Here is a 52545-nt window from a genome sequence, read left to right on the forward strand (position 1 = left end):
ATGAGTAGTACGCAAAGCTTGTGAAGAAGGGAAAAAAAAAAAAAAAAGTCTTTGAGCAGGATTTATTACTCAATCTAATGAGATAACTGATCACACAATCATAGAGCTGCTGCATTGTACAATTATTGAGAAATGATATTCCACCTCTCCTCGTTGAGAGGAAGAGTACTTTTATTTTTCATGCCTTCTAGCAGATGCCCTGGCCACATTCTCTTCCCAACCCGTGTGAGCTAAATTCCTTAAATTTTGTTGAAGTTAACATCCTCACTTACATAACTAACCAGAAAGCTCCTAAGCAATAACAAATCAGATACTAGTATTGATTTTGATGGACTTTGTTAGTTCATACAGTTCTAAAGTAAACATCGTTTTTCACCTCCCCAATTCTATATATATGTAAACATCGTTTTTCACAAATTGGTGATCCATCCATGCAATTAGGTTGTGACATGTGGAATATGTACTAGTACATACGGACAATTAAGCTGATTGACATTGCACTCCAAAAAAAAAAAAGGGAAACCATTCAATCACCGATTTTCTATTAACCATACCCAAAGAAGGGCAGACAGCAGGGAAGTCTACTCCTATTATTGGTGGTTCTTTCTATTAACGAAAGATCAAGATCACCAATTTTCAGAACTTGTGTTCCAAGTAATTTTGAACATTTATTGTACTAGAAACTAATAAATTAATTTGCTCATGTGAAACTCAAATTCGTGCATTGATGATAGTCAGTCAAGTATTGCTCGACTTGCGCCTAGGGAAGAACTAGAACTTTCAATTTTTCATACACACAACTGACTGAAATTTTTTAATCTTTAATTGAGTCAATTAGCATGAGGAAGCAATTACTTAAGCAATGACTTAGGTTGGGAAAGAGTAAGGGTCGAAGAATATTACAACTGGCTATGAAAATTCATGTTTCAAGAATGCTTGACATTGAAGCTACTTTCCATAAAAAAGTCTTTTGAGGAACGATTCCAGAGGGGCATGAATGAATGACCATTCACCAAATCCCAGTTGAGAAACAACCCTATGGAAGACCAACAACAACAGGCCCCCCTCCCCAACTGCTTTTAATGTCTTTTGTAATTTATCAAACATTTTTCAATGCTTTTCTATCATTTCAAGTACGTGTCCCTCCAGCAAGACATGTGCTTGCCCATGCATGCGTTTGGATGCTCTTTCTTTGAATCAAAGCCTTTGAAGGAAATTTCAAGCATTGCTGTTCCCAGACACCATAATTCCATCTTTCACATTCACACATGATTCACACTCCTTGAAGCTGATCTAATATTTCTTGTCCCTTTTTCTTGTTTTCTATTTCATTTTTTGGACACGTACGTACCATCCTAACATAATGCGTTAATTTTTGGAAGAATCCCGGCTAGGCATGAATACTATCTAAAGGGACATTGAGGGCTTGTTGGTATACCGACTTAAATAATTATTGAAGTAGTGATGATTACTTTGCTTGATCCATCACTTTCTGATGGAGATTTGGAGGGCTAATGAAAATGACTAACTGAACAAGAACATAAAAAGATGTCATCTTGTTCTCGAATCACTTTTCACCCCTGCAACTTGGCTCCAGTTACTGCAGCAAAACCATGATTGTGCTTCACTTGGTTCCAGTTACGCCACTTTATTAGTACTATAAACATTTTTACCTTCCCAATTCAACCCCACTAACTCTTGCCAGCCAAAATGCCAAAAATAAAGAAAAAGCACGTTTGTGGCTAGCATGTTTGCTTCTACCACGATGTAAGAAAGCATGGGATTATGGTAAATTGTGGTGCTTACAACATTTAACCAGATTGAAGCTTCGAATGTCTTCGTAAAAGGTCGGAGAAAGTTTTTCAATCCACTTAATTATTGCCCTACACATGCAGGGCTACACAGATATGACGTCCTTTCCAGGTACTTTGTCTCCTTTGTCTAATCAAGACTTGGTTCTTGATCTTTATGCTTCAGTTTGTGCGGTTCACTTTTCACCCTTCTCCCAATCCCACCCGACATCTACAAAACAGAAGGGTGGAAAGGTGCTAGAAGTTAAAGATATCAAGCCATCTTCCCTCCCATCTCTGTGGATGTGGCAACTATTTTTCAGTAACTATTTTAAAACACTTCATCATCGGATTAAAAAGGTTTGATCTTGTTTGCGAACTTCTGAATTGGTAATTTAATTCTTATGGCATCTAATTGGATTTTAAACAGCTTTTTATTGGTTTTGCCACAAGATTAAACAGTTAATCTTCCTGAACCGTGTGAAAATTATTTGTGTTAATCTTTTCTCTAAATTCACGCGTTAAAATATAACCTGCGTAGAACTCACATGTAATTGGAAACCTCTGAATACTTAGCATTTAGAAGCAAATTTGATGGTTAAGTCGCCACAAAATAGAGATTTAGGATTCAACTGTCATTAACTCCACGTTTAATTTGTTTAGCTTTATGTTAGTGTTTATCTCGTCATTTGAGGTTAATTAATTGTAATGCTAGCTGCTGAACTATTACGGCGATTATAATTTGTATTGAGCGTACCGATATAGTTTGTTGTAATCTTATATACCCAAAAAAAAGAGGCTAATTTGGTGGTTAATAAATGACTACCAACTTTTAAGTTTAGAGCCCAAAATACACTCTTACCAAAAGCTCAAAAAATTAAGGGAACCTCTACAACCGTCATAAAAAAATATTCTATTAGGCACCATATCCAGTCGACGAAATATAAAGGAAAAGGAAAAGAGAGCAGAGAAAATTGGTTTTCTTCCACCTTCTTTGGATTAGATTATGAAGGCAAAAAGCAAGGAAACATCAATACGTTGTTTGGGGAGGGGACGGAAAAGGAAGGAAAGAACAAGGCTTTACTCCCATTGTTCCTTGTTCAATGCAGCCGGCTAAACATATTTGGGAAACTTCGTTAGTGCTAATTAAAGAAAGAAATCGGTTAGACTAATTCTTTAGCTCACGTGCATGCAGGGCAGAGCCCGCCTCACTCTAGAAAACCTAATCTTGCTGCTAGAGTACTACGACCAAATTATCAAGATTCCGTAAATTAAGCCCGTATAAGTTTCATTCTTCAATCTAGCCTAGGTTTAACAAAGGCACGAATTATCTGCCCTTAATATACATGCCCTTAAGCAAAAATTAATGTGGGGTCATAGAATTTTAAGCAACTTTATACATTTATTGTAAATTTATTGTAAATCCTAATCCAATGTAAAAGCATAAGTGAAGCAGGGATTATGAGTAATAGAATCGAGTACAATTTTAGTACTCCTTTAGCTGAAATCCTTCAACATTGAGAAAGCACACAACCAATTAAAGAAAACATCTGTAGTTAGAAAGAAACCCACGAAGAAAAAAATCATAAAGGGGAATTACACCCAGAAAGAGGAAGGAAGAATGATGAACAAAAGCAGACCCAGAACAAAAGAGAAAAGGACCTGGGCCAAGCTTTTTGTGCATCATAATTGGTGGGGTAAAGTGGGCAGACGGTGTAGTGGTACTCTGACTTCGTTTTTGCAGGTTCGTCCAATGTGAATCCCTTTCAATGATGTCAGTCTAGCTTTCTCTACTGGATCTTTTTACTGCCTACATGTTAATTACTTTACTAGAGCCTGTGCAGCAGTGACGACGAACTCCAAGTCTTTCAAGTATTAGTAATGGAGAGAGCGGGGCAAAGGGCAACCACTGGTAGTGATGAGTGATGAGTGATGATAATCCTGGTGTTGCCCAGGTGGTCCTGCTTTCCAAATCAATCACTCCATCGATGATCGATCCCTTGTTATTGACAGTGGCTCAAAATATCCAAATGTGGAGCTAATAGCTTCACGTGTTTGCAGCACAATCAGGGCTTGCAATCAATATTGGATTCAGATGGATCAGCACAATTTTTTCTCAGATTTCTCTGACTAAATGTTATCCGAAGTACGGTGATGACATAGTAAGCCATAAATTTTGACCAGGACCAAAAATTCAGCAGCTCAGTCTTTGAGGCTTGTCTGAGCCAGAACACCAGCAATGCAGTAACAAGTCTATTTCTAGCTTGGCTGTTAGGCACTAATAAAGCTAATGCCAGCCATTTTTTTCATTTTCTCTAAAGAGAATGCTAATGGTGGTTTATCTCCAATTTTTTCTTTTTTGTTTTTGCCAATGGTTTCTGGAAATTAAAGAATCACGTTCCATAAAAGAATTTGTTAAGAAAGCTAGCCATTTTGCCAGACCCTCAGAAAGTTAAAACAAGGTTTGGCTCCCATTTCTTCAAAATACCAAACCAGCTGTATTTTTATGGTCAGTTTACGAATTTATATGGACTTTCAGGTGCCTGTAGCATTTCCATTGGGCAGGCCATGACAAAGTTCCGCAGAAGAATCATTCAGAGATTGTCTGGAACTTGACCTACTACACAGGGAAGAATGAAAAATCATAAAATCACCCAAGTTACGAACAATAACAGGCAATGCCTTTATAGGACCGAACGTGTGATTCAAAATCTCAAAGTTAGGTTTCAGAGGCAAAAAATGGTAAATAGGACAATATCCTAAGAAAACTAGGAAGAAATCCGACCTCCTCCTGCGAGATTCTGCGTAGGACATCACACATGCATTCGTGATCTGATTGAACATAGTTGCTGCTTTTGCAAACGTTTATTCAAAACTAAAACAGTGCAAATAATTGACAGATAGTAGCAATGCAATTTTTATCTACAGCAAAAGTGCATAGATCTGGACCAACCACAAGGATGTCAGCACAACAGATTGAAGAAAGACCACACCGCTTCAAGTGTTATTGTCCTCATGGTTGACCCATAAAACAGTGGTTCTAGCTCATCAAGAAACTTATCACCGACTGAAGTTAGGGACAGGGCCACCAAGGCATCCGCCTAATAACGCGACAGCAAAGCAAGTGTACAGTAAAACACATTAGAAATCTCAAGGCATGCATCTTTCTTTTTTTGGTACTCAACAGTAGAACTAGACCAAAAAAACATAGTAACATCTTAAAGGCATAGATCCTGCAAATCAACACTAAGTTTCAGTTTCCTTTGATCCAACAAGTGATATATGCATATCAAGACCCTTTTAGTCCCCTTCTCCAAGCAGAGGGTGAATGCCGACTTCTCATCTCGAAAGATTAAAGGAAAAGGAAAAGAACATCTTTTAGGTCAAGCAGTGCGGTCTTCCTTTCGAGTATCAAATTTCAAAGCAAACCTATCAAAAGAAGGTCATGATAATTGAATCAATCACGGTTTCTGTGACTGTGTTACAAGTAAATTAGAAAGAATCTAACCGAGGACAATCAAACAGAGTTGTGAATAATTAAATGTAAAAGGAATGGTTTTTTTTTTAAATAGAAGATTTTGGATCAGGACTTTCTTTTACAATGTCTGCCATCAAATCACTCAATCCAACCCTAAAGATAAACAAAAATTGTAGAAGGACTTGTTAACGGGTAAAGATTATGGATCAATCAAAGGGCTGTTCGATTCAAAGTCTGCACGTGACACAGCAGATCTTGGGCGTTGCTCATCTTTTTGCTCACTGTCAAGCAAGGTGGCTGGACCAAAAGTTGTCCACAGGTTGCGGCCTCGAACCCAAGACAATATGACTAAACCGTCAATCAGAATAATTTAATGGGTAACAGGTATGGCCCAAGTTTGGATGCTCTAAGTGTTGTGTTGGTAACTTGATCAGAAACTGCAGATCAAGAAACTGTATCAAAAAATGTCACTGCAGATCAAGAAAGTGTATCAAAAAATGTCATACCTATTAGGTAATTCCAACTGAAACCAAAATCATTCCAGATTCGAAAATAAGTTATCTTCTATGTGTTTGTTTGGATACGAATTTATTTGAAGTATTATTATTTGGAATAATTATTATGACACTTTTTAGATATGATATATATAAGATAAAAAGATAATTATAAAGATAAAAAAATCGGTTGAAAATTGTATCTGTAATACAAATAAATATTTTTTATGCAAATATTACCTATCCAAGAAGACACACGGAAAAAGAACTTTCTTGGATTAAACTGTAGAAGCGCAGATAACTTCTTGAATGATACTTACTAAGTTTCCCCATATAAAAAGGGTAAGGAAGGAAATTCAATGAAGAAAAATCACTTATAAAAAAGTGACTAGCTCAAGGATCCATTTTCGTTGTAAAAGAAATGAGAGAGATTGAATCTTTGCTGCTGTTTGAATGCACACGACAACCTGAACAATCTATCGAAGCAAGCACGAAGACTAGAATCAGAGACCGTGCTTTTCTGGAATCAACCAGCAAATCCACCAACCAAAGCAATCTGATCATTACTCGTAAAGATTTGGTATAAGATCTTATGGCATAATCTGTCGCTCGTCTGTCTCATTTCAACCATATTTGACTAAAAAACCGCACTTGATGAAAGCATAATACATACAAGTCAGAATCATACACGGTTTAATTTAACCTAAAACCAAATCTAAACGCCAAATGAAATACAAACAACAGAGTTCTGCTGTCAAGAAATAAATCTGCAATGCCACCTTATACTCTACATGTCAAAGTAACATAAAATGTATCAATCTTGAAGTCATATTACTCGTACATCTCTTGCAAGGACATTTCCTTGATAATGAAAAGCTAATAGTTCCACTCTTCAGACTTATCACCTGATGAATATGATTTCAATTTACTTGCATATTATATAAATTCTATAAGCAAATGTTTTGCTCCCTCGTACTTTTGGGTAGTGACACATCTTACATCTACCGTTTTCAGGAGGACATTGACAGCAAAACAAACAGACAAACAGTTCCTCCATCGATGAAAGTAACCCAAGATGACCAATTCTCACAAGCCAAGCTAGGATCTTTATGGTACAGAACAAAATACACGAAAGCTCGAAAAATGGCCAATTTTCCACAAAACCCATAAAGCACACAACCCAAAGCCCGTGGTGCTTCAAGTTTTGAAACAGTGTAAAACAAGGACATGGAATCACCCACAGAGCCACACTTATCATTACACCATCATGTGATATACGTATGATTAATTAAATCAACATTTGTAGAATCAGCAACTTTTCAGAGTATCAACCTCAGATGGTCAGATATAAACAGATATAAACAGAAGGCAAATGAATTAGATGAGAGTCTCCAACTAATCTACAGATACAGGTACAAGTACAAGAAGATGTAAAAAAGCTCTTCCAGACCATCTTGCTGAGATTTTGGGAAGCAAAACACACTTATTAAACTGGGAAGCAAAGCACTATTAAACCGACTTAAATGCTAAACCTACAACACATACTAGGCATCCTTTGGGAAGCAAAGCACTCTTAAACTGAGTTAAATGCTAAGCTTACAACACATTTCAGAGCTTTAAAAAACAGATGCTCTCTTGACACAATCGCTAATAGCTTCCTAAATGTAAAACAATCTTCGGTCATCCAAAACTGTACACCAAAGCTTTAACTTCAGCTGAAACTATACCAAATTGACTAAAATACTACACATTCCAAACAAAATTCCAATAGCAAATGTCAGTAGAAATCTTTATATATCCTTCATAACTACACGAGGGTTTCATTCCTTGAACTGTCATGGAACAAAACATTCAGACACTCCCTCAGCATCCACATTCAATTAACTATTGCACTTATGCAAAACAACTTTTAAGAGACGCAACATTTCTTCCAAGTTCAAAACCTAGACAAAGGTAAATTTAACGGTGCAAAACTGTCATAAATACAATAGCCAGATTTAAGCAAATTTTACCAAACGGGATACAATATCAACATCAGTTGTTACTGCAATAATTACTATCCAAAAGCGGGAAAATATGAAACCAATAACTATAGAAGATTTTTCTCGTAACTATTCAATATTTATCTCAATCACATGTCCAACAAAATACCCACCAGATCACTACAAAAAAAGGTCTTGCATCCATTGTTGTCTAAGAAATGAGCTGAGATTCTCACAATTGAAAACCCGAAAAACAAAAAATCCTTCAAGAACTCCCAGAAACATCCCTGCGAAAACATCAAGGACAAAATGCCTTCCAAGTAGAACCCGAGAAACCGAAGTAATTACAGCCCAGGAGGCGACGATCAAAACAATGTTTTCCACCACGAATTGATTAAGTCTTGAATTAATCAAAAGATTGCGGACGCAATTGGAGTAAAAGTAAAATAAAGTGGCAATGAAGGAAACTCGAGAGCTATGGCCAGAAGGGAAAGACCAGTGGTCGACGGCGAAAGACACAAACATGTTTTTGTTGTAGACCGGTCGGGGGCGGCGGATGAGATGTTTGAGGAGGCCAATGAGGAGGAGGTCCAGAAGTGCTCCTAAAAACAGGTCGAGGAGAAAAGGGTTGGTGGTGGCGGCGGTGGTGGTCGAGAGAGGGTAGAGGAGGAGGGAGAGGATTAGAGGGAAGAAGAGGCGACCGTCCCCTGAGAATTCGAGGGATTTGAGGAGACTGTAAGGGAGGATGGGCTGCGTTATGGTGTAGAGGCGGAGGGAAAGGGCAGTGTCGAATTTGATGAGGTGGCGGAGGACGGAGGAGGGCGGTGGTGGAATTGTTGGGGCCGTTGAGCCCATGTTTTGAGGGTTTGAACGGGTGGATTTTGGGGAGATTTTAGGAAATTGGGATTTTAACTAACGGCTTGGATTGGATGTTATAGTTAGTTGGTCGTTGGTGGCGTTGTCATCTTATTCACCAAAAAAAAAAAAAAAAAATCTTATTCACATATTAGTATTACTAGTAACATTGACCCCCCAAAAAAAAAAAAAAAAAAAAAAAATCACACACACACCAAAAATAAAAAATGAGCAGCCCCATTAATTGTTAATTTTTTTTAAGCGCTGTTCCATAAACCAGACATCCAATAAATGTCTTTCAGGGAGGGAATCATCTGCTAAAATTTTGGGTTGGACTTGCCCTGTTGGTGTTGCAGGAGTCGTGAAGCGCCGGGCCGTCATGGAACTGATGAATACCACATTTCTTGTCAGTTCAATAGTCCATAACCTTTCTTACTGGGCCGTAATACAGAAGTGGCGCACATGTGGAACTCCGCTACAACTATGGGCGCGCAGAATCGATGCCGCCTGATTAACGAAAGAGATGAAGCTCTCACAGAACTAAATTCCATGGAAGGGGAGGAGGGTTTATTTCACTTTGCACCCCAAGCATTCCCATGTTCATTTCAAAAGTCTGAATTTTTTTATTTTAGCACTTTGCACCTTAAAGTTTTAGCGGAAGAAATCCCTAAGAAAGATATCTTTAAGGGCCAAAAGAGGAAAAAAAGGAAGGAGCAGCAAAAACTTCCTCGAAACAAATGATCATTGTATGTGGAATACATGAGAAGAATGTAATAGATCCACCTCCTGGTAGAAGTGGATGATTACTAAAAGCATTCAATAGTTTTGTTGGATAAACGTATGGTGATGATGTGTTTGTTCAACACTATATAGCTCAGTGGAGCTGATTGTGTGGAACAACGCATGACATGGGCTCAATGATGTTTTGATCTTCAGGAGGGAAAACGTGCTCGAAACATTTGTTATTCAACATTTCATCTAGTCTCCCATAGTATCAATTTATTTCGCTTGAACTGATGAGTAAAACCATCTCCGTTCAAGGCCACAGAAAAACGACATTTACTTGGCAGTACTTTTTAATGCCAATTATTAAAAATTGTACTACCTCCATTCTTACTAGGTTAAAGACAGTACTGGGTTTGTTTGGGCAAAGATAATTTGGTTTGCAAAATTTATTCTCATAAATCCTAATCACCTTTTTATCTTCCCAATCACCTTTTTATCTCACATACATCACATCACAAAAAGTGTTACAGTAAATATCTCAAATAAATCATCCAAATAAACTCTTATCCAAACAAACTCAGTACTAAGATAAGATGTTACTAATAGTAATGCAGTGAAACCACCTCGAAGTCTGGTTCCTCAGGCTGTCACATTGCCGCTGAAATTGTCCCTAAAACCAGCATTAAATTCAAAGTTTAATGAATTGAAGTGGTGATGAAACTCACATTAGCTGGTCATGTTAAAAATGATCAGCATTTAATAGCCGAGGGTTGAATACCAGTCACGACTCCGTGTCTCGAAGGTTGTCTAACATATGAATATTTTTGCGTTCCAACTGTCTCTTTAAACTTAAGCAGTGAAGAAATATTCTAGGCATCAACATGTGTATATTATTATTTTTTTTAAAAAAAAAGAGATTGAATAAATTAAATTGTATATAAAGAAGAACCAATTTCTGCATACGAAGCTATAAAGCTTTCCTTTTCAAGCCAGCTAGACAAAAGATTTGCCAATTGCTCATGACATCTGAAAAACTAATTATTCAAGTTTCTTCTTTTTCTTTTTCTTTTTTTGCATCCCAATAATCGTTTAGAGAATTGACATCTTTTAATCGATGGTAAAAATTACTACAGCTAGCAATGATTGGAGTGTTCGAACAGAACAAAGAAAATAAAATGAAAAGGGATATATATATATATATATAGAGAGAGAGAGAGAGAGAGAGAGAGAGAGAGAGAGAGAGAGAGAGCTTGAGGATCCGAGAGATTTGAGTGAAATAACTCAATAACATCCAAACTGGGGACATAAAATGATGAAGGTTTAACATTTTATACAATGCTGCCAGCGGACTTGACTCGCACCTGCCTGTTTTCAGGATAAAAACAAGCGAAAGAACACAAAACTATTTAGTGAATACATAGTACACGGTAGAGTTTACCCTGTCTAGGGTTGGGAAAATAACAAATGAAAGTAAATGCTTTCATTTGCTGTCGTTGAAGTTGCTCCATCAATTCTTCTCTTTGATTTTTTTTTTTTTTTTTTAAAAAAATTTGTTTGGAAAGATCAGGGAATTCTTCTATTACAAGCGGCTTAACCTCATTAAGTCACATGACATGATAACTACTCTCCTGCCAATCCTCCACTTTTTGCCATGATAACATATGTTGGCAATACTGCAAGAGGAAGAAACGAAACTCATAATAATATTTATTGGACCATAATCGCATCTAGTGACTTGTGCACTGTTTAAGTATCGACATACTCTCTAACATAATACTACTTTTTTTTCTCTTTTTTATTGGCCAGGAAGGACTAATAACCAAATGCAAGATTCAACAAAGATATATATATATATCCATCATTAAGCTTTATTTGGGTTTCTACCAAGGCATCAACAAAGATTCGTTCAAAAAAAAAAAAAACAAGGACAAAACAAAACAAAAAAAGGGGGAAAAGGTAAGTAGCAGCGTGCATGTTACACCACCAACCAACTCGATTTCTTTAGTACATAACATATACTTACAGAGGTATACTTCTTAGTTTATACCTTCTCCTGCAAACTACAGTACAGTGCTTCGTCCTTATTTCTCAAGCACACGACACATTAGCACTCTATTAGGTTATCACTTAATCCGATACCAGCGACAAATCTTGTTGGCTGTTTTGACGCATAAAATTATTAAGTCAATGCATTTCCGGCCGGCCGGCATCTACCTCAGCAGTCAGCACCATCCAAAATGATGAACCAAACTAGCATGTAATTGCTTTCCAGGTTAAGTTGCATTCTTGGCCACCAACACCTCTCACTATGTGTGTAAGTTCCGAAATACTTATAGTCCTCAACTCCAAACCCCAACCGAGAGGGAAAATTAAGAAATGTTTTGAAAGTGGACTGGCTTTCTTTTCTTTTCTTTTCTTTTTCTAAGGGGTTGAGGGCAAAATAATTTTGAACACATGAACGTACGAATTTTGTCACAATTTTATGAAATATTGCTGTGCACCTAGAGTATATTATAGTGGTTCTAAGAAAATTAATGTACAAGTTTTTCACAAAAAAATCTCGACCATTTGAATCATTTTTGAAGATAGGACTACATGATCATCACCAAAATCACCTCCCCAAAGTAGTTGAACAACATTAATCTCTCCTAGTTGCATTGCATTTCTAATTAAATAGCATACGATTTGGGAAAGGGTTATTTTAAGTGCCAATGCGGCATCCTTAAAGGTAATCTCGATCCAATTAGATTTCATCAAATAATTCAATTAGATAAGGTAACGTGTTTTATTCGAAAAAGTTAAAAGATCGACTAATGGCCTGCGATTAATTTTCAAATATTGCTGCGCTTGTACAGCCTGCACCTTAATTACAACTCGAATGGAGGTTGCAGGCTCAAACTTCAGCTGACAACTTTTTTTTTTTTAAGGTGACAGTGTGCCAAATCATTTTTCTTGGATAAACTACTTCTTCGGTTACTGGTGTATTAGAAATTAAATATAGTATACTCAGTCACTTTTCACTTTCAAAGGGATATTCCGCAAAGCCAAAAAGAACTGTTTTCAACTTTTTTTTTTTTTTTGGGGGAATACGTAGCAGTACATGCAAGTGATAGTTGTTGCAGAACTCCTTTACCCTACACTAGGACATGCCCATAATTTGAGTTCCCCCAGCCGAGTTCTGGGGCTTCTAAAAACATGTTTGGAGACGCATTGGTTGTTGGTATAGGATTCAGACATTTGAGCAATACCAAAAGAGGTGAAATGAAAGGCTAGAAAAGGTGAAAAGTATGAATGTGGGAGGTCGAAAAATGGAGCACGCCAAGATACATTTTAACACCATTCCCGGGACTCCGATATATTCTGCAGGCGTGAGGCCAAAGGCTGGCAAAATTCCTCGGCCCACCTTCACCAACTAAACAGTAAACACTTATTCTCATTTTTACAGCACAAATTTTGTGATGAGCCAAGTCATAGAAGAAGATGAAGAAGCAAGTGATGTAATTATCCAAAGCAAATGCTACTAGAGCTCTTTCTCTGATAAGTGTTCGAAAGGGTTCAAAATTCTAAATATTTAATGTCTGAGATGTGGTCCTAAATGGTTGCCATTCTAATTTTTTAAAAAACAATTTATCCAGGAATAATTTTTTTCATTCTAATTGATCATTTTGTCATGCTTCAAAAATAATTGTTCATATGGATTATTTCCACATAACAAATTTAGGACGTATTTGGATTGTAGTTTTTGGGAGTTTTTATAGAAAATTTTACTATAATAATATGATATATTTGAGATAAAAGATATTTAAAAAATATGTCAAAAGAATACTTTAAAAATTTTTGTAGAAATTAAAGAAGCTATCCAAATGGCCTTTTTTAAAAAAAAAAAAAAATTGTTAAGCTTAATGTGGATTGAGACCCAACTGCCAGATGATAGTATCCCTAAGGCCCCCAACGAATTTGAATTTCTCAAATGCCTTAATGAAAAGAGTCTCCACAGCCTATATTAATCACGAATTTTTATGCTATCTAGCCCTAAGGAGTAAGGAATGATGCTTAATTCAGTGCTTTGTTAGCTGTTCGATGGTAGTATTTGAATTTTGATGAAAGTTCAAAAAAAAAAAATGGTTTAGAGCTTGATAGGCGTTTCACATCTCAAGGTTGTCTCCTTAGTCCGAAAATAAAGGGTTTTGTCCCAATAATGAATAGTAAACACCAAACTTAATTTGCGATTTAGGACATTTCACCTTGAGTGTTGGTGGTAGTTAGAGGTCTACCCTCTTACCAAGATGAGATTAAACTTTAAAAATTGCAGAAAAAGATGTCCTTTTACTACCTGTTGTGCTAGTAAAAGTAATAGTTTAAATTTCAGTGGTTTTTTTTTAAAAAAAAAAATATATTTTTGGTTGGATGCTCTTTAGCCAGCTTCCATTCTCATTCTTCTATTCTTCTATTCTGTATTCTCCCACCTGTTTCATTTCAAACTCCCATGTAAGATTCCACCCTGATTCCTCCGTCACCTTTTTGAAGGTCGATTATTTGGTAACCGTGCTGCGATCATGTGCACACACTCTCAATTCTTTTTGGTCCAAAAGAAAAAGATAAGGGACAATTCCCAGCCCCATGAAAATGCCAGAACTGCCCATCTTTTACATGCATATATGGCCAAAGTTTACAACCATTTATGGCTTTTGTACTTACTCTTTCTCTACGGCTTCTGCAGTCAAGGACGAGTATGATACCCTCTCGTGCGTACATGTTTAATACTATACGGGTCCAAATGCTTCTAACCTTAGACAACCAAAAATAATTGTTGATTCCATTTTGATTTGACTGACCACGACGCTTACAACTCACAGGAGTTTTGCATGAACCAATTTCAATTAATTTATTTCTGAGGCCATAAAGGCACTCTCGTGTGATTGTTGCAGGTGGAACAAGTTAGGATTGGGACTTAGAAGATGAAAAAACGAAAGGGGTGGCAACAAGAGAGCCCTATGGGTATGGGGTCGTGGTCCAACTCCAGAAGAAAGAACTGGCCAAGAAATTAAAGACTCTTGCACGCAAGATCTTGGTAAAAGCCGAAAGGCAACAAAAGCCTTTATTACAAGATTCTTTTGCGAGAAACATTTAGAAATCAATCAAACCAGTGAAAAGTGCTTGTATGAAGAATACGTTGTAGGATTTTTGGCTGCTGGTTTCAAACCTCACAAAGGTTCCTGGAGCAAGCAGAATGTGTTGCTTTTGGGTTAAGGAAAGGAAACATGGCATTTAAAGGTTTGTTAGAACGAACTAGACTTCATTGCCATACCAATGTGACTTGAATATGCGTCCACCAACCAAACTTAGGGAAGTTTTAATGTCCCTATAGATCTTTTATCCATTTGTTTGAGAAAATGTGGCTGATAAGAAATGAACAACTGTCCTAAACTCGTTCTTTTTTAAAAAAAAAAAAAAAAAAAAAAAAACAAAGTCTTTTTTTTCTGCTTATTAATTTGATGCAGTAATTTCGATGATCTCAAAGTCAATACTTGGCACGCATTAATTAAATGCAGAGGAATAGGCTACTCATGTGATTTTGCGCCTGACGTTTCAAAGAATATAAAACTGCTTCAAGCAGCAGCAATTTTGACGGACTTTAAATGCACTTTTAACCTTATTGAAAACATTAACGTCTTGTATATAACAGTTTCCAAATTTTTTTAAATTCTCTTTTCAGTTTATAAATAATACTAGTAAACTTGAAGCCAAAAAAAATGAGACTAAAATTTTGCAAGTACAATGCCATTTCTACCTTGTGAATAATTTGTAGGCTGGTTGAGGGATAATGTACTTAAAAAAGTTTATGGGAGGATATGGGCATACATCTGAAATGGTCCAAACTTGTACTCTTGCCCTAATTTTCTTTCAAGTCTTAACAACTTTTTATTATCTTATGAACAAATAATTAAAGACCAATAGGCTCGGGGGACCCCCGATACACTTGTATGCCATTCGTCTCTCGCCTTAATGTTCTTTCTTCTGTCTTTGTTTCCAAGGCAAAGTTTAACCAAATTAGGCAGCAGATGGCAATAATTTGCATAAATAGATTGTCGACCAAAGGTCCCAATACACTTGTAAGGCTCTCGAGTATATATGGCATTCGTCTCTCACCTTAATTTTCTTTCTTCTGTCTTTGTTTCCAAGGCAAAGTTTAATCAAATCAGACAGCATGCAGCTTGTCATGTTTACTGCCGGAACCTTTAGAATGGGAAGTTTAGGTTCGCAGTTCATTTTGTTTCAATCTTTTTTGCGGATTTGCCTAAGTCTATTAAGGGCATTTGTAATGTTGATTGGGTAGGAATTAGATGATTCAGGTATGGCAGAAGGTAGGTGAGTTCCATAATGTAAGGAGGTAAGGTCCAATGTCTATTTTCCGTTTCACTGTGCTTTGTTTAATATTATTAATAAAAGGGGTAATTAAGTTCACTCGTCAGATATAATTGACGGTTTTTTTTATTAAAAAAAAAAAAAAAAAGAACTACTCGAACCAAAAGTCCCAACTATATATAATTTCTTCTAGTTGATTGATACAGAAACAATACAAATACGAAATTAGTCTGTTTGGGTTGCATTTTTCTAGATTTTTTATAGAAAAATTACTGTAGCGATTTAATATATGTGAGTTAAAAAGATAATTAGAAAATGTGTTCACAGAAAACGTAACAATTTTTCTTTGGAAAATGGCTGTCCAAACAAGGATTATAGAAGAATGACTCATTAGTTGCCAAAACAAATACGCAACATAAAATGTTACTCAAAAAAGTATATACTTCAAGATAAGCTTAATTGGTTTGGAGGCTTAGCCAATGAATAGAGAGCACAAAATTAACCCAAAAAAAAAATAATAGAGCCCAGAATGCTATTTTGTCTGGATGGGGATTTATGGCCATCAGTTTCAATCAACAACCATTAACTAAAATTTAGTCTTTGGAGCGTGAGGATTTAATTTATCATTAAGGATATTCTTCATGACCCACTAAGACCTTGGTTTCTATTCTTTAGGCAAGCATGATGACGATTTCGGGAATATGACAAAAAAGTACTATACTCTCAGTCAAATCATTTTAATTTTCTCAGCCTGCCTTCAGCATTCTTGATTAGGGGCAGTTTGAGTGGGAAATTTCATCAAGTAGGATTGAAGACTAAATTTATATCTAATAACTAATTAGGTAGGAGGACATATATATTACTTAAATGCAGGAGTTTGAGAAAAAAAAAATTTTTTTGTGGAACTTCTAAAAGATTGATTGCGTGTTGTTAGCAAAAACGATATGGAAAAGAATAAGCTGTAACTTGAGCATGAATGCGAGCAATGCTAAAATAGTAAATCTTTCATATACTAACAGTGTATACACTATCATCGTTGAATTTATAAAATTTATATAAAATATTTTCTTATTTGAGATAGATATTGATTTACCAACAAGTTAAACAAACATCTTCTTATTTGATACTAGACACATTATTAATTAAACCCGAAACATATTCCATAAAATTATTCTCTTCAAATCGACCATTTTAACAACCTTAAAGTTCTATCAACCGTTGTGCACTATTCCTTGAACAAAAAGGTAAATCCGGAGACTTGATCCACAATAATCAATTATGGTCAAACAATGCCAATCTTACACAAGTGAGATTACTCCTCGTATAAATATACATATATATATATATATATATGTATATTTTGATGATCCCTCTGGTTCTATTGATGTACCAATATCATGATACGCACCAGACGGTAGGACCAAAAACATTTGTCTCATCAAAAATCTTCTAATCTCCTTTCTCTTTCTCCCTGTGCAGAGCCATTGATGAACTCTTGTATGGCTTCCTACAGTCAATTAATGAATTTTGTTCTCTCATGATTTCAATTGTTTCTCTTACACGTACTAGAAGTCCACATGGGCATACTATTCCCACCCACTCCAAGGCCATTTATGTCATTTCACCTCCCCCAAGAAATTTTTTTTTTTTTTCTTTCCCCCACACATGCCATACTACTAATACTTTCTGATCCTCCCTCCCATATTAAATCCCGCGATGTCTCTTCCATTCCATTCCTTCCAGCTCAAAACCTAATACTCTACTATTAACCCCTTCCTCCCCACTTGGCTCTCCTGAATTATTCTTCTTCTGAAAGAGAAAAAAAAACTTACATGAACATCATTACATGATTTGCATGTATGAATGTGCAGTTTTATCAGTAGAGTTTAACTAGAGAAAGAGATTTTTTGAAAGCCTGAAGGGGGACATCTCATTTTATTCTAGCCTTGGATGGCCACGGCGTGGATGAAGTCGTTACAATGCAAGTCAAGAGCAGTAGACGACGTCGTCCACCACAAACACAAGGTCCTAACCACCACCACTACCCCCCATTCGAACCCCAAGAACCACCACCATCTCATTCCCAACTCCGGCGGCTGCAGAAATAGCGTTCAAAGTCTGAAGGACGTGGTGGAAATGACTAAACAAGCAAAACCCAGAAAGCTAAAGTCCCCACCGGCGGAATCACCGCAGCCACCACAAACCCCACCGGCTAAAGATGCAAAAAGATCGCTTCCAAGAAAGCCCGAACCCGTTTCACACCAACCTGCCACGAGGGGTCGTCCTAGTAGTTCCCGAATCTCACGCTCCGCTGAGTCGTTCTTCCCCGCTTTGACTGAGCTTCCTGAGGGCCATCCCTCCCGTAATGTGGTGGAGATTATCTTCCACACAAGTTGGTCGCCCAAGGCATTTTCGGGTCGGATCGAGATGGTGTTCAAGGTCCAGAATTTGCCCCGGACGGTGACCCGTTTTGAGGAGTATAGGGAAGTAGCGAAGTCCAGAGCGGATGCTGCTGGTGGGCTGGGCGTGAATGGTGGCGGTGAAGATCACGCTCGGTGTGTTGCGGACGGGAACGAGGTGATGAGGTTTTATTGCTTGGGACCCACAAGTAGCAGCGGCGCGTATGATGCTGGTGGTTGCGCGTGGGCTTTCAGCGGCGTGAAAGGTGCGGCGATATGCACCTTTTCGGGGAGTGGTGGGGCCCATGAGAGCGCCGGCGGTGGGAGGGGTAGGAGGGCAATGCTGGTCTGCCGGGTCATAGCTGGTCGGATTTGTAAGCAACTCGGATTTGACTCGTTGGTGGAAGGGCGAGGTGGGTATGAGTCGGTGAGTGGGGATAACGGCGAGTTGCTCGTTTTTGATTCACGTGCGGTATTGCCCTGTTTTCTTATCATCTACAAATTGTAAAATAACACGAGAAAGAAGTAAGACCACTTTTGCAATTTTCACGTCCAATTTAGTTGTTTGTTTCTTATATATTTGGAAATTTTCTGTTTTAACCTCTTTTTTTTTCTTAATCCCCGTTCCCCTTTGTTTGCCCTATTTTTTCCGCTGCAATTTTTGGACATGTAATTATTGGAAAAAAATGAGGTTGTTAAAAGTTTTCTTCAGCATCGTGTCTCGATAATAAATGAAATTAGGGCCTTATGTGCTTGAAAATTGAACTAATCTACCATGGAAGTCATGATCTGCAGTTGGAACATTACCATCAAAAGTTGATCACAAGTTTGATTGCCTAAATCTGACATTTTTATATTTGAGATAGGCCCACCATTTGTTTCGACCTCATCATAAGGTATGATTCAAAGTTTGATTATTTGTCACACAAACAAAAGGGATATAAAAAAAAATTTTAAAAAAAAAGTTTTTTGTTTTGTTGAGAGCCCTTCATGAACTGTTTTCCTTTTCGTCAAATACGAGTAAGTAGGTAATAAAAGTGTGGAAAATGATCATATTAATTTTAGCGGTTCGTTGAATTTGCAATTTCTCCTCCATAAATGTAAATTATTAATTGTACCGATTCTCATGTACAACAGCTGTTGCTGATATTCGAAAGAACTTTGCTTCCTCATGTCTGGTCTTGTCACCATGTTAATACCTAATATGATAGTGGTTATCCAATCCAGCTGCATGGCGTTGATATAACATAAATGTACATTAATTTGTTAGTACAGGGCAGCCAAAAAAAGAGAAAAGCAAGAATGGTTTGAAGGAAAAGAAAGAGGAGTACATTACATACACCCCAGAATTTTCAGCTCCTCTTAAAATTTAGAAAAAAAAAAAAAAAAAAAAGGAAAAAGGGGTGTAAGAAGATGATTCAGAAGAAATAGACATCTGATCTTTTTTCAGGAACACCATCATAATCAGAGTTGTTTAAAGCGGAGTAATTCTCATGATATATATTTGACATTGCTTCTTGCTAAAGAGCTAAACCTTTAAGTTGAACTAATTGCTTTGCTTTTTCCGTGTGGATCATAAGCTTCTTCTGCACCCCAAATTTTTTGTTTTAAAGTTTTGACATCCCACCCCACTTTTGCCAGCTTTGCTTTGTCCAAAACCTTTCATCTTTACTTGTCAATTAGACACGTCCCATGAACTTACAGTCCCTAATGCCAACACCCCATGACTAAATGTTATGATGACATTGGCCGAAGTTGAATGCCTTTTTATCAAATTCAAGACTCTCCATTTTGATCCTTCATTCATATGGTACGTAACTTTTGGAGGAAATTAATTCGATTTGGAATAATTGAACCATACCTTTACTTTTTCAACCTGATGTAGTTGAAAAGACTATAAAAACATACATTTCTTTAAGGGAAAAAAAAAAAAACAAAGAAACATAGAGAGTCTCTGATCAATCCATTAACGTTTAATAGAACTGAAACGTGCGCATTGATAGTTCATAGTAGTAGTAAGATCGTAACTGTTGAGGTTCATCTTCTGGGGGGGAAAAATAATCTGCATTTATGATGATGAATTACCACCATATATGAATGTCATTTGCACAAATAATGAATATAGTCTAATAGACTAATAGCCAGGGGCTTTCGTTTCGTATGATTGTGAAACAAGTAATCTCCTGCATGGACAGATTGTGGTCATCCCCATTAATCTTCTCATTCTTCTTCTCCACCCCTCTCCTGCTAAAAAGATTTGTTTCTTCAAAGGAAAAAAAAGGGTATAATTTTATATGGTTGAACACTTGATCCTATAGTTTAGAAAGACAGAGGGTTTTTTAGTTTGATATATTCATTGTGCTCAACCACCTCAGTACACTAACAGGCTCTTTTGACGTGGTAGAATTTGGGAAACTATCTCACCAAACAATTTGTTGAAGTATCAATTACTAGCCCAAAAGGTTGAAACTTAATTCTGTTGCAATAAATTTGGCATCTCTTGGAAGTAACCTCTAAGCTACTCTTTTTAGTGTCACTTTCGTTCTAAAGTTTCAACTTTCAAAGCGGTGCATAAACCTTCATCTTCTTTTGTCAAACTATCTTTTTTTTTTTAAAAAAAAAAAAAGAGAGAAAGTTCAACTTCCATTTTCTTCACACAATATTATTGAGTTATTAAAAATGGAAATAATTTACCAAGTGATTAGAAACTCGTTTTACTGCTGTCTATTTCAACAACTCAGTGTGGTCTTGGACGAAATTGTCACTGGAATGGAAGTTTTATCTAAACAATGAAAGTTTCCCCGTGGAAAAAAGAAAGAAAGAGAAAACCCGAAACTGGACTAGCAACAAAAGACAGGCTGAAGAAATGCGATGCAATGCTTTTTCAAGGTGTGGAATTAGAGCTTCGGAGTTTACTTCCAACCGAACACAGTTATTGCACATGTATGTTAAGGTGGTGGATCCATCAAATACTGTACATTGCGTAGATATGCACTCAAACATTTGAGCTATTAAATTTAGAAAGTTCATCATTGTATTCATACCATTTTCAAGTCGACCTGATTATTATATATGGCTCGAAAGAGTGCAGAACGTGTCAAGAACATACTTATAACATATATTGGCTTTTTGATTGTCTTCTCCATGTTTTGGTGTATCTAACTTTTCATTTCTAATTCATACAAAATCAAGTACTTAAGATCAGCAGAATGGGAGGAGGGGGGATTGTAAGTAAGAAGTATTGAGTTCAAAACCTCTCATTTACAAAAACGGAAAAAAGATCAATAAGATGATAGTAACCGATATAATGGTAAACTTTCTAAATAAACTTAAGGGCCAAAGGCACCACATTTAGTATCATTTGCACTTTCTTTCTTAACGTTATTTTTTTTACACTCCATCCCCCCCCCCCCCCCTTCCCCAAATTTATGCCACACCAGTTTTACCATTAAAAAATGTTAAAAGTTTCAATTTTGTCCTTATTTCTATTTTTCTCTATTCTTCTTTTCTTTGCCCAACCTCTTTTGTTCTAGCGATAATTTTTTTTTGGAAAATCAAGAAGTAAATTCTCAAAATACTCCACTTCTATTATTTTAAAATAAAATCTAAACACATTAAATAAAGAGCGAGTTTTTTATACACGGTCAGTGCATAATTTTTTTTTTTTTAAAACTAGTAGATTAAAAATATTCCTCCTCAAAATTCTAGTCAACGTAGTAAACTGAAATATCTTGACTAGGTTGTTGGTCTGAAAAATCATAATCTTGGGATCCAATTGAAGACCGGAACTGTTTTGACCAAAAAGTGAGCAGGGAAGTCTTTGCCTTGCATTAACTGGAAACGTCATCCTCTTATAACCGTTCCGTTGTTGGTACTTGGTACAGGTTATTATAGTTCATATACAGATATTCTAGGACCTTTGACCCAATTTCTCTCCAATTACAGGGCAAAGCAAGGCGCGACTGCCGCAGCTGTAAAAGGACATTAAAAGGGCTGTGGCTCGCGAATTGTCACCATCTTTTGTGCTTATGCTTGCCAGACTGCTGTTTAAACACATCACAGCATTTGACTTTCTGTATGATGCTTGATGTGATTATACAGAATGTTGAACTCAAAATCATGTCATCAGCAATGTAAGTTTTAGCATGTTATGTTAGCCACCGAATCCCATTTTATTGGACAACAGCCAAAAGTAAAAGTTCCAGAAATCCGGCAGAATTTGCTTGCCACTCCTAGATAAGTCTTTTAATTCATCTATTGCTTTCAGGGTTAGCTTGATTTTGATTAGAAAAAGAATGAAGGGATTGTTAACAATTATGTGAAGGCATCATCAATATTTGGAGTATCCTAGATATATCGATTATCCGCGTGGGGAGGATGACAAGTCTCGTGGAGCATATTTCTAAGCCAGGCATTTTACATGATTCAATTCCCAGAGCTAAGCTGGAAAATGAAGCAACTAAATTCTGAAATGTTTCAATATGTAGTAACCACGTAATGGAGGAAGATCTGGGGAAAATTTCTACCAAGAGAGAGAGCCCTCTAATGTACAATTTTCTTCATGCTGCACAAACTACTGAGACTCCACAAGAACATACAATGGCTTCCCGTTCAATCGATCCCGCCCCTGCATCATCCAAGGAATGAATAATAACACAGGATCAATAGCAGTCATGAATTCGTTGGATGGCAACACAAATTCTCCTATTTACTGAAAGCTAAAAGTAGTCTCTCAGGTCTCGCAGCAATGTCATGGAAAGGTTCGCATTTACCAACACCAGTCAAAATGCAGTATATAGTAGCTTACCAATCTTAAAAGCAATTCGTCTGTTATTGAGATCAAATTTGTAACTGGACTCAAATAGCAATGTCATGTGAAAGTAGTTGACCACCCATCATTTTATACTTAGATCTTCGAAAATTTCTTAGGAACACCTTTGCCAATGGAAATGCAGTGGACAGGCATGCTGTTGATATTACGTGAGTAACAGGGACACGAGACTTTGTCAGAAGCAAAAACTCAACGTTTGCATTAGACCAATTCATAGTGCCACTAAGCAGATAGAACGCCAAAGGCAACCATATGAGACCGCTATACCAAGTTTGGGGGGAAATAAGTCTGATGATTTAACTTATTCATCCAGAAAAGGAGATCAGCAAAGAGGCATCAAATTTCTAAGATTCCTAGGACAAGTACAAGTGTTGACCACACCAGAAGGAAACAAGGGGAGTATATATGAAAGCCAAAGACAAACCTTTAGATCCGGTATTTCAATCACACAAGCACATTCAACAACTTCAGCTTCAGCACGTTCTGAAAATAAACAATCTCAAGTCAAATGAGGAATATCAATTCTAATTCATGTGGTGATGCAGAATGCATAATACTAAAGGGTATTGGTTTTCAGAAATTTAAGCAACTAAACCACTGGCACAAAAGCAATACTTTGAACAGTGTCCTGCTGAATTATGACTATGATATCCAATACAAAGATAACCCTACACCAAATAATACAAGTATCATATCAACAATCCTTTTTAACCTCACGACTACTAGGCTGGACAAGTCACTTCTAGCTACCTATATCAGCTTGACTCCAATAAGAGTAGCAAGGAGAAGACAATGTTATTTCTGGCATTTTTAAGTTGAAAACAATAACCTTTTTTGTGTATTCTGGAGGGTTTTACCAAGACTGCATCAATTTGAGATATGACAGACTAGAAAAAAGAAGGTGCATTATCTGGATGTGTTTGAACAAATGCACTTGCTGCAACCTTGTTGTTCAATGGCTTCAATTCGAACTTATTTTCACCACATGTTAGAATGTTGTTTAAGAGACAAACAAGCTCCTCATGTCAAATTGAGATCCACTATAACCAGTCTAAGTTGCATTAGATTAGTGCTTCGCAATTAAGATGCTGACTCTTGGATATTCAGAGAAAAGTGTTTCAAATTTCCTAAATGTCACTGACAATCATTTAAGTTCTCATTGTTTAGGAATCTCGACATCTTGTAAGATGAATCTAGTTGTTTATGTAAGTTGTACTGTTTTTCCATATGTAAAATGGCATTAGTAAATAGTGTAATTAATGGATAACAAACAAGTACCCAATAAATTCATAGCTGCGCGCAGGGTGCCACCAGTAGCTATCAGATCATCAACTACCAAAGCACGTTCTCCAGGGTCTACAGCTCCAACGTGCATCTCGATACAATCACTTCCATATTCTAAGTCATATTCTTCTCTGTAGACTTTACCTGTAACCAAATGTTTGAAATACAAACCATATATAAATCAACGGTAAATCTAAATTTTAAAATTTAAGATCACAGAACACTAGACAAGATGCAGATTGACTATCAATAGAATTTCTGGCTTCTGATGATCTTGATCTTAGGGGAACAAATTCTGATATGTGTACATGATAAGATTTGGGAAAAAAAATCTCAACATATGTCACTGAAGCAAATTGAAGGATAAATACTCTTGGTTTGACTGCAATACTTAGACGCCTAAACCTATTTCAGTAGTAAGTATTAACCAGGGGACAGCAATTGAATTCAAAGCAGGCAGGCCTTACGCTATACGTATGATAGTTGCATCTTATAGTATATACAATGAGTAAAGAAAATTCACCAGATCTATGGCATCTGTGTATATGCATTCAAAACCGTTCACTTCCACGTATTAACTTGATAATAGCTTCCATATTATCCTTAATGGCATCACTAACCCATATGATCAGAAGAAAGATAAGATTCTAAGACTTGTTTCAAATCAGACAACAGAGTTCAACAACTTAAGTAGCAGGCACCATAAAAATCCAGAAAGGGTAAACTTCCATCAAACCATTCCATTTCTGCCTTTCTCTTGGCTTATTGTCCTTTTAAAGCAATGTTTCTACATTGAAAAACTATGTTTTACCATGTCCTTGAAAAGCATCACTGTTGAATAGCTAGTTCTCCACAGTTTTGTCACCTCATTAAGACTAAAGAACCTAAAGCACTAGAAGAGTATTGATAAGTGGAGTAACCATGATCTCACCCAAAGGGGAAAAAAAAAGTCAATAAAATTATACTAAATCACATTCTGAAATATGCCAAAAACTTGTTGGATCAGCCGGCCAATTAATTCTAGTGGCCATACAAATAGATTTGAAGCAAAGAAAGAGATACTGGTGAAATTACCTAAGCATAGATAGACAAATAGATGCATCCAAGAAAGACCCAATTTGCAACCAGACAACTACTAAAACAAACTATGCATTATATTAGCAACAACTTTTTCTACGCAAAGAACGAAGCTTTTATTGATAGAGAGAAGTCATAAAGTAGGAAAAACTTACCTGGCAGTTTTTTTCGTTTTCTCAAGGGAACAAATTTTGCCCCTATTGCCAATGCTATAGGAGGACCAAATATAAAGCCACGAGCTTCTATTCCTGGGGACAGCAGAAGCAACACAAAATGCTAGTCGTCATTTTATGCACTCTGATATGGCTTTGTTTTGATACATGATTCCTTATTTATCTCCAGAGCAATGCACACTTTGCAAGGCAGATATTCACAATCCAGCCTGACTTTTTTTTTTTGGAGAGAGGGGGGGGGGGTTATTATTCGGGACAGAGGAATGTAAAAATGAGTGACGTTTCAGGCAAAAGTGCAAGATGAACTGCTTAACAATCTCCTAGCACATTTTCCATATAACATCCACAACAAAAATGTGCGATTTGCCCATCTATTCGACTGCATCCCTGAAGAGTTTTGCAGCTACTTTATTTTAAGTCTCGTTGGGGATTGTAGGTTGTCTGCGGTTGGAGTATGAAGGGGAAAAAGGATAAGAGGGCATTTATGATGAATAACACTATAGCATGGTTAGTGCTAATTTACGGGAGTACATCATCATACCAGCTAAAAACATAAATGAACACTACCTCATACAGTTTAGAAGACCAAGGCACCTGACAGTAGCAACGAGGGGAAAATTCAAAAGAAACGCATAGATTTTTGCTTTAAACACTATGAAAAGCTTAAACCCACTTGGATGTAGATTACATAAACACAGTCTACTTCATTTTGACGTTTTCCGAGTTGTCTATTTTTGGCATATGTAAGAGACGAAAAAAGAATAGAACTAAAAGATATATCAAGAAAATAGGAAGACGCCTTAGGCTCATAATTGATATCAGACCAAAAAACAGTAATCAGCACCATCATTTGACCAACTAACAAACTTTATCATGGCCCACCCTTTTCTTGCTGGTGAAATAATGCTCTTTTCTGTTGAAAGAATACTGATTAATCAAATCCCTCACAAGTACAAGGGATTTGCTTTATAGGATACTATGATGTCAACCAAAACAGCAATTAGAGTAATGAGGCTAGTGCTTATATAATCAGAATACAAGCATACTTTAGTCACATGGAACCACACAGTGACAAAATTCTCCTAACAGCTAAACCACTCCCAGTTATATAGGCACAAAAGGACAAGAATGTCCATATGCACCGAGATTTAAAGGAATTAACCCGGATACACATCAGGACAAAATAAGAAGTAAATAAATATTGTAGCCAAACTTTGCTGGTTCATCTTTTCAGGCATAAGGTGTAACTAGGCCCCTGCAATTGAAAAGTTTCATAAAGGGAAAATCCTATGAACTTTTAGAAGGTGTGACAGTACTCTAGAGAACTGCAATCATATGCAGAAGGAACTCTTTATTAACCATAATGGGCAGCATAACAGAAAAAAGCACTAAACAAATAAGAAAAAGACATATCATAATTCCATCCTTCAAGCACTTAACAATCAGAAATAGACCATATTGCAAAAGCTTATGGAAGTCACTTTTTAAAATTGTCAAATGACTTTAGATATCTAAAAAGATAATGATCCATGATTTACAGAATCAAAACATGGACTGATAATCTAGATGAATATTGAAAATAGATACCAGTGGGGAATACTGAAAAAAGGAAAAGGAAAAAGGGACTTCGAAATAGGAAATGAACTACTCATTGACAGTCTTAAACCTCGATAAGGGTTCAAGAAACATAGCATGACATAACAGAGCCGACAGAGAGCATTCACCAATGGCACTGAAAAGGACAAAGAAACTACCCATTATAGTGGAGTCTGGACCTCCATCAACAATCTATCCATCAATAATTGATGGTCATCATTCACCATAAAAACCTCATTGCCACTCAGGTGTCATACTGTCATCATGTATCACAGCATTTCTATTGTACACCCCCAAAACCAAAAAAGAAAAGGTAAGTACTTGAGGTCCAGAATTACTCATCTAACAGTAATTTAGTGAACCGTCTTACTACCAACTGAGACAAATAACAAAATTACAGGGGAAAATCATCAATACAGTGGGGCCCTATCCTCATTTCCACAATGTGGGCATCCATCACCAACCAACACCACCATTAAACCCCAAAATCCAAATAGTAAGATGACTGAGCACATGCCTCCCATGGGAACACTCTCACCCATTCATATTTATTTCTTCTCAGAAAGAAATCAATAGCAGACCCCCTCCCCCTTCTCAACCCCAAAAAGAATAGATAAAGAGGAACCCAAATGATAGTCAACTCCCCAAAATACCCCAAAAATTAAAACCGGTAATTACTGCCTACATTGCCAGTCACCAAGTACAAAAACTCATCACAAACTTGAGTGGTAACAAAGCTCAAGCCTTTCTGTGCTGAAAAAACCGAAAAATTCAACCTTTTCAACTAGAGAAGTGAAAATAAGAGCCAAACAAAATTCCCATATGTGGAAAGGCCCCACAGTGTAATATGCAAAGTGAAAGGAAAAAAAATGAAGGGTCCCGTAGTTGAGAGTATATACCAGCTACAACAGAAATGCTTTTGCCTTTGTAGCGATCCACAAACAAGTCTATGGTATCTTTGAAGGCTTTGGGATCAAGTAAAAGTGTAGTTATGTCTTGAAACATTATCCCTGCAAAAACGCCAACGTTAATATGCTCAAAATCGCCTCTAAAAATCTGAACTTTATGCATATTTTGCCCAAAAAGAATTGTTGGACACAATTATAAATTTACAATACACAGGTTTACCTGGTTTGGGAAAGTTGGGTACGACCCGGATTTTGGATTGAATGGAACGGATACGCGGATCATCATCTCTGCAAGCTGACATTGTTGGATTTAGTGAAAAAAGAGTGAGCCCACAAGCAAATTCCTTTCTGCCTCGCCCCTTATAGTGTTTGTGTGCGGTTCTTTATGGTGGAGGTAAATATGCAGTGTGGAGTGGTGAAGTTTTAAGAGAAGCTGTGTTGGTGTGTGTGTGTGTGAGAGAGAGAGAAACAGGAGAGAAGAGGGAAGATGGAATGGAGAAGGGAGGGAAAGAAGGGAAGGATAGGGGTATTTATAGGGAGAAAGAGAAATATTTAGAATCACAGAAGGTTCAACAGTGGAGAGGAGAGTACCTGTACGGCATAGGGCAGTTAGGGGACGGTGCTCATAAGAGTGCAGTTCTAGTTAAATTTTCAATTTTCTATATTTTGGCTAAATTTAGACATTTTTAGGTGTTAGAAGGGGAAAAAAAGGTATTAAAAGAAAAGGCAAGATATATAAACTCTATCATGCCAATAAAATCAAAATTTAAGATTTTTAATCATATGTATGCACATACGTACATAGGCATATGTATACATATAGAAATATATATACACACACAAAAAAAAAATTTGCCAATAGTGGATTTAAATGTTTGCCATCAAAACTTCTGCCATTATCTATGTAATACTTATTAAAAATCAAGACCTCCTTGTAAAGATGCACCAATTAATAGCTAATCACTAATCTAATCTAGGCATTTGATAAATTAATGATGGACTCATAGTCAATACTTTGTCAGCGTTCAATTAAAACATCCACAGTTGGTACAAACTAAATAATAATAATGAGTGTGTTTCAATTGTAATTTTTTCTCAAATATTTTTTGCTTGCATGGTTATCATGGATGGTCAGTAAGAAATAGTTTGAATTAATGCTAATGGATGTATCCTTTGGAACAAGCAAGCAAGCTTCATAGAACATCAATAGAAATTAAAAGAAAATTTGTTGGGCATCGTAATTTCACGAAAGTTTATGTCTTTATAGAAAATTAGTAGAAAAAGTTTCCAGTTAATAGGTTAAATTAATTATTCATTAAAACAATAAAAAATTTAATAAGTTAGGGTAAAAAAAAGAATACGTGAGAATCAAACTCAAAAAAAAATCAGAAAATAATAAGTATAACAAGTCTAACTCTCTATCAAGTCAAAATATTTTTTTTATAAGAGCACAACTAACCACCTATAATAGTAGATCAATACAAACTAAATTATAACTAATCACGTGATTAACACAACAACTAACTTACCCTCAAACAATGGAATAATAACTCACATAAAGTTTTATTTTTTTTTTTACTTCAACTAACATGAAGTTGGGCAAACTCACATTCAGTAAGTTACGAATGCTGGACGTCTAATTCCTGGACCCCTCATCGGCCAGGTTAAAATAATTCAAATCTCTGCAGTTGCTTCGTATCTTTACCAAGCTGATAGAACTTATAAGATAAAATCTGGCCAAAATTGTCAAGCTGGAACCATGGATGTTCTAATGGGCGTTGAGGACACTATTGGACCCAAAAATGGAACAATGGATGACCTGTTTAGAAAGCAGAACTGGAGAGGACGATCCCAACAGTGGCTTGGCTGGCCCCTTGATGATTAATGGATTCGTACAGATACATATCTCTATAGGGCTTGTTTGGTCCACAAATAAGAATTAGGTGAGGATCCGGCATTCCCCCACATTAAGAGAGTCAAGATTCTTAAATTCTTTCCAGGATGATAATCATGCACCTGGGAGCTGTTTTGGACAAAATAATCAACACTGTGCATCTTATAGAAAAAAGAAAGTAGCTTTATGCAACAGCAATAGTGAATTAATTCGCTATTCTTTAATAGGTTGCAAAATAAATGAGATCACAATTATCTAACCCTATTAATGAATCATACAAAAAAACAAACAAGACTTTAGTTAGATCCCCAAGACCAAGAGTGGATGCAGCAGAACGCAGCTGATATTTCACTTGGTTTTTGCAGCGAACAAGGACGAGGCAAATCTACTCGATGAGCAAGAGGATCATCCTCCATAAAAAGGCAACTGAAAATTCCAAAATAACTTTTTAAACAGAAGGGTATCACGAGGCTTCTTTTATTTTTATTCTTGTTTTCATCTCCTCTCTCCCTCTCTCTCATCGCTTTCTCTCTTTTCTCATTCCCTCTCAGCCTCCCGCTGTTAAAACTTGATACTGCTGAAAAGTGTTAAACACTCGTAGGCTTGGCTCGCTGCTGCTGCAGCAGGGTGTGCGTCTCAGTATATACAGTAGTGATTAGTGACTCTTCAATAATTTACTGTTTTCGAGCCTTTCGGGTTTTTGCGCGCGCTTCTTTAGGGTTGTCCTTCTTCCAGAGGACACTTTCTGGCCGTCCAAGTGCCCTCCAACCTCGAATTGAATTCCTGTTGTGACCCTTTTCAACAAATTTTACTACTACATACAGTACTAGTTTTTCTTAAAGAGTTGTTAAAGAAGCGCTGCTGTGTTAGTCTCACTTTTCAATACGAGTGGAAATTTGAATATTACGAGTCTGGGATTTTGTTTACTGGCTGTGCATGTCATGCATATTTCGTAAAAAGTTGTGCACCGTCGATAAATTACGTCGTGCACATATTCTAAATACCAAATCATTTTCGGGCCAAGTGTGGTCATGATACTGATTTGCGACATGCTCCCATTCATATGGTCTTTGGTTCCCACGGTCCTAGAAAGTTTAACTACATTTGTTTAAGTAAATCAGCAACCGTTTAGTAGTGGTAAATTTTGACTTAGTTTTTTGTATCCTCGTAAAGGAAAAAAATCTTGTCCACACCAGAGAACATGAACTAGGACATGATAGATCACTTTCACCTTCATCCCAAGTTTGAGAATTAATGCATGGTAACCCTTTAAAGAAGTTATAGTCAAACTTGATGGACTTCTTAATTAAGACTAATTCTTCCCGTCCTATGTTAATATGTGGAATCTCAATTAGATTCTAAAGGTATATTTTTTTTACCAAGCAAGTTAACAGACTTTTGGTAGATTCTAAAGGTATATGACACCTACAAATTCTTCCTTCTTTTTCTTCTTTTTGTTAAGTTGTTAGCAACACGTGAAGACAAAGTATCGTTCACTTTAACAAACAACAATTACTATTCGAGCATACCTACCTATAGTCCATAGCTAAATCCAGGAATCAACAGGATTTCAAAGGTGTGCAATTTTTGGCTTTTTGTGGTGAACTCAGTGCTGGTTTTTATGTAGAACAGTAGAAGCAACATTTCGTCCTTGGATTATCTGCGACGGATGGAAAGGTATTCAATGCTCTGCACACGCTACTAGGTAGAGAACTAGAAATTCTGTGAAATGGACAGATATCGATTTTGTCTTTGTCAAAGCGGATAGAGCGGTAGCTCATCAAACAGGTGTTTCCACTTTTCCCCATGCACCTAAAATTAGCTGAGAACTGACAACATGTTGAAGGGCAAAATAGACAGTAGCATTTGATTCTCATGAATGTATGCTAGCTTATTAAGATGCTTTGATGCTCGTTGTTGACGATGGCAAGTGTTTGAATTTGTGACAAAAGTACATTGTTATATTGACGATTCGACCTATATTGTCCCAAGGAAAATCCTAGTAAGTCCGAACCATTCTGATATTAGAATATGACTTGATCGAGATCATTACGTGGTGCTTGTCTGGCTCTGTTTGGCTTCAGACTTTTTTGAAAAATAATTTTTTCATCTACAATGCTACAGTAATACACAAATAAAAATAACTCCAAAAATATCATGTCCATACAATATATCAAAAATAACTCCAAATATATAAAAAAATATATAACTACCCATCACTCTCCACTACCATGGCCACCACCTTACCGTCACCACTTCGACACTCACGACTCTCTCCCCATCTTTTCTCCCTTTCTCCTCCTACTTCTCCTTTTTTCCTCCTCCTCTCTCTCCTTCTCCTTCTTCCTTTCTTCTTTCCCTTCCCCCGCCCCTAATTTCCTTCCCCTCGACTGACCGCAAACTTCCTAGTCACGATCAAATCTGATCACGACCAGAAGCCGAGACCAAGACGGTCATGGTTAGAGTGGTGGCTAAAGTCGCAGCCACCACCCGCGAGCGGGAGAGGGGTTTGGGGTTGGGGGAAAGGAGGGGAGAGGGGAGAAGGGAGAAGGGAGAGGAAAGAGGGAGGAGGAGGAGGGGGAGGAAATAGAGGGGATGAGGAGAGGAAGATAAAGGAGAGACGAGGAGGAAAATGGAGGGGATAGTGGTGGGTCGCGTAAAATTTTAAAAAAAATATCCCAAAAAAATTATAAATTATAAAAATATTCAAAAATATATTTTAAAAATACCTCTAAAAACAATTCAAAAAACATTTACAGTAAAAGTTTTACATATACACAACTACAGTACAGTTTTTGAAAAACAACTCAAAAAACAACTAATTCAAACAGAGCCTGCATTGTAACAAAGAAAATATGTTAAATGCTAACAAGTTCTATGAATAGTGGCATTTGTAAGTTACCTTTTACTAAAATAGAAATCAAATCATTTATGGTTTGTCACTTCTACAATCTTGCTAAACACACACTTTATAGTTAGTAATAGTTAGTAATTGGTCTGGTTTTCCCTCTAATGATAACTAGTAGGGTTTAGAACATGAAGGGATTATGCAATATATGTTTTGGAGATAATTTCAGAAAGGGTTAATTCCACTTTGTCCCCCCAAACTTTGGACGATTATCTACTTAAGTCCCTAAACTTCAAAATTGGACACTTAAGTCCCTAAACTTATAAATACCTCCCACTTAAGTCCCTGAACTTATAAAATGGGACACTTTAATCCCTAAAATTTTTTTGAATTTCACAATTTCATGAGGACATTTTGGATTATTTATTCAAAATTTTGACCACGAAATAGCTTTGCTACCAAAATGATAACTTAAAAGGAGGTGTGTATAATTTTTGAAATCTCAACAAAACTAGATGAAATTATCAAAAACCTCAACGGAGGTTTCTAAAATTATCCCTATGTTTTGTTCTCATAATACAGTAGTGAAAAGAAAAATTAACTTTTGCGCGGGTATTTTCATCGTATAACACAAGTACAACATATTGCCGATTCCTTTGCCGAGTCTAACCTCGCAAATTGGGAAGCTCTTTGTGGTTTTCCTTTTTGCTTGTAACAAGCCGGTAGAGAAGTAAAGATTATTACATAATTACAAGCAAGACTTATCAATCAAAAGAAACAAAAACAAATGCCAGTAATCATTAGGCCAATTAACTTTTCAACTAAATTGGCCATCATCAACAATGTAATTCTGTGTTCAAAAATCAAGATAAAATTTCTTAGGTCAGTTATGATGTCCTTTCAGTGGGATTCCAGATAGATGTTTATCATCATTTTGCCCTTTTGGTGTTAGTACGTTCCACATAGCTATACGTATTGATATGATTTTATGGAGACAGGAATAGAGGTTTTAGTCAGTGAGAGGAAACGGAGAGAAAAGCTGTTGTAAATTTATGGTAGAAAGAAGAATAAGTTTTATGGTAGTAGACAATTATGATGTTTAGCCAATGTCTTGTTATAAGCTGATATTTGCTGATGTTTGTTTATGAACACATAGAAGGGCATACACGAACATAAATATTGGTGCTTCCAATTTAATTGATATTGGAACAAAACATAGAAGCAACGTGACGTTACTATACCTATATTAAGTTTTAGGTTTCGGGTATAAAATCTTCCTCTCTTCTGCTTCGTTCGTTTTTTGCTTTAAAAAGTTAAAAGAAAAAAAAAAGAGTTTGGGATGGACTTGGTGTTATGTTTCCAATAATGTATGATTACTGCAAATAAAAGTACACTATAATTACGTACGAAGTAATTGCAGATCTCGTAATGGTTATGAAAATCGAAAGGCTGCTTGAAAGAGTAAAATCAATCGTTGGTTTACAAATTTTTGCATCTATAAAAGTCAAAATCCAAAAAGAAAAGAAAATCTATTTCGTAAAACAAAAAATTTAAAGTCATTGGGAAGAGTACGATTTTTGTGACAGCTTTTCTTGGCCCTGGCTATGGACCCCATTGGCACTGGAAACTGTTAAGAAGGAAAGGGAAAATTGGTGTTTGAGCTTTGAGGGTCCCCAAATCCCATTGGAAGAGTCAGGCATACTGGTGTAGGAACGATATGGGAATGTTCAAACCTGCCATGATCTTAAGAAAGACCGGACGAGTACTGTTCCAGCATAATAACCCAATCAAATCTCCTTTTTGAAGACACTTTTTCAATCTGATACAGGGGATTTGCTAATTGAATGAGACAGCATTTTCAAAGATAGATTTTCTTGGAGATTCATTTGACAGCTACAAATTGAAGAAATTTAACCAACGGCACTTTGGACAGTTGACAACCACCAAAAACTTTAAAAGTCTCGGTGGAATAGAAAGTCAAGGGTTTAACCCCTGTTACTATACGTGACTTCTTCTAAATTCATACAGGTGTGCAGTGCACTCGTCTGAATCGATGATGGTTCAGTTTCCGTTGAATCTCTCCCCCAATATAGGTTAGAGTAAGAATAGGAGTAGGTTAGGATAGCCGTTGCTATTTGAAAAAAAAAATACAAATTGAAGAAATTTTGTTGAATAACTAGTCCACAAATGTTAAATATCGATATAAAGTTGCTTCCTCTCTTCTTTTCCAACTTCTCTCTACTTTTTCTTCTTTATTAAAAAGCCTTCTTTCATGGTTTCCCTTGCAAGAATTTCGTTTGTTTTGTTTTTCTAATAAAATCTCTTCTAAATTTTCTTAATGAAAGTTTTATGTTTTTTCTAGGGATTTCTAGCAAAAATTTTTTGTTCTCCTAGGGATACCTAAGGAGATTTTGTGTTATTTCTTATTTTATTGTTAGATTTAAATTTATTTTGGATCTGATTGTCAAATCTAAAATTTTTTAAAATTTTGAATCCATTTCAACAAATTTGATCATCGTCACTGAAGTTTAAAACCGTTGATTAGCAGATTCGACGATTGCAACATACACAGAAGGAAGTTGTAATTATTTATCTATTAAAAGACAATTGTGAAATTTTTCATATTTTCAGATATGTAAATCAAATCTCGCTGGACAATTTCCAGCAATATGTAAATAAAATTTGCTTTAAAAAAATCAAATATCATCGATCATTACTTTTCGCTTTGTGTTCCTATTATTTTCCCCATAACTATTAAGGGCAACACTATTGCACTTAATCGTACAAAACTATTCCAAAGGCTTTCCATGTGAATCTTTGGCAACAATGAAAAAGAACAAGAACCATAATCAAGATCTCCTTGCAATTTGCGCCACGAGTGAATCATTTATTTATTTGTTTATTTATTTACTGGTGTAGGAAAGTTCCCTCCACATCCAAGCCTCTCAGAACATCCAATTCCTCCAAATTATACACTAACGGGCCGTTTGATAAAAGTTCATCAATCACCATCACTATCATTGTTAACATCATTAATTAATTAGTTTATGATAACTAAAATTGAAGTGTAGGTTTCACATTTTTTTTCTTTCTCCTACTCTTTTTTCTTGTAAATTTTTCTCACTCTCTCAATTTCTTCTAATATTTTGTAACTTGTTTATTTTTAACTATAAATATCAATTCTACAGATAAATAAATATTGACTTCCTACTAAAAAGAGTAATTAATCACAAAACAAAAACTCATAGAATGGACCTATCATACATCCATTAACTCATTCAGATTCACATTTGCCAAACGATAAGTATAAGGATCACTAACTTTGAAACCCATTCCTTAGTAGAAACCCACTCACCAAATGCACCTCCAAAAGATTTCCATGATTAACATTTACCAAACAATAAGTATTACTATCACTAATTTTGAAACCCATTCCTTAGTAGAAACCCACCTACCAAATGCACCCCTAAAAGATTTTCATTAAATCAATTGACTTGGTGACACATTTTAATAGGAAAAAAAAAAAAAGAACACTACAAAAACCTCTAATTTTAAAAGTTATAGGCCGCTCTTAGTTGCTAATTTTTCTAAATCTATCGTTATCTTATCTCTTTATATCTCTATTTTAGATATTTCCACATCATATAAGTAAAGATTGAGCCAATTTTATGTCTATATAACTTTGCTACTATGATCCATTTAACATATGCATAAAAAATTGGGGGTGTAAATAACATTTCCAAAAAAAAAAAAAAGGCATTTGTAACAGTCAAGTTGAAGTCCTAGCCAGTTGCAAAAGATTAAAAAGTGAAGGATTCATTAGAAACACTTGATTCAATAACGTGCCCATCTCTTTCTTTTTACATCAAAAGTTGCTTTCAAATCTCCACAGCAATATTCTGTGGGCAACTCCTACGTGCCCCTTTTCTCCACATTAATCCAAATATCTTTCTCTCTTGCATGCAATGAATAAATTATTGCCGTGCGTGCTACTGCTGCCTTTTGCCTGCCTGGCTCCTCTCACTCTTCTTCTGCCAATCTCTTGCCAAATCTATGCAAAAGATTTTGACTTTATATAGACCTCAAGATCAGGACAGATGACAGACGCTCTCATAGTCATGTATATATTATAGCTTATGTCGCAGTACTAGTATTTAATTTCGATATAGACTGGACTTGTGCCAAAATCATGTAATTGCAGATTTATTATCATTTTGGAACATGCAAATCTTTAAGGCGCATCGGACAAATTTTTAATGCGTGATCTTGATAGATTGATCGTAATATCAGAACTTTATGAGTATTGTTCTTCTCATACTTTGTTTTTGTTAGGTGGTCTTGTGCTCTATACCCAAGTCTCAAATATCTTTTAGATGAAGCCCTCGGGGTTCGCTCGGTGGCACCAGTGTAGCTCCTTCGAATCCTGAGGTCATGTGTTCGAGTTGTTCCTCCAACCATCCTGCGTATCCTTGAGAGGCAGGGTGCACAGGCGTACGAAGATTAGTTCGACAAAATTGGGATACTCCTTATGTCGAAAAAAGAAAAAATATCTTTTAGATCTAGTCTATCTAAGTATTTGTTCATAAGATTTATTTTTTGTTCCTTTTTCTCTTTCTTGTGCTTCTTTTTTACTTTTTGATAATGCGCCATATATCATTTCAGCTGTCCTAAAGAGACGAAATATTACGATCGAGTGTGTTTGGATTGTAAATTATTTGAGATATTTTGTACTGTAGCACTTTTTGTGATGTGATGTATGTGAGATAAAAAGGTAATTGAGAAGATAAAAAGGTGTATTAGAAATTGTGATAGCTATGTAAGCAAATATATTTGGGCAAATAATCTCCCGTCCAAATACACTATTGAAAATCTTTGCTTGGTTAAGTTATACCATCAGATATCGATTCTATTTCAAGAATATGTGGAGTTAAACCTCCCTAATTTTCGTGGTTAAAGAGATCTTCCAAATCACTGTCTACCAGCCAGCAAACCAGTAGTGTGTCTTGTGAGTTACACCAGAATAATAAATGGCATGTAAAACCCACGACTAGAGTCTAGAGTAGAAGAGAAATGGGACTATGGGAGGAAAAAATGTCAAACCACACAAACTTACGGTACAATTCTTGATGTACTGGAGAAGCGTGCCCGTCTATGTATTATAGGTGGAGAGCATGAATTCCTTGAAAGGAGTTGAATAATACTCATCTAAGTACATGCATTTTTGCAAATTGTGATGCCATGACATCACAGCACTTCTAACGATCGGAGATATAAATTAGGTAGGAGTGGGACGGTGGATAAGATAAATTTGATTAGTAGTGATGTAGATATATATATCACTAATTTCAACCAAATACCCTTCTTTTTGTTTTTTGGGGTTAACTCTCTGATTTTCAGTTTGTTTATAAATGTGGTGGTTGATTAAATAAGGGACAGCCGGTGGGGTTACCGGAGACTAGGAAGGAGGGTGGCAGACAACCAAACGGGAGGTTCTCGGTTGTGTACTTTGTGTTTGCTCCGTACTATATTAATGGCATAAATGAAGACATAATGGCCCAACAGATTCCTGTCTCCATATTCCTACGTAGACACTTTTAACTGTAACTAACGTACACATGAAAGCCAAGCCTTGTAAATTATCGATCTTTTTTCTTGTTGAGTTTATAGGAGAAGTGCAAGAAGAGAAGATAAAATTTCTGTGTAGAAGTTAACAAGTAAAACTCTAAATTAAATGCAAACCTAATGGAAAGCTATGTTCACGTATCCTAATTATTTTTGGCAAGACCAATTCACGTACAACTGATCCAAATCAACGCTGAAATAAAACTCAATGCAGATTATTTGGGATGGTTTAGAACAGAAATTCGATGTATGTACTCAAATAAAATATAGTCACATGCTAATGCAAGAATCTATGTCGCATCAGTTATCTGTCATTTTTTTTTTTGTGGTACATTTTGCAATTAAGCTGAGCCAATATCGAGGAATAGGTGAGATTTTTTTTTTTTTTTTTTTTATGGATTAGGGACATTCTTGAGTACTTAGCTTCAAATACTCTCGAATTAGCTGTTAAACTTGGGCTTGAGGTATTTGCAAGGTGAAATATCGCAACGGATCTTCTGTCCCACACTCTGTGCCACTTTTTATTATATTGCTATTTCTCCTTCATAAATATCATGTTTTAGTTCTTTTTTGTTTCCTTATGATTCAATAACTATTAATTGAGTAATACACAAAATTTAACATAATCAAAAAATCAAAATGCATATAAAATGAGATTTTTTATGAAATTTCTGCTGTATTTTTTAATTTTCTATTATATATTGCTTTTTTAAAGTTGTTGTATTTATTTTTTACTGAATTAATAATTATTGAATCTTAAGGAAACAAAAAAGAACTATAACATGATGTTTATGAAGGAGAAATAATAATATAATAAAAAATAGGATAGAGAGTGGCACAGAGTGTGGGACAGAAGATCCGTTGCGGTGAAATATGGCTCAACCTCTTTTTTTAACAGAATGGGTTCGTTGCCTTTGGCAACAGACGTAATTAAATGTCAAAGGTTAAATTTCCACTTTCTTGAAGCATGTCATCGGATATCCTAAGGTTAAACAAATCCAAGTTGTTTGTAGTTTGTAGTCTGTACTCGACCACATATAGTACATCCCTCTAATAGCTGTAAAACCATTACATCTAATCCCTTTTTTTTTTTTAAATTTTGTTAAAACTATAAAAAATTCCAAGTTTCCCACCTAGTCCACTTTGATAATTTGTTGAACCGGTGCCTTATCTATTCTAGACAGAATCATTGGTTGCCTTCTGTCTTGTCCGTTGGAATTATACTGTTTATGGATACTGACAAGCTCGTGCTCATGATTCAAGTTGCTACAAATTCCGCAGAATTTCTGATACCATCGTAGCAAAATCAATCCATAGGACCCTTGAGCTCCAATTCGCCAAAAAAAAAGGAAAAAAATTTATACATGTCATTAAGTTCAAGACAAAGAGATGGAAAGACCACGGAAATTGGGCCTACTACAATAGCATTCATTTTTTTTTTTCTACAATAACATTCATTGACGAAAAGAATATCATAGGAATATTGTTGATTTCAAATTGGTAAAGAAATTCCCTATCTCAAGACTAATTTGCAAACGCATCAATGACAAACTCTGACCCGTTTCTTATTGGATAAATTATCACATGCATTGATTGAATTGGAATTTTTGTACAACAAGCAAGTTAATTTGGCTCAGACAAACTAGACTCTAACCCCTCGTTTGTTTGGCACGTAGGAACCACCTTTGATAGAACGGCTTCTCCAACTTATTGATTCCATTCTCATATTTAGTATGAATTTTTTGAGTTAGAAAGGCCTTTTTCCATAGAAAACTCATTCTCTGGGAACCCATTCCTCACAAAATTCTAAAGAAAGTTCTTTTCACCTTTACCCTGAAATGTCCAAAATTATTGGAGCCAAATTTATTCTCATACACATCTTTGTTCTATTGCCAATAGATTTGTTGTTAGTTTAATGAATAATTGACCATGATTTTTTTAACAAACTATTCTAGTTATTTTTACAATATTTTTTCTTTGCTAATTTTAAGATATCGTTCTTTTAAACTTCAGTGCAAACGTATAAGGACTTTTTTTTTTGGCACTTGACATAAATGGTGAAAAAAATAATAAAGAGAGAATACGAATGTTTAATTTTGCGTGATTTAATTTTTTGTAAGCTAGTAATTATATTGTTATTTAAAACGAAAAAACTTAAAATGCATATTCATGATTTAAAAACAATAAAATATTATAATCGAATTATTTTAATAAGTACGCAAGTTATTCATAATGTACCAAGAAAAAAGAGTCAAAGTTCCTCGTGTAAAGTAACAAATAGCATAGTACGAATGAACAAAACATGTAAAACTATAAAATGCTCAATAATAGATTTCAGGGAAATTAAGTCAATTTTATACATGTTTTATTCCATTTTGACATCTGAAAATTGATTGTACCAAATATTGGAAATGTGATGAACATTCCATTCTGACAAACATACCACACATTATAATGAAAAAATAAACTTTGTTTCTATATCATTTCGACTAGAAAGACATTCTGGGTAGACAGACCTTTTCATTCTAGACATTCTGACGTATTCAACGAAGGGTAAACATACGGAAATGCTACAATAGCTTTCTAAGCATAATAATCTTAGCTAGTTCCTGTTAATTATTTGATGCGATTTTTTTTTTTTTTTGGGGGCTAATACGTTTGCATCACATTGCAAAAATACAAAGGCGACATGCTAAAATCTGCGTCTCTGGCATCTGTTAACGCCGCAGGTAATAATCTTCTTCTATAAATACATGTGTCGTATGGAGATGTCATGATGGGCTAGAAAGCAATAGGCAGCTTGTCTCTAATCATACTGTGTAAGAATTCAAGTCCCAGATTTGCCTGCAAGAAATGATATAAAGCATGTTCCCACTGGAAAAACTAGCCACATTTATTTTGTTGTCGTGGAGACAAAGCCCCACTCCAAGGAATTGAACAAAGGAAAAAGAATATAGAATTGCCGATGCCTTTTATTGTTTTTTATTGTTAATTCACTCCCTATCTCTCTCGTTTTCTTGGAGTCCAGAGATTTTGTAGGCTTCAAAGTTCCGTGCTTTTCCATGTAAAACAGTGGGAAAACCCGATAAAATGGTACAAATTAGTTCCACCACCCCTTATTTTGACGTAAAACTATGGATATACGGTTCTAGTAGCACTGATCAAAGAAAAAGTTAAACAAAAATGACCTGTAACATATATAAAAAGTTCTGCTGCAACAAATATTAGTTTGAATCCATGGTGCTGTTAGTTATGCCCCATTATAATTTTGTATACATTAACAATATATACACTATTATTATTGAATTGATGCCATATATGTGAAAAAAATATATATATATTTTTTTTAAATTCAAATTTTAAATAATTTTTATTTATCTATTATCCGTACTGACAACATATACAATATTAGTATTAATCCAAAATTAAATTTAAATAGCACAAAAAAGATAAAGTCATCCTCAAATATAATATTGTGTTAAACGAAATGGCGAGCAAACCGGAAGATAGGGAATCAGCCCATTGTGAGGGAGCCCAACGGAAGTATCGAAGAGGTGAGACAAACTAGAACAAGAAGTTAATTATGAAAGCTACTTTATCAAACCACAGGCCAGCTGGAGTAAACTAATGCTGATGGGGCCTCGGCAAACAATTTTGGGAAAGCGGGGCAGAGGGTCTGATCAGAGATGAAAATGGCCGGAGAGGCAAGCCATCTTAAGCCAGATCTCTGGGCTATGCTGCATGGATTGGGAACTTGGACTCAGGAAGATCGTGCAAGAAACGGACTCAAAGTCCAAATCTTCCTTGACGCTGGTAGAAGATCAGGGAATTGACTGCAAAAATCATGGGAATGTGAGTTAAAGCACATGGACAGAGAGTAATGTCTGTGTTAATCACTTGGCCAAACTTAGCCAATATTAAGTCAGGTTTTCTTTCTAATTTATTTTGAGAAAATTATAGTTTGATATCAAATGTTTTTGGGCATTGGGGATTTTAGTCCTTAAAGTTTGGACAAAAGCAAATCTAGTCTTAAATATTTTAACTCCTAAGCATGTTTTGTCCGATTGACTAATTTTAGCAAATTGTTATTGGAATTCGGTCACATAAGTTGCACATGCTAGCGGCTAAATTTATAAAAAAAAAATAGAAAAAAGAAAAATTGTGTGTAACCCATAATCTATAATAAAAGGGCACTAATTACTTGCATGCATAGTAGTCATGTAGCAAAAGAGTGAAGACTAATTACTCAACTTGCGACTAATTAGTGCCCTTTAATTACAAATTATGGCCACCAATATTTTTTCCTTCTTTCTATTTTTTTTTTCCAAAAATTAGCCTCAGGCACTTGCTACTGACATGACCGAATTCAGATAAAATCAGTCAATTGGACTAAATATGCTTAGGACTAGATTTGCTTTTGTCCAAACTTTAAGGACTAAAACTGCTGATGCCCTAAATATTTGATACCAAAACTGCAAATTTTCTCTTTCATTTTTGGGTGAGCAAGTTATGTCACCTCTTTCCACTCTTTGAATTCACAATTTTATTTTATTTTTTGGTCGACTGGGAGGTATCCTGACCTGGTCAGAATCACCTGAACCGGCCAGACTACTCCTCTCAGGCTGTAAGAGCCCGTCCCAAGGATCACAGCACGGAAGCACCCGGGAGTTGAAGTCGAGACTTGCTCCTAAAGAGGAGACTATGGAAACCGTCTGAGTTGCCCCGGGGGGGCTTTGAATTCACAACTTACCAGGCAGTTTTTGAGTTCCAAACGCAAACTCAACCAACACAGCCAAGCGATAATTGTTTTCCTCTCACCATCAATGACATCTACTGTTTTCTTAGATGAAGAAATTATGTCAAATTTGTCATCAAAAAACTAGTATATTGGCATGTCAATAAAAAAAAAAAGAGGGAAGAGAAGAAACTGCTTCTAGGCGCAACCACAAGATGCTCCTACCTTCTGTCAAGAAAGTTTAGAATGTCTCAAGTCATATGTTCCTTGGGCACATTGGATCAGTGCATGGACTGAATAACAAACTAGCAGTGATTACGTCATCTCAAATTGATATAACTGAGCCTACACAGTGGAAGACGCAGTGTCCGTCATCTTGATCTACATAAATTTATGGTCTCTAAAACAAATGCAACCAGATATGTTCACCAATGACTGTATTTTATACCCAGTAAAGGTAATCCTAATTAATATCAAGTTCATCAATAATATTTTCTACCTATATAATTGAGTCTTGACCTCCTGCTTCTTACAGGAGTGAACCAGTTCTGTGTGTTGGCCATCTTGGATCTAAGTTTTTTATACTCTCTGGATCTAATTACTCCCTCCATAATTCTAATATCTTCACAAATCTCATGCCTAGCAAGAGATGCCATGCCTGGTAGAATGTCCTTCTGGAAGTCCTTCATTCTCCTACCCCTCCTCAATCTAATTCCGTAATCTTTCTTGTCTGTGTCATTCACTTCCATGGGCATTGAAGACACACAGTAGTCTTCTACGTTGCTTTCCTGCAGCTTGAGCACCATGGATTCAAAAGTATCTGAAGAACACTGTGGCTGATCTGTCTTCCCTTTCTCAATCTCATTCATCTTGTCAACCTCAGCAACACGATCATCCTCCTCTCTACTCGATATTTCCAGCAAAAAGTACATCAGAGAAACGGCACCTTTTTGGATTAGAGCATCATCTCGTGCTGATCCTTCTGTTTTCCCATCAAAGGATTCAGATTTTGATTCAGCGTGAATAGAAGATTCATCTTGAGATGACTCAGAGTTTTGGAAGGAAACAGATTTTCCCACACGAGTCCCAGATTGCACAGTCTTAAAGCTACTTGAAGGATCAGTTCCAATACAACCAAACTTGAACGAGGCAGGGGAACTGTCTCTGTCCTCATCCTCGATGTTATCTCCCCTAATACATAAATTTGGAGAAATGGCATCCACTTCACCCATCATATCATCCACTTCGATCATCGTTTTGCCTTTATGATTTTTTCTGGGAAGATTTGACACAAATTTTGCATCTTTATGTTGCAAGTTATCAGTGAGGCAGTCATGAACATCACTTTGGTCAGATGGTGACTTGAAACATGACTCTAGATCAACAGAGAGTGATTTACTTCCAGTCATGATAGTGCTACTATCGGCGCTGTTGGAAGCCATCACTGTAATATTCAGGGTATCTTCTTTAGTCATAGCAGAAATGCACCTACTCTCTGGTTTTCTACTAGTTCCAACAGGTGACGAGACTTTGTGCCATTCACCACTCACTCTCTCTGAAACACTAGAAGAGGCACCAGCTGAGCACTCCATTACAAGGTACTCCTCTGAGTGAGGTGCTTCATCAAGCAGAGGCTTGTTAAGGTCTATGCATGCAGCTTCACGGGAAGGACAAATGTTGGTCGCACAAGATATACCCATACTTGGAACGTTTCCAAGCCATTTTTTAGCCCCTGCACAAGGTGCAGAATCGGGAATAAAAATCAAATAACTGATGTGAATAATTTGGTACTCTTATGTGAGAAAAATGCATAGACAATGCCATGCGTGCAATATAAAGATTATCAAAGCATGGGAAAGTGCCAACCTTGATCTAAGTTGTTCTGCTCTAGAAAATTTTTAGTCTCATCTACAAGTGACTGAGTTCTCTTAATTCCATCATCAAGATATTTATTCAGGCCATTTGGGCAGCTGCAACTAATCTGGAAAACATGCAGGTTTCCAGAATCAGCAGAGCAAGCAGCACAGCCGAGTGCAGACTTAGGTTGGATATCTCTACTCAATGCTCTGGGAGCTGATTCCTCTAAGTCAATTGCATATTGGGAGGATATCGAAGTGAGCTTTTTATCCCAAATTTTCTTGCAACTCTTATTTTGCATAGTGTCCCCACTGATGCTCAAGGAAAGCTGAACTTGCTGAACTTCTTCTGAAGAAGCTCCTAGCTCACCATCAAAATACTGATCTACTTGTACAGGATTTTCTGCAGTACCCCAACCATCTCCCTTCTTAGGGAAATGTAGATCACTATGTTTCACGTGGTGACTGGTTGAAACTTCAGCATCCATAGGTCTTCGTGAGATTCCTTGAAAAGAGGAGCTTGCATACTGTTTGGTGGACACATTAAGGACATTAATCAAATCAAAGTGTAGTACTCACAAATAGGAAACTTATTGTTTGGCATATAAGATTGCAAAGAATACAGCACAAGAGGCAAACTAAACAGTTTTGCTCCATGTAAAAGTAGGCTGCCATTACCATGTGTACGAGGGAGCTAAATATCTTAAGAAAATCCTTTTCATGCACCATTTAGATGATAAATGACTAAAGACTTTTGTTTCCTTTTCTGATGGACAGGAGCATAAAACAACCATGCCTCAGAGTAGGTTGTCTTGTCCAATAAAGAAACAAAAATGCAATCACCAAAAGTTTACTCTTATATCTACAGTTTATCAATTGCACAAATGTATAATATTGCAAGCAATTCATATCATGTACCACTTAATTGATAAAAGAGTAATGACTTCTCTTTCCTCTTTTGATGGACAGGAGCACACAACCCATGCCTCAAAGTAGGTTGTCTTGTCCAATAAAGAAACAAAAATGCAATCACCACAAGTTCACTCTTACATCTACAGGTTATCAAAAATCGCACAAACATATAATATTGCAAGCAAGTCATAACTTCTACAAGCGGAAAACGTTGTTCGTCTCACTCAGATTCAACCTACCTCTTTCAACCGCAAATTCTTCATCAGAATCGTTTGTATCTGGTACAACCGATGAAGTTCCTGGACCTGAACATCATAAGCAATGAGATTGAAAAATCAGTGTGCAAGAAGTCATGCTTAGTTCATGCAAGAAAACAATTTCAGCTAAGCCAAGGGCCATGTCATAAGAACAGAGTACAATGTTCAGATACTCATAGATTCAGGAGTGAGACCCAAATTTTACACAAGTTTTTGTGGGAAATAGGCATCACCAGATTGGTTTTCAAAATCGTCCCTGCCACAACCCCAAGCCCAAATATAGAAATTTCAATTGTCTTCAGAGATACACTAACTATAAAGCAGCAGATTTAGCTGATAGATCTTGGAGCATCAATTACTGACATAATTCATTACGAACAAAATTCACTTTCAGGCACGGGCATTAGATTGAATTGACTGATCATAAAGGCTCAGAGTTTGGCTTACTAGACAGCCATCACATAATTCATTAGCATGATGAAGAGAAAACACGGTCAGGCTTTTCAATTATTACTTCTACAGGTTGCTCTGGCTATGAAGTGCATAATCAGTTTACCTGCTTCTTGAATGTATACTCCTGACTGAGCATTTTCTGCTTTAGAGCTTCTCTGGGGGATCCATCATGACTGTACTTCTGACGTAAATAATGATCACCTCTTCTGGGTAACATCCTGTCCCCTAATAACTGAAACTTCGGTCAGCACTTATTATTTTGCATACTCACGAGTAGTGCACTCTTCTGAGGAACTTTGATGTCGTAATCCGAGCCATGTTGCTGCAAAGCTATTCGTAAGTCTCCATTACTAAAATACAAATCCATCATCAGATAATGGGCTCATATCACAAGTCAACAAATGCTTGTCTTGAAAATCAAACAAATCATAAAAGAATGGATAAGGCAGCAATGAAAAGCATATCAAATAATGGAAGTAAGTTGTTTCAAGAAGATGCATATGATTTAAATGATGGAATGTTCAACATGCTGCCAGACATGCAAAGGTGTGGAAGCTTTGAGTCCAACTATAAAATTTTCCTGCAGCTTTCCATAAATAACAAGATTTAAGAAGAATACATACATAAACTAATTCTCACATACTTCTAAGATATGCCAGGCTTCTAATAACCATATGCTAAGGAGAACATAGCCAACTTCCAGAGAGTGACCGATGTCTGCTAAAGAAGATTCAGCAGAAGAAGCACGATCCACTACATTGCTCCCCCTCCCCCCCACAACACCAAAAAAAAACCAAAAAAAAATAAAAGACCCCTATAATGCTAGAATGAATCTAGCGACTAGCCAAAAGTGTGGCAATGACTTCCAAGCTATGAAATGCCATCTTCCTGACTGTCTCAGTTCAACTTCAATCTGCCTGTCTCTGAATACTGGAAACAGCCAAAAACATATCTTGGCCACAACGGGGTTAAAGCCAACTCATTTCCGTTAAAGTCTTGACTTGAAATGTCAAAATCCAAATTCAAGTGCAGCAAGATTAAATATGCAAAACGGGATATTTCAGCTGGCTCAACAGTTGCCCAAGTCGTTCTGAAGAATGTTTAAGGATCACGACTTGACTAAGTCTCGCAAAGTCTATATCAAAATTGACATGCTCTTCCTTTTATTTAAAAATCCAACATTATTCTTCCGCACAATAAAAACTAAGAATAAAAGACAAGCTCAGAGCAGAAAGCCAGCCTTTAGGCATGTTACCTTGGACACAGATTATAGATAGAGCAGCCAAAGAAAGCAGACACAGAAAAATGGATATTATATTGTATGAACTAAAAGCTTCTGAGTCTGGACAAGATTAATCCAAACGGCAAAGAGCATTATAGAACTACAACAGATGACCAAAAAAATAAAATAAAATTTGCAGTCTTAAGTTAGTACTGGGACCAAAAAGTTCAAGATCCAAAACTACAGTTCATTTTCTTTCTCACATTATTCCAGCTACTACGCAACAAACTATAACTATTTCGCAGCCACGTTTATGATTATTGCATGTACAGTTCGTACACACAGATGCACAAATATCCACACCAAAAGAAGCAGAGTATCCTATTCAATAAATCAATCAAAAACAGAGGAAAATCTTGCAATAAAAATCAGGAAAAATGCATTCCAAGAGAAGCCCACATCACGAAATATATACTTAATATGCCCACATGAATCAAAGATACAGAATGAAAGAGATACCGTGACGGAAATGAAGAAGAAAAAGAGCACTGAGCCAACATTCGGGATCAAGAAAGAAAAGCCTGCTGGCTACTTATTCCTCCACCAACCTGCACATGTTAGAATAAAACAAAGGAAAGGTAGGAAGTTGAGGACTTTACACTATTACCACATTTATTAGGCTATATTTAGTGATCCTGGACGATCAAAATAAATGCTTCTTTCCATATCCATCCATATATCTACGTAGGTATTGCTGTATGTGTATGTGTAGAAAGAGAAAAAGAAAACGAGAAAAAAGAAGAAGGGAATCAGATTGGGCTAAGAAGTCATGGTGATGGGGAAAGGGAAAGAAAAGAGAAGGAAAGGAAAGATAAATCCTTCAGGGGTGTGTGTTTTTTGAGTTCGGCACAAGCCAGCTGCATCACTCTTTCATTCCTCCATACAAAACACACCCTTTTTGTTTTTGCTTTTGTTTTTTTGTTTTTTTGGTTCTTTTCCCCCTCTCTCTGCCTCCCTTTTTGCTCTCTCTTTTTCTCACTGGCTTCTTCTATGGTGGTTTTTTCTTGTCAAGTCAAGTGGTATCTAAGGATTTTCTGCTGTCTGCAAAATATATAAGCACTTTGGGATTTCTAGGATTTTAGTGAGAGGGGGGGGGGGGGGAGGATGCTGAGAAAGGATGGGGGTGTTATATGTCAGAGCATCGTTGGGCAGTGGGGCTGTTAACCACTCTGCGAAAAGGGACAAAAAGTAGAAAAATGGGCCAATTGAGGGAACCGAAACATACTATAGTCTACAGTATTACTATTACCCTTTGAATTTACTTTTGTTCCCCTTTACCTTTATTTTAGTAATTGTTTTGCAATGCCCCTCTTGGTAATCTCTTTTCCGTCGAGCCTAATTTGGGAACAGACAAGGATACAAGAAAAGATTTGTGTATTATAAAAAAGATCAATTGAAAAACATTTTAGAATATGAAGATAAAAAAAAATGGAAGATGATTTTTTGATTAAAATCAAAATCTTTTTCTTGTCTTTTGAAAACAAATGGATTATCGAAATGAACTTATTATTATGCATAAAAGAACGTAAGAAAAGATAACTCAGGCAAATTTCCATAAATAATACTAAAAAACATTTGTCCTCCAAATGAGACAACAATAGGATGTCATGCTCGCATGTACATTCTAATATTTATTTATGGGGCAGCTATTTACTGACACATGGGGTAATCTTATAACCCTCCAAAAATTTCACATTTGGAGGACAAAATTTTTTTTTTTTTTTGAGTATTATATGTAGAAATTTGCCAAAAAAACTCGCGATATTTTCTCTCCTACATGCTTGGGAGTTTAGAAATTGTCCAAAGTTAACATGTTCAATTTAGATGTTGTAAGATGTCACCGTTTGGATTGCATTTTTCTGAATTTTTTGTACAAAAATTATTGTAGCAATTTGATATATGTGAGGTAAAAAGGTGATTGAAATTGAAAAATGTGTCCACGGAAAACGTAGCAATTTTTTCAATCCAAACGGGATCCACATATATAAAAGTCATGGAATGATTTAAAAGTCAACTTTTGAAAAACGATTTTAAGTTTTCTTAATCAAGTTGTGTATGATTAAAACTTGCAATGATTAATAGATCTATGTTTTGCTTAGTTATAGTTAACGGATTTGTTCATAATCATGCTAGTTTAGAAATGCTTTTTATAGGGTCAATGACCCGAGGCATTTTTCATTTTCGTATTGCATTTTGAGGGGGCAAAAAAAACCATTTAAGCTGTTCAAAATCTTGAATGTGATTCCTTCCCAAGTTCTGCCGATGCTCATAATATTTCATTTGCTCAGTAACCGGCTGTATATATGTTTGGAAGCACGCTAGGAGTACTTAGGACTACTGCTTATGAATCATCTTCGGCCCTGGTTCTCATTGCTTTGAATTTTGCATAAATTGATTAGAAAAGTTATTATAAAGAATAATCAGAATCAACAAAAATTACATTTCGATAGATTATAGATTTTTTTTTTCGCTATTAACAAATTTTATAATCAAATACAAGAGCAAGTGAGAAAATCAAAATAGATAATTATCCAATAATTAAAATTAATAATCAATTAAAATGATGATTCTAGAACAAGCCTAGGGTTTTTTTTTTTTCATCAGAATTGAATTGCTATTTTCTAGAGTTTTTTTTTTAAAAAAATGTACTGTATCGATTTGACATATGTGATGTTATATTGCCGTGTTGAGAATACAATAATACGCTATTGCTATTTTGATACAAGAATTTTTGTATGTAAACAAATATATCATAGACTTGTGCCCAATAATGTGGTATGCTTATACGTCAATCCATTTAACAAATACAGTGGTGGTATACGATCACGCCATTTACAATTCTAACCCTTCCACAGTCCATATTCTCAATCGAGATACATCAATACGAGCCCCATTATTTTTGGAAGTAAAATAAGGCAAGGATGGAGCCCTCAAAACTAAAAAAATGTGAAGACAGTTGTTGAAGAATCAACGTCTTCTTTATTAGTTTTAGAATTAAAGAAAATTTTGAGGTTCCTAGGCTATGGGGACCATCCTTGTAACGATCTGACTTAAAGTATTGTATCTAAATCTAATCTAACTTACGTGAGTATATCCATCGTATGGACCACGTCGTATACACTGTTGTCTACATCTACACAACTATAAAATCAGTAATTAAACACAGTTCCTTGCCAAGACCCCAGGAGAAATCAAGTATGTAGCAGAGCCTGATGAAGATAATAAAATAAAATAAAGAAAACATTTTTTTGACCTATAAGAATAACTTTATTTCTTATTTGGCTAAGTGGACTCATAGTCTACGTGTAAAATAGATTTGATGCTTGATCGTAATTTCTTGAAAATCTTGTCTTGAATAAATGATATCCAAATTTAATAAACTCAAATTATTATTTTTTTTAATAAAGAGCAAACTTCATTAATTAATTGCTGGAAATCGTCCAACAAATCATTGCAAGCAGGTTAAACATGTATTAGAAATAGCAGGCCGGATCTGCAATTTAACACATATACAATGAATTTGAAGAAATTTATAGTTTAGACAATGGTTACGTGACAAAAATCAAACTTGCACATAAAATCCAATCAGCAAATTATATAGATTCATACGTGTATTTTTTTAAAAAAAAAATTATTATGATTATTATTTTGCTTTGTGCAAGAAAATTAGGTCGATAACCTCGCTTTTGTATTAGGATAAGACGAGAAAGGTGTATTGAATCGCTTTTTGTCCTATGTTCTACGAGTGTTATCAACGGATCTAGGCAACGAAAAACAATTCGGGGCCTCTCCGGTTGTAGATGCAATCGCAAAAACAAATTTACTAAATATTGAAATGTAAATTGCCTTCTCTAGAATGGACCATATTAATCCCAAACCAATTAAGATCATTAATGGTTCTCTGCAATGAATTGCGGCTATCCCACGGAAAAAAATTTTGTGCAGAAGCCAACTACCAAGCGCATGCGCTTTCTCTTGAGAATTGACTCTTTTTTTTTTTTTTTTTCAATTGTCATTCATATTCCTCCTCGTATTCTATTTACGGGGGAGACTCAACTGAATCTATGATTTTCGATGGAGACAGAATCACCACCGGACTAGACGGGTGCACTACGCACCCGTCTGAATTTGAAGCAGAGCCACAAGAGTGACATTTTGGTGGAAGGTAAGGTTGTTCCAAAGCTTTAAGGGTTTGGAGGTGGCCACCGGCCCAAGAGCTCGTGGTTTCCTTTTTCTCGAGAATTGACGCTTGATGCAATTGTGATCTTGCGTCGGGTCAGATCAGATGCTCTCACTAAAAGCTAACCTTTTAATATCTCCTCGTTGTGGCGTTGACTATAGCTTTCTTGAAAGTTTTGATATTATGCATTAAGAAGGTAAAATCATAAAGCGGATATTTTTCTTGACAACCAGTAGAACTCTCGTAGTTTTTTTTTTTTTGACAAAAAGTAGCAAAGCCCACAAATTAGTATTCAAATTTGTTTGATTATTTTAATAAATTTGACTGATTTATTTGTCATATTGAGTTTGAAAGAGCTCCTTTTTTTTACATCAAATTTGATAGTTATTAAATATAAAAAGCTGTTCGAGTTTGGCTTGAATAATTGGTCAAATAAATTCGAACCATCTCTTATCAAACTAAATTCGATTCAAAAATCAAATAATTTGATTTATTTTTCAACCCTATTTTTAGTTTTGATGAACTGAAAGATTAAGGTTAAATTTAA

At 36.0% G+C, this 52545-nt stretch overlaps 4 protein-coding genes across 6 annotated transcripts; 1 reads left to right on the forward strand and 3 right to left on the reverse strand.

The window, feature by feature from the left end:
- Positions 1-7716: 7716 nt before the first annotated feature.
- Positions 7717-8670, reverse strand: LOC113703246 (probable lipid phosphate phosphatase beta). Its single transcript, XM_027224547.2, has one exon. It carries the CDS (start codon positions 8597-8599, stop codon positions 7925-7927), a length of 675 nt encoding a protein of 224 aa, XP_027080348.1. The 5' UTR covers positions 8600-8670; the 3' UTR covers positions 7717-7924.
- Positions 8671-17400: 8730 nt separating this feature from the next.
- Positions 17401-18646, forward strand: LOC140012494 (uncharacterized). Its single transcript, XM_072060585.1, has one exon. The coding sequence runs from the start codon at positions 17642-17644 to the stop codon at positions 18596-18598; it is 957 nt and encodes a 318-aa protein (XP_071916686.1). The 5' UTR covers positions 17401-17641; the 3' UTR covers positions 18599-18646.
- Positions 18647-22404: 3758 nt separating this feature from the next.
- On the reverse strand, positions 22405-28463 carry LOC113704173 (adenine phosphoribosyltransferase 4). The gene is made up of 6 exons (XM_027225889.2): positions 28180-28463; positions 27951-28061; positions 25438-25530; positions 24200-24349; positions 23346-23404; positions 22405-22717 (listed from the first exon to the last, which is right to left on the reverse strand). The coding sequence occupies exons 1-6, from the start codon at positions 28259-28261 to the stop codon at positions 22664-22666; spliced, it is 549 nt and encodes a 182-aa protein (XP_027081690.1). The 5' UTR covers positions 28262-28463; the 3' UTR covers positions 22405-22663.
- A 14884-nt stretch (positions 28464-43347) lies between these two features.
- Positions 43348-48911, reverse strand: LOC113703735 (uncharacterized). 3 transcript variants are annotated; one of them, XM_027225201.2, is made up of 5 exons: positions 48278-48911; positions 46640-46858; positions 46066-46131; positions 44925-45441; positions 43348-44790 (listed from the first exon to the last, which is right to left on the reverse strand). In XM_027225201.2, exons 2-5 carry the CDS (start codon positions 46751-46753, stop codon positions 43541-43543), a joined length of 1947 nt encoding a protein of 648 aa, XP_027081002.1. In that variant the 5' UTR covers positions 46754-46858; positions 48278-48911; the 3' UTR covers positions 43348-43540. The 3 variants fall into 3 exon arrangements, with proteins under 3 accessions (XP_027081002.1, XP_071917707.1, XP_027081001.1); XM_072061606.1 differs by having other exon boundaries at positions 46640-46866; XM_027225200.2 differs by having other exon boundaries at positions 46640-46886.
- Between the last annotated feature and the right edge of the window lie 3634 nt (positions 48912-52545).

The sequence above is a fragment of the Coffea arabica genome, chromosome 8e (genome assembly GCF_036785885.1).
Source record: "Coffea arabica cultivar ET-39 chromosome 8e, Coffea Arabica ET-39 HiFi, whole genome shotgun sequence".
NCBI lineage: Eukaryota > Viridiplantae > Streptophyta > Magnoliopsida > Gentianales > Rubiaceae > Coffea > Coffea arabica.

What these genes read in the sequence shown, in the direction of transcription:
- LOC113703246 (XM_027224547.2), bottom strand. Translation starts at nt 8,599, where the DNA reads ATGGGCTCAACGGCCCCAACAATTCCACCACCGCCCTCCTCCGTCCTC.
- LOC140012494 (XM_072060585.1), top strand. Translation starts at nt 17,642, where the DNA reads ATGGCCACGGCGTGGATGAAGTCGTTACAATGCAAGTCAAGAGCAGTA.
- LOC113704173 (XM_027225889.2), bottom strand. Translation starts at nt 28,261, where the DNA reads ATGTCAGCTTGCAGAGATGATGATCCGCGTATCCGTTCCATTCAATCC. An exon ending in CGCAGCTATGAATTTATTGG is followed by an intron (nt 23,405 to 24,199) that starts GTACTTGTTTGT and finishes GTTTATTTTCAG; the next exon opens with AACGTGCTGAAGCTGAAGTT. An exon ending in TTGAAATACCGGATCTAAAG is followed by an intron (nt 22,718 to 23,345) that starts GTTTGTCTTTGG and finishes TGGATGATGCAG; the next exon opens with GGGCGGGATCGATTGAACGG.
- LOC113703735 (XM_027225201.2), bottom strand. Translation starts at nt 46,753, where the DNA reads ATGTTACCCAGAAGAGGTGATCATTATTTACGTCAGAAGTACAGTCAT. An exon ending in AGAATTTGCGGTTGAAAGAG is followed by an intron (nt 45,442 to 46,065) that starts GTAGGTTGAATC and finishes TCCACCAAACAG; the next exon opens with TATGCAAGCTCCTCTTTTCA. An exon ending in GCAGAACAACTTAGATCAAG is followed by an intron (nt 44,791 to 44,924) that starts GTTGGCACTTTC and finishes CACCTTGTGCAG; the next exon opens with GGGCTAAAAAATGGCTTGGA.